At 44.5% G+C, this 60,948-nt stretch overlaps 1 protein-coding gene across 2 annotated transcripts; it reads left to right on the top strand.

Moving 5' to 3' along the window:
* Nucleotides 1-446: 446 nt before the first annotated feature.
* On the top strand, nucleotides 447-31,441 carry POLR2F (RNA polymerase II, I and III subunit F). 2 transcript variants are annotated; one of them, XM_073549526.1, is made up of 4 exons: nucleotides 447-490; nucleotides 15,749-15,949; nucleotides 17,899-17,970; nucleotides 31,239-31,441. In XM_073549526.1, exons 1-4 carry the CDS (start codon nucleotides 462-464, stop codon nucleotides 31,327-31,329), a joined length of 393 nt encoding a protein of 130 aa, XP_073405627.1. In that variant the 5' UTR covers nucleotides 447-461; the 3' UTR covers nucleotides 31,330-31,441. The 2 variants fall into 2 exon arrangements, with proteins under 2 accessions (XP_073405627.1, XP_073405628.1); XM_073549527.1 differs by lacking the exon at nucleotides 447-490 and adding an exon at nucleotides 497-659.
* The last annotated feature ends 29,507 nt before the right edge of the window (nucleotides 31,442-60,948 follow it).

Here is a 60,948-nt window from a genome sequence, read left to right as displayed (position 1 = left end):
CAGCGGAGCCGTGTGTGTGTAACGTGGGTGCAGCGGAGCCGTGTGTGTGTGTAACGTGGGTGCAGCGGAGCAGTTTTATTATTTCTGTAGCTGTTTTTTGTGTACTCACATCAGGGCGCCTCGGCATTGTATGTTATTATTTTTTCTTGTTAACATATAAAAAAACAGAAAAGAAAAAATTGCCAAATAAGAAACTAACTAATAAGAAACCAACTTCAGCCTCGTCAGCAATTCCATAAACAAAATGATAAAACAGCCAGAAGTGTGGAGTATAATGGAGACGGTATGAGCTGTGTGCAGCGGAGGGATTCTCTGTCTGAGGTCCTCACTCCGATCTATCACCTCAGCACGGAGCCGTCTACACAGCGGAGCTGGGACAGGGAGGAGCACAAACTAGCAACTCCGATCTAGACACTTCCGTTTGGGAGTCGTGGGCGGGAACATTGAGATACTTCCGGCCAATGCGTGAGGAGCTAATGACGTCTATCCGGTTTGTGCAGCGAGCGGTGGGCGGGGCCAGTGTGCGGAGTGTTTCCGGCTCAAGACGGCGTGCGCTGTTCGGACGTGGGAGTGTGGCACTCTGTGCAGCTCGGCGTGTGGCTGATAGAGCATCCGCGGCTGTAGAGGAGGATCAGCGCCATGTCCGACAACGAGGATAAGTGAGTGCGGGCGGCAGCGGGGCCTGTGCTGAGAGTGCGCCATTAATAGCACAGCGCTGTACAGCCCCCGCCACTGCCCAGAGGGAATGTGAGCCCCAGTCAGTGTGTGGGAGGAAACCCCCGGACGCGGGGAGGTGTAACGAAGCCTCCCATGGATGGATGTTTTCATTAGCTCTGTATCTAATATACGTGAGCGGGAATCTTACAGTGGAGGCCTATGGCGCCCCCTATGTGAGCCAGGCTCAGGATTACACTGCAGGTCATAGAGTATTCTGAGCGTCTGCAGAGCAGTGACGGCAGGGGGCGCTGCATCCCAGAGACAGATGGGGGAGCATATTACTACACACAGATGATCATTGCATATGCTGACAGCAGGGGGCGCTGCATCCCAGAGACAGATGGGGGAGCATATTACTACACGCAGATGATCATTGCATATGCTGACAGCAGGGGGCGCTGCATCCCAGAGACAGATGGGGGAGCATATTACTACACGCAGATGATCATTGCATATGCTGACAGCAGGGGGCGCTGCATCCCAGAGACAGATGGGGGAGCATATTGCTACACGCAGATGATCATTGCGTATGCTGACAGCAGGGGGCGCTGCATCCCAGAGACAGGTGGGGGAGCATATTACTACACGCAGATGATCATTGCATATGCTGACAGCAGGGGGCGCTGCATCCCAGAGACAGATGGGGGAGCATATTGCTACACACAGATGATCATTGCGTATGCTGACAGCAGGGGGCGCTGCATCCCAGAGACAGGTGGGGGAGCATATTACTACACACAGATGATCATTGCGTATGCTGACAGCAGGGGGCGCTGCATCCCAGAGACAGGTGGGGGAGCATATTACTACACGCAGATGATCATTGCGTATGCTGACAGCAGGGGGCGCTGCATCCCAGAGACAGGTGGGGGAGCATATTACTACACGCAGATGATCATTGCTTATGCTGACAGCAGGGGGCGCTGCATCCCAGAGACAGATGGGGGAGCATATTACTACACGCAGATGATCATTGCATATGCTGACAGCAGGGGGCGCTGCATCCCAGAGACAGATGGGGGAGCATATTACTACACGCAGATGATCATTGCATATGCTGACAGCAGGGGGCGCTGCATCCCAGAGACAGGTGGGGGAGCATATTACTACACACAGATGATCATTGCGTATGCTGACAGCAGGGGGCGCTGCATCCCAGAGACAGGTGGGGGAGCATATTACTACACACAGATGATCATTGCATATGCTGACAGCAGGGGGCGCTGCATCCCAGAGACAGGTGGGGGAGCATATTACTACACGCAGATGATCATTGCATATGCTGACAGCAGGGGGCGCTGCATCCCAGAGACAGGTGGGGGAGCATATTACTACACACAGATGATCATTGCGTATGCTGACAGCAGGGGGCGCTGCATCCCAGAGACAGGTGGGGGAGCATATTACTACACACAGATGCTTATGGCAAATGCTCACAGCAGGGGGCGCTTCATCCCAGAGACAGGTGGGGGAACATATTACTACACACAGATGATCATTGCATATGCTGACAGCAGGGGGCGCTGCATCCCAGAGACAGGTGGGGTAACATATTACTACACACAGATGATCATTGCATATGCTGACTGCAGGGGGCGTTGCATCCCAGAGACAGGTGGGGGAGCATATTACTACACACAGATGCTTATGGCAAATGCTCACAGCAGGGGGCGCTGCATCCCAGAGACAGGTGGGGGAACATATTACTACACACAGATGATCATTGCATATGCTGACAGCAGGGGGCGCTGCATCCCAGAGACAGGTGGGGGAGCATATTGCTACACACAGATGATCATTGCGTATGCTGACAGCAGGGGGCGCTGCATCCCAGAGACAGGTGGGGGAGCATATTACTACACACAGATGATCATTGCGTATGCTGACAGCAGGGGGCGCTGCATCCCAGAGACAGGTGGGGGAGCATATTGCTACACACAGATGATCATTGCGTATGCTGACAGCAGGGGGCGCTGCATCCCAGAGACAGGTGGGGGAGCATATTACTACACGCAGATGATCATTGCATATGCTGACAGCAGGGGGCGCTGCATCCCAGAGACAGATGGGGGAGCATATTGCTACACACAGATGATCATTGCGTATGCTGACAGCAGGGGGCGCTGCATCCCAGAGACAGGTGGGGGAGCATATTACTACACACAGATGATCATTGCGTATGCTGACAGCAGGGGGCGCTGCATCCCAGAGACAGGTGGGGGAGCATATTACTACACGCAGATGATCATTGCGTATGCTGACAGCAGGGGGCGCTGCATCCCAGAGACAGGTGGGGGAGCATATTACTACACGCAGATGATCATTGCGTATGCTGACAGCAGGGGGCGCTGCATCCCAGAGACAGGTGGGGGAGCATATTACTACACGCAGATGATCATTGCTTATGCTGACAGCAGGGGGCGCTGCATCCCAGAGACAGATGGGGGAGCATATTACTACACGCAGATGATCATTGCATATGCTGACAGCAGGGGGCGCTGCATCCCAGAGACAGATGGGGGAGCATATTACTACACGCAGATGATCATTGCATATGCTGACAGCAGGGGGCGCTGCATCCCAGAGACAGGTGGGGGAGCATATTACTACACACAGATGATCATTGCGTATGCTGACAGCAGGGGGCGCTGCATCCCAGAGACAGGTGGGGGAGCATATTACTACACACAGATGATCATTGCATATGCTGACAGCAGGGGGCGCTGCATCCCAGAGACAGGTGGGGGAGCATATTACTACACGCAGATGATCATTGCATATGCTGACAGCAGGGGGCGCTGCATCCCAGAGACAGGTGGGGGAGCATATTACTACACACAGATGATCATTGCGTATGCTGACAGCAGGGGGCGCTGCATCCCAGAGACAGGTGGGGGAGCATATTACTACACACAGATGCTTATGGCAAATGCTCACAGCAGGGGGCGCTTCATCCCAGAGACAGGTGGGGTAACATATTACTACACACAGATGATCATTGCATATGCTGACTGCAGGGGGCGTTGCATCCCAGAGACAGGTGGGGGAGCATATTACTACACACAGATGCTTATGGCAAATGCTCACAGCAGGGGGCGCTGCATCCCAGAGACAGGTGGGGGAACATATTACTACACACAGATGATCATTGCATATGCTGACAGCAGGGGGCGCTGCATCCCAGAGACAGGTGGGGGAGCATATTGCTACACACAGATGATCATTGCGTATGCTGACAGCAGGGGGCGCTGCATCCCAGAGACAGGTGGGGGAGCATATTACTACACACAGATGATCATTGCGTATGCTGACAGCAGGGGGCGCTGCATCCCAGAGACAGGTGGGGGAGCATATTACTACACGCAGATGATCATTGCGTATGCTGACAGCAGGGGGCGCTGCATCCCAGAGACAGGTGGGGGAGCATATTACTACACGCAGATGATCATTGCTTATGCTGACAGCAGGGGGCGCTGCATCCCAGAGACAGATGGGGGAGCATATTACTACACGCAGATGATCATTGCATATGCTGACAGCAGGGGGCGCTGCATCCCAGAGACAGATGGGGGAGCATATTACTACACGCAGATGATCATTGCATATGCTGACAGCAGGGGGCGCTGCATCCCAGAGACAGGTGGGGGAGCATATTACTACACACAGATGATCATTGCGTATGCTGACAGCAGGGGGCGCTGCATCCCAGAGACAGGTGGGGGAGCATATTACTACACACAGATGATCATTGCATATGCTGACAGCAGGGGGCGCTGCATCCCAGAGACAGGTGGGGGAGCATATTACTACACGCAGATGATCATTGCATATGCTGACAGCAGGGGGCGCTGCATCCCAGAGACAGGTGGGGGAGCATATTACTACACACAGATGATCATTGCGTATGCTGACAGCAGGGGGCGCTGCATCCCAGAGACAGGTGGGGGAGCATATTACTACACACAGATGCTTATGGCAAATGCTCACAGCAGGGGGCGCTGCATCCCAGAGACAGGTGGGGGAACATATTACTACACACAGATGATCATTGCATATGCTGACAGCAGGGGGCGCTGCATCCCAGAGACAGATGGGGGAGCATATTACTACACACAGATGATCATTGCATATGCTGACAGCAGGGGGTGCTGCATCCCAGAGACAGGTTGGGGAGCATATTGTTACACACAGATGATCATTGCATATACTGACAGCAGGGGGCGCTGCATCCCAGAGACAGATGGGGGAGCATATTACTACACACAGATGATCATTGCATATGCTGACAGCAGGGGGCGCTGCATCCCAGAGACAGGTGGGGGAGCATATTACTACACACAGATGCTTATGGCAAATGCTCACAGCAGGGGGCGCTGCATCCCAGAGACAGGTGGGGGAACATATTACTACACACAGATGATCATTGCATATGCTGACTGCAGGGGGCGCTGCATCCCAGAGACAGGTGGGGGAGCATATTACTACACACAGATGATAATTGCATATGCTGACTGCAGGGGGCGCTGCATCCCAGAGGTGGGGGAGCATATTGTTACACACAGATGCTTATGGCATATGCTGACAGCAGGGGGCGCTGCATCCCAGAGACAGGTGTTGGAGCATATTACTACACACAGATGATCATTGCATATGCTGACAGCAGGGGGCGCTGCATCCCAGAGTCAGGTAGGGGAGCATATTACTACATACAGATGCTTATGTCATATGCTGACAGCAGGGGGCGCTGCATCCCAGAGACAGGTGGGGGAACATAGTACTACACACAGATGATCACTGCATATGCTGACTGCAGGGGGCGCTGCATCCCAGAGACAAGTGGGGGAGCATATTACTACACACAGATGATCATTGCATATGCTGACTGCAGGGGGCGCTGCATCCCAGAGACAGGTGGGGGAGCATATTGTTACACACAGATGCTTATGGCATATGCTGACAGCAGGGGGCGCTGCATCCCAGAGACAGGTGGGGGAGCATATTACTACACACAGATGATCATTGCATATGCTGGCAGCAGGGGGCGCTGCATCCCAGAGTCAGGTGGGGGAGCATATTACTACATACAGATGCTTATGTCATATGCTGACAGCAGGGGGCGCTGCATCCCAGAGACAGGTGGGGGAACATATTACTACACACAGATGATCATTGCATATGCTGACTGCAGGGGGCACTGCATCCCAGAGACAGATGGGGGAGCATATTACTACACACAGATGCTTATGACATATGCTGACAGCAGGGGGCACTGCATCCCAGAGACAGGTGGGAGAGCATATTGCTACACACAGATGCTTATGGCATATGCTCACAGCAGGGGGCGCTGCATCCCAGAGACAGATGGGGGAGCATATTACTACACACAGATGATCATTGCATATCCTGACAGCAGGGGGCGCTGCATCCCAGAGACAGGTGAGGGAGCATATTGCTACACACAGATGCTTATGGCATATGCTGACAGCAGGGGGCGCTGCATCCCAGAGACAGGTGGGGAAGCATATTACTACACACAGATGCTTATGGCATATGCTGACAGCAGGGGGCGCTGCATCCCAGAGACAGATGGGGGAGCATATTACTACACACAGATGCTTATAGCATATGCTGACAGCAGGGGGCGCTGCATCCCAGAGACAGGTGGAGGAGCATATTACTACACACAGATGCTTATGGCATATGCTGACAGCAGGGGGCGCTGCATCCCAGAGACATATGGGGAAGCATATTACTACATACAGATGATCATTGCATAGTCTCTGCTTCCTTTGGGCTGTGATCATGGTGACATATTGATGATCTAACACCCAACAGTGCGTCCTCTGTTTTGCTGTTTAGGTCACATGTCTGTGCACAACATTATCACTACAAGTGTGTCGTGCTCCTCAAACAGATGGGGATGTAATGGTTAACAGGAGCATTCCAGACCCTATACATGTTCTGAAATCAGGGCTCAGCAGTCTTGAATGTAGCAGATGTGTGCATGCTCAGGCTTCACAGAGACGGACAGAAATAGCTGAGTGCTGTACACAGCCGTCACATGGACTGTGAGCACAGTGGAGGCTGAGCGTGCACCATTCATAGTGTACGAGACTGCTGGAAATGGTGGAGTGCTGTCCTTAGCAGTCACATAGACAATGAATGGACACAGCGCATGCACATGGTTTGTGTTCTTGCTCAGTTGTTTTTCTCTCGTGATTTGCATACCTCGGTCACTTGCTGTTCTGTAAGTCATTCACATACTTTACCTCTTCCTTATCTCAGTGTTGGATAGAGCAGGAAGATGAGTGGAGTTGTATACAGCAGATCGGAGTGTGGAGAGGGGGGAAAGCATCTGCATTCTTAAGCAAGGATCGTAGTCTGTAGAAAAGGAGGAAAGCGCAGGAAGTGTGGGCTAATACACAAGAGCTAATGACAAGCAGAACTCTGGACTCCTCACATCCAGGGATTCACTCACAAGGGGAATGAAGATTCCTGAATAAAATTTACTGCAACTTTTTAACTAAAAAAATTCTTAGATGTGAGCACAAAATATATTTTAAAACTATAATAGTATTTATTAATTTATTCAAAACACAATTTAAAATGTTCAGGAGCAAGCAATTACTGGAAGAGCTGACATTTAGATAGCAGATAGCTTTAAAAATGACAATTATTAATATCCGCAAATAGCATCCGACATGTAAATGACAGATAACTTAAAGTATGGCAAGTATAAATATAAGTAATAGAAAAGAAAATATTACAAAAAAGTAAAGTGATAGTGCAAAGAAATCAATCATTTACTGATATATGAAATAAGGTGCATTCACCAATTCATGCCATTTCACTCAGAACTTACCACTAGATGGTGCTATCGCTCAAGAGAGCAGAAAAATAAATTCATATATTTAATACTAGCTTGGCCCGTGCAAAATTTTGCACATTGGTTGTCGGGGGTGCAGGCAATTTCAGAAAAAGCAAGCTGGTCAAATGTAAATGTGTTTCATGAGCTGATGAACACAGGCAGGTATTTATATATGTAGATTGGTAATACAATAAATTGGTTTGATAAGTAGAGGCCAAAAAATGTCTTCCGGTTGAGGTGCCACCTGCATGTCATTGTGTCTTTCTGCAGGTTTATGGAAATGAATGTTTAAACTGTATTTAGTGATAAAATCATGCATGTGTGGTTTGTTTGACTCTTTTGTTGCTGAAGGGGGCAAGTTTACCTTTCAAATGGTGTATCATGTGTATGTGGGGGGCGAAGCAATCAGCGAAAAAGCAGTGCATGTTTACAAATGTGTTTGCATATATGACTCATCTGCAGTGAAGTGTGCAATCCTCCAATGTGCCTGAAATAGGCTGGGCAAGCACTTGAACAAGCTGGAAAAGACCCCAAGGCAAATGTTTGGATTTGTTAGTGATGTCTGTAAGCAGCTTTGTGGTAGTGTTTCAGGGTAGTGTGCTGCCACCTGCAGGTCATTTTTCTTTACTGCAGCTTTATGAAAATTAATGTTTAAACTGTATTTTGTGATCAATTCATGGATTTGTGGTTTGATTGGCTATTTTCTTGCTGAAGGAGGCAAGTTTACCTTTCAAATGGTGTCATTTGTGTGTGTGGGTGCAGTATGAACAGAGATACAAAGGAATCACTGAAAAACAGTGTTTAGAAATAGGATATGTCTGCTGCTAAGAAAAGGTGAACTCAACTGCGTCAACATCATAGAAATAATAGTCCTCAGTTCATATCCTCAACAAATAGTCTGGCTATATATATATATATATATATATATATATATATATATATATATATATATAATATATAGACATATATAGTATGTCCATAAAGTCATGGTGCACTTTTATAGTTTACATTTTGGCGCCCTTTCTCTGGCCCAGCAAACCTATTTGCCACAGCTCGCATTGATGTGCCATCCTGGATGAGCTGCACTACCTGAGCCACTTGTGGGGGTGTAGAGTCCGTCTCATGCTACCACGAGTGTGAAAGCACAATAAACATTCAAAAGTGACCAAAACATCAGCCAGAAAGCATTGGGTACTGAGATGTGGTCTGTGGTCCCCACCTGCAGAACCACTCCTTTATTGAGGGTGTCTTGATAATTGCCAATAATTTCCATCTGTTGTCTATTCCATTTTCATAACAGCATGTGAAATTGATTGTCAATCAGTGTTGCTTCCTAAGTGGACAGTTTGACTTCACATAAGTTTGATTTACTTGGAGTTATATTGTTATTTGTGTTCCCTTTATTTTTTGAGCAGTGTATATATAGCCTGACTATTTGTTGAGGAAATGAACTGAGGACTATTATTTATACTAGAAATAGGTCTGATGCTATCGCATCGGGAGTGCGGTGAAATTAACATCTGTGTATGCTTAGTGGTGTTGACAGGAGCAGCGGACATGTCTCACACCGTTTGGCTTTCCAACAAATCTGCCTGAGGTAATCCCCACACATGTGCAGTGGCTGTTCCTTGCGGCCATGAGCTGCAAGTGACATACACGTCACCGCTATTCCCGCACAGGCGCAGTAACAGCCACGTCGCTACTACACATGTGCGAGAATAGTGGTGACGTGTATGTCTCTGGAACAGTTCGTGGCCGCAAGGCTGTTCATGAACTGCGCCTGTGCAAGTTGGACTGCCGCGGTGCCTTATGGGATTCGGTGACAGTGGCCAACTGGTGATTATATATGTAGATGATCACGCAGTTGAGTTCACTTTTTCTTAGCAGCAAACATATATGAACTCCTTCCCAACCTTTGACGCCACGTAGGCGTCATGAAAGTCGGTGCCAATCCGACCCATGACGCGTATGAATTCATAGCCCCCTGTGGGTCCAGTGACAGGAGTCACTGAAACGTCACCCGACCAGCACATACAGGACCCTTTCTACTTCACCCCAAAATTAGAAAAATGTTGACTTTGTCCAAATATATATGGACCTAACTAAGTACCTTCGGGGGTCTAGTTTCCAAAATGGGGTCACTTGTGGGGGAGCTCCAGTGTTTAGGCACACAGGGGCCTCCAAGCGGGATATGATGTCCGCTAAATATTCCAGCATATTTTCCATTCAAAAAGTCAAATGGCGCTCCATCCCTTCCGAGCCCTGCCGTGCACCCAAACAGTGGTTTATGACCACATATGAGGTATTGTTGTACTCAGGAGAAATTGCCCAACAAATTTTAGGATCCATTTTATCCTGTTGCCCATGTGAAAATGAAAAAATTGATGCTAAAAGAAAATTTTTGTTGGAAAATTAAAATGTCCATTTTTTCGTTCCACGTTGCTTTAGTTCCTGTGAAACACCTGAAGGGTTAATAATCTTCTTGAATGTAGTTTTGAGTATCTTGAGGGGTGCAGTTTTTAGAATGGTGTCACTTTTGGGTATTTTCTGCCATATAGACCCCTCAAAGTGACTTCAAATGTGAGGTGGTCCCTAAAAAAAAATGGTTTTGTAAATTTTGTTGTAAAAATTAGTAAGTTGTAAGGGTTAAAAGTTGACCAGCGATTTCTAACAAAAAAAATTTGTTTCCAAAATTGTGCTGATGTAAAGTAGACATGTGGGAAATGTTATTTAGTAACTATTTTGTGTCACATAACTCTCTGGTTTAACAGAATAAAAATTCAAAAATTGAGAATTGCAACATTTTCAAAATTTTCGCCAAATTTCTGTTTTTTTTCACAAATAAGTTACACAAAAATTATCAACCTAAATTTACCATTAACATGAAGCCCAATATGTCATGAAAAAAAAATCTTAGATTTGCTAGGATCCGTTGAAGGGTTCCTGAGTTATTACCTCATAAAGAACACTGGTCAGAATTGCAAAAAATGGCCAGGTCATTAAGGTCAAAATAGGCTGGGTCATGAAGGGGTTAATATATGAATTTATTTTTCTGCTCTCTTGAGCGATAGCGCCATCTAGTGGCAAGTTCTGATTGAAATGGCATGAATTGTTGAATGCACCTTATTTCATATATCAGTAAATGATTGATTTCTTTGCACTATCACTTTACTTTTTGACATATTTTCTGTTTTATTACTGATATTTATACTTGCCATATTTAGGCTGTGTGCACACGCTGCGGATTCTGCTACAGATTGATCCGCGCAGATTTTGCAAAATCCGCAGGTCAAAAGACCTGCGGATTAGGCTGTGGTTTTCCCTGTGGTTTATCACCTCTACAATGGAGGAGATTGTAAACCGCAGTGGAATCCGCAGAAAGAATTGACATGTCAATTCTTTCTGCGGATTAGAAACCGCAGCAAATCCGCGCGGAAAAATCTGCACCGTCTGCACTGCGGTTTCCATTTCCCATAGGATATAATGGTACTGTACACTGCAGCAGAATCCGCAGCATGTGCACACCCTTAAAGTTATCTGCCATTTACATGTCGGATGTTATTTGCTGATATTAATAATTGCCATTTTTAGCGCTATCTAAATGTCAGCTGTGACCCTGTATTAGCCTCCATTTCTTCCAGTAATTGCTTGCTCCTGAACATTTTAAATTAATAAAAACTATTATAGTTTTAAAATATATTTTGTGCTCACATCTAATAATTTTTTTGCACCTCACTAAATGAATATGGTGCATCAGAAATAAGGTTTTGCAGTTAAAGTAGAAGGAAGTGTTGGCCTTTTTAATGGGCTTTCTGATCGTTTGAGGACTTTTGTCTTTAGCTTAGGCCGGGGTCACACTTGTGAGTGCAGTGTGAGAAACTCACGTGAGTCTCTTACATCAATACCCGGCGCGGCTGCATGTATTTCTGTGCATGTATTTCTATGCAGCCCCACACTCCGGTCCTGAGTGCCGGCGGCAGTGTCGGGTGTTGATGCGCGAGTTTCTCGCAAGTGTGAGCCTAAAGGCAACATGCGTCTGATAGGAGGACTCGCCTCATTTCCCCAGATTCTCCTCCCAACTTATGTCTGTTATCCTCTGCTCTGAATCGATGAAGCCAGTGTGTGGTACTGGAGTATCCTTTTTGGAGCGTTCTTGTCTCTTGGTTTTGAGTCTTTGTTCCATTGTCACATCTTTCACATAACCTGGCTTAGGCTTAGTTCACACTGGGCGTCTTTGCTGTGTGTTTTATGCTAATTTTCAGCTGCGTTTTACAGTACCAGCAAAGCCTATGAGATGTCAGAAATCTCATGCGCACACAGTTTTTTGTCGTCAGTATTTTGTGCTTTGCATGGTTGTTTGGACATAGAGTATGTCACTTTCAGTGATTTTCCAGCGTTTTTTCACCCATTGACTTGAATGGGTGGTGAAAAAACACAGGTATCAGATTTTGCTGCATTTTTTTGTGCCAAAACCTCATTCTTTAGAATGAGTCCCTTTTTTTTTTCAACACTAAGCTTTATCAGCATGTGGAAGAGATAAATCTAGCATGCAAAAACCGCTGCAAAAATGCAAGAAAAACCAAGTAAAGCTATGTGCACACGCTGCGGTTTTTGCTGCGGATCTGCAGCAGTTCTGCAGACAGTGTACAGTAGCATGTTATCCTATGGGATTTACATTCTGCTGTGCACATGCTGCGGATTTTTAACTGCGAAAAAGCTGTGGTTTTGAATCCGCAGAAAGAAATGACATGTCACTTCTTTTCTGCGGATTCTGCTGCGGTTTACCATCTCCTCCATTGTAGAGGTGATAAACCGCAGGTCATTTTACCTGCGGTTCCGCAGATAAAAAATCCGCAGACCAATCCTCAGTGTGTGCACATAGCCTAAAACATGCTATTTTTTCTGCAGCTTCTTTCCTGCGAAGAGATCAGTTTTGCAGCAGAAAAATAATACTGAAAAAACATAGTGTGATTTTACCCTTAGTCTGGGTAGATGGGCGTAGAAACATTCATGCTCTCGGCATTTCTAACCATGTGTCACTGATTTCCAGAACTGTCGGCCTCAAGTCTGACAATATGTAGACGGGAATATAGAGGGAGCTATTTATGAAAAACGATTATCTCCTTATTTTTGTATTTAATGTGTATTGTTACTGTGCCACTAGGGGGCAGTGTGACAGCAATCAGGGCTGTGGAGTCGGTGCTCATTTTGGTGGAGTTGGAGTCGGTATAAAATGGACCGACTCCTAAAATATATAATAAATTGGGTACAGTAGTTCAATGCAGAATGTACTGAATATTTTTTTATAGGAATTTGGGAAAGTTATGAAATGTCCTATAAATGACTGTTCTATTCCTGATCTAAGGCTACATTCACACACAGCGTTTTTCCTGCGTTTTTTGAGGATACGTTTTTCAGATGCAAAAGCAGATCAGCTTTTTAAAAAACGGCATCACCTGAAAGGTTTTTGAGCTCATAGATAATGTTTTCAATAGCAAAAGCAGATTAGAAATCTGCTCTATCTATATATCCATTTATCCATATCTGTCTATCCATATCTTATCTGTACCAAAAAGAATGAAAGCCGGATAGCACACAGACTAACACTCCTTTTTTTAGCACCAGTCAGGGACACCTCATAGCTGCCCAAAAGGACGCCCAGGACAGGCATTGCTCGTCTTCAGTAACATCAACTGATAGTTGGAATAAATAGACTGCATTCATCACCACATCTTCTTAAGGTGCAGGCTTTATTTTCAAGTGTAGGGGTGTGAAGTATGAGGTTCTGCAGCAGCTGAGGTGTGCAGTATGAAATTCTGCGGAACAGTATGAGGTTCTGCCCCCCCCCCCCCCCCCCAGGTTTGATCCTGGCTACGCCCATAGTGTGAATGTAGCCTGAGGATCTAGGCTTTATCTTAGCCGAGATAAGTCATATTGTGTATGTGTGTGTATATATATATATATATATATATATATATATATATATATATATATATATACACACATACAGTACAGGCCAAAAGTTTGGACACACCTTCTCAATCAAAGCGTTTTCTTTATTTTCATGACTATGAAAATTGTAGATTCCCTCTGAAGGCATCAAAACTATGAATTAGCACATGTGGAATTATATAATTAACAAAAAAGTGTGAAACGACTGAAAATATGTCTTATATTCTAGGTTCTTCAAAGTAGCCACCTTTTGCTTTGATTTCTGCTTTGCACACTCTTGGCATTCTCTTGATGAGCTTCAAGAGGTAGTCACCGGAAATGGTTTTCACTTCACAGGTGTGCCCTGTCAGGTTTAATAAGTGGGATTTCTTGCCTTATAAATGAGGTTGGGACCATCAGTTGTGTTGTGCAGAAGTCTGGTGGATACACAGGTAATAACTGAATAGACTGTTAGAATTTGTATTATGGCAAGAAAAAAGCAGCTGAGTAAAGAAAAACGAGTGGCCATCATTACTTTAAGAAATGAAGGTCAGTCAGTCCGAAAAATTGGGAAAACTTTGAAAGTGTCCCCAAGTGCAGTGGCAAAAACCATCAAGCGCTACAAAGAAACTGGCTCACATGAGGACCGCCCCAGGAAAGGAAGACCAAGAGTCACCTCTGCTGCGGAGGATAAGTTCATCCGAGTCACCAGCCTCAGAAATCGCAGGTTAACAGCAGCTCCGATTAGAGACCAGGTCAATGCCACACAGAGTTCTAGCTGCAGACACATCTCTACAACAACTGTTAAGAGGAGACTTTGTGCAGCAGGCCTTCATGGTAAAATAGCTGCTAGCAAACCACTGCTAAGGACAGGCCACAAGCAGAAGGGCTAAAGAACACAAGGAATGGACATTAGACCAGTGGAAATCTGTGCTTTGGTCTGATGAGTTCAAATTTGAGATCTTTGGTTCCAACCACCATGTCTTTGTGCGACGCAGAAAAGGTGAACGGATGGACTCTACATGCCTGGTTCCCACCGTGAAGCATGGAGGAGGAGGTGTGATGGTGTGGGGGGGCTTTGCTGGTGACACTGTTGGGGATTTATTCAAAATTAAATTCATACTGAACCTGCATGGCTACCACAGCATCTTGCAGCGGCATGCTTTTCCATCCGGTTTGTGTTTAGTTGGACCATCATTTATTTTTCAACAGGACAATGGCCTCAAACACACCTCCAGGCTGTGTAAGGGCTATCTGACCAAGAAGGAGAGTGATGGGGTGCTACGCCAGATGATCTGGCCTCCACAGTCACCAGACCTGAACCCAATCGAGATGGTTTGGGGTGAGCTGGACCGCAGATTGAAGGTAAAAGGGCCAACAAGTGCTAAGCATCTCTGGGAGCTCCTTCAAGACTGTTGGAAGACCATTTCTGGTGACTACCTCTTGAAGCTCATCAAGAGAATGCCAAGAGTGTGCAACGCAGTTGTTTTTTCAGTTTCACACTTTTTTGTTAATTATATAATTCCACATGTGTTAATTCATAGTTTTGTTGCCTTCAGAGTGAATCTACAATTTTCATAGTCATGAAAATAAAGAAAACTCTTTGAATGAGAAGGTGTGTCCAAACTTTGGTCTGTACCGTATATGTATGTAATCGATATTACATAGTGTATTACATATTTACAATTTATTAGTTTTTTGTGTTCTAAAGTTGTATTCCAATAAATAGATATTATGTTCTATCTAAATATCTTGATTATTGGATCATAGAAATGATTAAATGTCTGATGTTCACATTGTACTACAATACATTTTTCACTTAAATATAAGCAATATATGTGGGAGTCGGTGTAAGGGAAATTGAGGAGTCGGAGTCGCAGGTTTGGCTTACCGACTCCACAGCCCTGACAGCAATGATCACATGCTGACTGTTCTGTGCCGTCAGGGTGAGCAGGACCCTGATGCATTGTAATTGCCAGCATCATGGGAACACATGGGACTCAGGAGGGATCCTGCCATTGCTTTCATCTTGTGGCTAAAGTGCCAGCAGTTGTCAGAATGGATGTCTGATAATTTTACACTTGTATCCGCATGCGTCCTCCCACAATGAGATTACACATCCGTTAATTGAATCATCGGCTAAATCTAATGTGTGAGTGAATTATGTTGGACACGTTGTGTAATTTTCTGGTAAAGGTAACATGAAGTAACCCATTATTTTCTTTTCTATAGTTTTGATGGAGATGATTTTGATGATGTTGAAGAGGATGAGGGTCTCGATGACTTGGACAATGCCGAAGAGGAAGATCAGGAGAATGTAGCCATTTTACCTGCCGGTGAAGGGCAGCAAGCGAACCAGAAGCGCATAACGACGAATTACATGACCAAGTATGAACGGGCCCGAGTGCTGGGAACTAGAGCACTGCAGATAGCGTAAGTATGTTTTTAGAAAGCACCACTACGGCATTTTTTTTTTTCCCAGCACTGGAGTGATGCCGTTAATCTAAATTCACTGCTCCTAGTAGTATACTCGCCAGCCACCGTCATCTGTTCCTGGCGCCGCTCCAGTCCCAATCCACCATCTTGTGACCGGAAGTCAGAGATGACGGTCACAAGCTCTAAGTGTAAGTCTATGGGAACCTCGTTCTGGCTCTCATAGGCTTACATTGAGGTGTGACCTCTGGCTCGCTCAGCAAACGCTGGAGCTGTCAGGTAGGTTACAATCTCCAGAAGACGACTGGAGCGACTCTTAATAAAATATGAAGATGACAGCTAGGAAGTATATTACATGGGGCAGGGAACTTATACTAGTGACACCTCTCCAGCGGTACCATAAGGAAGAAAAAAATGCTGGAGTGTTGCTTTAATAAAGCCCAAAAAATGATGCCCTGCCTCTTATCTACCCTGTGAGCCACCTAGCTGTAGTACAGACAAAGCCTACAAAAAACAAAACTATATAATATATTGCTGTAACTAAGTGAAAAATCCAAAGTGCATTTGTATAACATAAGGTTCTCAGTAAAAATTGTTCTTAATTTAAAAAAAAAAAAAAAAAAAATAGCGTAAGCCATCCTATAATCAGCAAGTCACCCTGTTCAGGATGGTCCTACACTTTCTAATATTAAAGGGAATCTGTCACCCCATTTTAGGCCAATAAGCTACGGCCACCGCCATCAGGGCCTTATCTATAGCATTCTGTAATGCTGTAGATAAACCCCCGATGTAACCTGAAAGAAGAAAAAAGAGTTAGGGCCCCGTCACACATAGCGACTCACCAGTGATCCCGACAACGATATCAACTTGTCAGGATCGCTGGTGAGTCGCTACATGATCGCTGGTGAGCTGTCAAACAGGCAGCTTCACCAGCGATCAGCACCAGCAACGCTGAGCGTGCAGCATCGCTGTGTACTTGAGTTACCAGTGCGCTGATGCAAAGAGCTGCTAGCTAAGGTACACATCGGGTTTCTAAGGGGCGTGCGTCACTTAGAAACCCAATGTGTACCTTGGTTATCAGCTCCCTGCATCAGCGCGCTGGTAACTAAGGTACACAGAGGGTTTCTAAGCACCGCCCAGTGCTTAGAAACCCTGCGTTTACCTTAGTTACCAGCGCGCTGGTCTCCCGCCTGTCACACGCAGCAATGTGTGCTGGCCAGCGGGAGACCAGTGATCAAAAAAATATCCTGACTATTCCAGGACAATCAGCGATAACCGGCAGGGGGGCCGGTCACTGGTCAGTGTCACACACAGCGATCTCACTGGTGAGATCGCTGTTGTGTCACAAAACTTGTGTCTCAGCAGCGATCTCGCTAGTGAGATCGCTATGTGTGATGGGGGCTTTAGATTATACTCACCAGGGGGGCGGGGGCTCCTGCGCAGGCGTACCATATCTGCCCTGTTGAGGGCAGAGTAAAGTACTGCAGTGCGCAGGCGCCGGGAAAGGTCAGAGAGGTCAAAGCTTGTCAAAGCTACTGGCAGGTCTCCTAGACAAGTAGCTCAGCACTTACAGCAAGTGCTGTTCTTCATTGCTCCTGCACAGATCCGATAGTGCAGAGGCAAAGCTGCATCTTCGAGCAGCATGTAACGCTTTGTCAGATGTTCAGGTCAAAGGTGTAGACTGATAATCAGGAGCTCCCTGAACCAGACCCCTCTTCCCACTGGCACAGGCAAGAGGATGGTGAGTGCTGCTCCTCCTGAAAACCGAAAATGAGACAAACCCTGTAAATTAGCATTAATTGGACAATAGTCGTTAATACGGCAACATTTAAAAATGGTGAGGCACTACACGATACCTGCTTATTGTAGAGTGAGCCCTGCGCAGTGTCCACATACAAATACGTTCATCAATGGTTCCTGACGTGTTTTTTTTTTTTTTTTCTTTTTAGAATGTGTGCTCCTGTTATGGTGGAGCTGGAAGGAGAGACGGACCCTCTTCTAATCGCTATGAAGGAGCTCAAGTAAGTGTTAAGGTTTTATGTCCTATGTATTGATTGGGGAACAGTATGTTTTGGTATAAAAGAGCAATTCTAGCACAATTTATCATCTTTCGTGCTAATATGTCCAAAAGGGGACCATTCTTGCTAATACAAGGCGGCCTAAAATGCCACTTCCCAATAGCGTAATGACAATTTGAGTAGAGGGCAAAGATGTAAAATGCTGACCAACAGTCAGTCACGGGGTAATATGTAGTGTGCCATGTTGGCTAAGAGCCATTTTGGTTCCATTAACCCCTTTCTGACCTTGGACGCAATAGTACATCCAAGGTCAGATCCCCCGCTTTGATGAGGGCTCCGGCGGTGAGCTTGCATCAAAGCCGGGACATGTCAGCTGTTTTGAACAGCTGACATTTGCCCACAATAGGCGCAGGTGGAATCATGATCCACCCGCGCCTATTAACTAGTTAAATGACTCGTAATGACCAGGAGAATCATAATGGCAGGTCAGTTTTAGCATTTAGTGAACCTAGTAAAAAAGGTAAACAAAAAACAAGTGTGAAAGTGCACTTTTTTTTGCAATTTCACCTCACTTGGAATTTTCTTCCCGTTTTCGAGTACATGACATGCTAAAAACCAATGATATCGTTCAAAAGTACAACTTGTCCCGCAAAAAATAAGGAAAGGATTGAAAGTAAGTCTCAGTTTTTCCTGATGACACACAAATTTGTATGATATCAACTTGATTGTTCTGTAATATACAATCTGGAGAATGGGTAGAAAGGCCACCTACTCTGAGAGCAGCATAATGTAGGTATAGATATCCCGATTCCAGCAACGCATCACCTATTGAGCTGCTTGCTGTAGTTTTGATAAAAACACCATCAGTAGGAGATTCACTGCAGGACATTTAATCCTCCATATTCATGAACTATGTATAATCCTAAAACTGACAGCTTTCTGCCTATGCAGAGTGTATAGTGATGTGGGTGGCGTTATACAGGGCTCATCGTTCAGAGAACTGGTAGATTAAATGGCCCAAACATGTGGCAGTCGTTCCTACGCCCTTTTGACAAAATTGTTGGAAACTTGATGGGCTACTGTGGCAACTTGGAGATCAGTCATTTTCCTTTTTCTGTAGTATTGCAGTGTATATAGAATAAGTCCCAAAATGGGACTAAAATGAAATTTTCCAAAATATAAAGCTCATGTTACCATCCCATTTTCCAGTTGAAAAGAAAAATGTTCGATATTTATCTGTAAAAGCCTGATGTGTCAAAATAGAAAATTTAAAGTTTTCAACTACATTTTCACCTGCGTGTTCAGTTGGCTGAAGGGTTGCAATAAAATAAGAAAAAGCCAAGCAAATAAAAACGTTGTAATTGCCTCCGAGGAGCGCCGCTCCTTAGCTCACAAATCTTCCCGCCAGACTGCTGTCCTCAACATCCAGTGGGAGGGCGCATCACCTGATGGCTGCAGCCACCTCCTTGCCTTCCACGGCTGCAGTCACTCTGCGGCTGCGGATTTCCCAGCAGTATTGCGTGGCCCCACCTGCTGGATGTTGATGTCATTGTTAGGTCTCCGTTTGCTATAGAAACCCATCGGCTCTTCGTGCTCACGCAGCGGGTGTGCTGACGGGCTGGCAAACCAAGTGCTCTTCCTCTGCTTAACTCCTCGCATGCCAGTGTAACTATAGGGGCATCAAAGTGCTGGGATCGGAGCGAAATCCAGTCCCAGCACACACAGGAGATGCTTAGCTGTGAATGGCACATCTCTATGCCCATGTCATCCCTGAGTCACAAATGTACAACCAATGGTAGCAAATTCCTTACAGTTTGCATTTACAGTAGCGTCCATTTTCAGAAAGAGGTTACATGGAAATGAACTAGGTTTTACAGAACAGGAGAAGGATTTGGCTATTTTTCTGACAAATAAGCTGAGCAGTAGTACTAAATGTCAAGCTACAGCAAATGTTATTTTAGGGTGCATAAAAGGGAGAAAATCACAATCTAGTGTTATCCCTCTATAAATCACTTTCAAGCCCACATCTACAGTGGGTGCGGAAAGTATTGAGACGCCTTTAAATTTTTCACTCTTTCTTTCATTGCAGCCATTTGGTAAATTCAAAAAAAGTTAATTTTTTTCACATTAATGAACACACTGCACCCCATCTTGACTGAAAAAAACAGAAATGTAGACATTTTTGCAAATTTATTAAAAAAGGGGGCGTGGCTATGGAGTGAACAGGAGAGGACGCGTACCGAGAAAGCTCCTCATGATCCTGTAGTATCCTGAGATTTAGACCCTTTCTGCCTGGCATACTTGGAGCGGCACGGACCCCTGTGGACAGCTGGACCCCCTCTGGACCATCGTAGGAGGACGGGAGCGGTCTTCTATCAGCGGGAGACTGGAGCGGGCGGCTGCTTCCCCACGAGGCCGCGACCATCTTGGGCGCGTGGCTCTAATACAGAGCTGCGACGTCGCTGGCACTGCTGCACTGCTGCTCGGGCAGCGAAGATAACTACCTGGAAGGTCAGCATCCTGAGAAGTTTCTGGAAGATTGGCTTAAGACCTCCCTGGGAGATGATTTGTCATCAGTGTTCGCTGTTGAAAGGGCTCATAGGGTCCCTACAAAACCTCTGCCTCCAGGGGCCCCACCTCGGCCCTTCCTGGCACGCCTCCTCAATTGTAAGGGCAGAGATACCATTCTGCGTCTTGCAAGGCAAAAAGTCCCATTAAGTTCAATAATGCTGTGATCTCCATCTTCCCGGACTTTTCCATGGAACTGCAGAAGCAGCGAGCACAATTCATTGAGGTCAAGAAAGGGCTCAGGGAAAGAAACATTATGTACTCCATGATATATCCGGCCCGACTTCGGGTTGTTCACGGAGGTACCTCCGTGTTCTTCACGGATCCGGCGGGGGCGACTGAATGGCTGCGGTCCCATGGGGGATCCCCTGCAAAGGAATCCTGATGTGATGGCTGTTAATTTAGATCCTTTTTATTTAAAGGTCTAATTGGCACTTTCTTGGTGGGTATCTGGTTACCAACAATACCGGACACTGTGCTCAGTGATGGTATCCCCTTGCCTATTTTTTGATGGGGGCGTGAGACTGTGCTCCTATATTGTTAGGTTCTTGTTCTGTTTTCTCTTTTTCAAAAGTTTTTGTTTTTCTGGTTATTTAGGTAAATGCCGCAGCCGATGCCAATGCTACTATCTAGGTGATGTCTCTGCATACTGCTCGGGCACCGCTATGCAACATATATGGATGGGCGGAAATGGGTTCTGAATTCATATGCATGACCTGGAATGTAAGAGGTATAAAACCCCCCCGGAAGAAAATTAAGGTGTTCTCACAAATTAGGCAATATCGTCCTCACATTGTGGCTTTGGTGGAGTCGCACCTGACCAGGGATACAGTTCGGTGGGTGCAAAAGCCGTGGGTACAATGGTTTATACATGCTTTTCATACCAGCTATTCAAGAGGGGTTTCATTGTTAATCCATAAAGATGTTCGATGGGAGACCAGGGAGGCCCGGAAAGATCCTGAGGGACGGTTTGTGTTCGTACATGCGTTGATCAACTCTCAGAAATGTTATTCTGTGTATTTACAACCCCCCTCCAGCCAATATGTCAATTATCCAGAAGGCACTGAGCTTTGCCCTAAATTACCCAGATGCACATGTCATTTGTATGGGTGACTTTAATCTAGTCATGAATAATCATCTTGATAAACTGAGATTGGGTGATGGAGTACAGAGTGGAGTCCCCTCCCCGGGCACATCCCAACTGTCTCAATTTATTGCGGGTAGCGGGTGGCTGGATTTATGGAGATTGCGCCATCCAGAGACAAGGGAATATACTTGCCATTCCTCCACTAAACGCTCCCTGTCTCGTATAGATTATATCTTTGGATCCAGCAGCCTAGCGACGGGTGGATGATATTGAACATGGCAGTAGGGGGATTTCAGACCATAGTCCGGTTGTGCTTAACCCCATAACGACTGGGGTTATTTTCGTTTTTGCGGTTTTGTTTTTCGCTCCCTTTCTTCCCAGAGCCATAACTTTTTTTTATTTTTCCGTCAATATGGCCATGTGAGGGCTTATTTTTTGCGGGACGAGTTGTACTTTTGAACAACACCATTGATTTTACCATGTCGTGTACTACAAAATGGGGAAAAAAATTCCAAGTGCGGTGAAATCAGGGCTGTGGAGTCGGTAAGCCAAACCTGCGACTCCGACTCCTCAATTTCCCTTACACCGACTCCACGACTCTGACTCCGACTCCCACACATATTGCTTATATTTAAGTGAAAAATTTATTGTAGTGCAATGTGAACCTCAGACATTTAATCATTTTTATGATCCAATAATCAAGATATTTAGATAGAACAGAATATATATTGGTGTACTACCCGGTTTTCATTCTTTTTGGTACAGATACGATATGGATAGACAGATATGGATAAATGGATAGATAGAGCAGATTTCTAATCTGCTTTTGCTATTGAAAACATTATCTATGAGCTCAAAAACCTTTCAGGTGATGCAGTTTTTTAAAAAGATGATCAGCTTTTGCAGCTGAAAAACGTATCCTCAAAAAACACAGGAAAAACGTTGTGTGTGAATGTAGCCTTAGATCAGGAATATAACAGCCATTTATAGGACATTTCATAACTTTCCCAAACTCCTATGAAAAAATATTCAGCACATCCTGCATTGAATTACTGTACCCAATTTATTATACATTTTAGGAGTCGGAGTCGGTCCATTTTATACCGACTCCAACTCCGACTCCACCAAAATGAGCACCGACTCCACGACTCCGACTCCACAGCCCTGGGTGAAATTGCAAAAAAAGTGCAATCCCACACTTGTTTTTTGCTTGGCTTTTTTGCTAGGTTCACTAAATGCTAAAACTGACCCACCATTATGATTTGCCAGGTCATTACGAGTTCATACAAAACAGAAGCCGCGGAGACACCATCACGTGTTTCTCAACGCAAGCAATGACCAGCCAGGTCTTTGTCCGGGAAGGAACAACCACGGGAAGGGCAGTCTCCAATGAAGGAAACCACCTATGCCAAAACATGGTATCCATCCACATACAGCTGTTTCGGGGTATTGCCCCTCATCAGTGTGGAGTAGGAAACTGGCTGGTAGGAGCAATGCCTAGTAAAAAGACTATGAAGAGGAGGATGAATGAACTCATGGAGATCAACATCCGACAATGCGGAGACACCATCACGTGTTTCTCAACGCAGTGATTCTAGAGCACTGCCCCATCCCTTATGGGAAATATGTAAAACATGCAAAACAGAAGCCGCGGAGACACCATCACGTGTTTCTCAACGCAAGCAATGACCAGCCAGGTCTTTGTCCGGGATGGAACAACCACGGGAAGGGCAGTCTCCAATGAAGGAAACCACCTATGCCTAAACATGGTATCCATCCACATACAGCTGTTTCGGGGTATTGCCCCTTATCAGTGTGGAGTAGGATACTGGCTGGTAGGAGCAATGCCTAGTAAAAAGACTATGAAGAGGAGGATGAATGAACTCATGGAGATCAACATCCGACACTGCGGAGACACCATCACGTGTTTCTCAACGCAGGTGTCTCCGCAGTGTCGGATGTTGATCTCCATGAGTTCATTCATCCTCCTCTCCACACTGATGAGGAGCAATACCCCGAAACAGCTGTATGTGGATGGATACCATGTTTTGGCATAGGTGGTTTCCTTCATTGGAGACTGCCCTTCCCGTGGTTGTTCCTTCCCGGACAAAGACCTGGCTGGTCATTGCTTGCATTGAGAAACATGTGATGGTGTCTCCGCGGCTTCTGTTTTGCATGTTTTACATATTTCCCATAAGGGATGGGGGCAGTGCTCTAGAATCACTGCGTTGAGAAACACGTGATGGTGTCTCCGCAGTGTCGGATGTTGATCTCCATGAGTTCATTCATCATCCTCCTTCATTACGAGTTCATAGACACCAAACATGTCTAGGTTCTTTTTTATCTAAGTGGTGAAAAAAAAATCCAAAGTTTGCTAAAAAAAAAAAAAAAAAAAAAAGCACCATTTTCCGAGACCCGTAGCGTCTCCATTTTTCGTGATCTGGGGTCGGGTGAGGGCTTATTTTTTGCGTGCCGAGCTGACGTTTTTAATGATACCACATTTATGCAGACACGCTCTTTTGATCGCCTGTTATTGCATTTTAATGCATTGTCACAGAGATCAAAAAAACGTAATTCTGGGGTTTTGACTTTTTTTCTCGCTATGCCGTTTAGCGATCGGGTTAATACTTTTTTTTTTTTTGTTATTGATCGGGCGATTCTGAACGCAGCGATACCTAATATGTTAATATGTGTATGTGGGATTTTTTTTTTACTGTTTTTCATTTTGATTGGGGCGAAAGGGGGGTGATTTGAACTTTTAGGCTGTGTGCACACGCTGCGGATTTTGCTGCGGTTCCGGCCGCTGCGGACCCGCAGCAGTTTCTGCTGCGGTGTACAGTACCATGATTCCCTATGGGAATCAAAAACCGCAGTGCAGACGGTGCGGAATTTTCCGCGCGGATTATCTGCGGTTTTCAATCCGCAGAAAGAATTGACATGTCAATTCTTTCTGCGGATTCTCCTGCAGTTTGCCATCTCCTCTATTGAGGAGATCATAAACCGCAGGGCAAAACCGCAGAGCAATCCGCAGGTAAAACCGCAGGTCTTTTTTTTTTACTACTTTTGGCATGCTTCAATAGCCTTCATAGGAGGCTTGAAGCATGCACAACTCGATCGGCTCTGCTACATATGGGCGATGAGCAGATCGCCCATATGTAGCAGATTTACTCCTGTGCTTTCAGCGCCGACCAAAGGGCGGCGCTGAAAGCCATCAGCCTGGAACAACCATAGAGGTCTCTGAGACCTCTGGTTGTCCAGGCAACGTGACACCAACTCACGATCACGTGACGGGGGTCGGCGATGAGCTCACTTCCGGCCCGGCGGCCGGAAGTGCTATTGAGCTTTGACAGCGGGGTTTAACTAGTTAATAGGCGCGGGCGGACTGCGACTTTGCTCACGCCTATTGCGGGCACATGTCAGCTGTTCAAAACAGCTGACATGTCCCGGCTTTGATGCGGGCTCAGCGTCTGAGCCCTCATCAAAGCAGGGGAGATGTCTGATGACGGACTGTGTCCGTCATTGGACATTAAGGGGTTAAACTTGGGTACAGACCGCTGAATAACAGGATAATATGGAAATTAAACCCTTTCTGGCTGAAATTGATAAAACCCACCTGATAAGACGATCGGCTGCATTGCTTCATCTCGTCCCACCCTGAAATATTAATTTATTTTGGGACACTCTTAAAGCTTACCTGAGGGGTTGTTTATCCTCCACAATTTCATATATTAAACGAGTAACATCGGGGGAGGATGATGAGATGGAGCGACGTTTGAAAGATTTGGAAGCCACCTACATATCTGACCAAACTAATAACAATAGGGTGGAGTGGTTGACGGCTCAAAGGTTATATACTCAATATGTTGACACTAAAACTAAACGTAAATTATTTTTTGCCCGATAATCATTTTGAGATGGGGAATCAGGCAAGCAAATTTTTGGCTTATCTAGTGCGGCAGCATAATACAACCAACACAATTCTACAGATTCGCAGCTCTGATGGTTCTCTGGCCTCTACAACTGAGGAAATATTGAAGTGCTTTTATGACTATTATAGTTCGCTGTACAATTCTAAGTCTGATGTTGATGGGGTGTTTAGACTACCTATCTGATATAGAGTTTCCCACATTAAATCCTTCCCAACGGGCCTTTATAGATGCTGAGTTTACTCTGGAGGAGGTAGAGGATGCCATGAAGGATATGGCCTCTGGGAAGGCCCCTGGGCCGGATGGATTTACTGTCGAACTGTATAGGAAGTATCGGGAGATACTAGCGCCTCTTCTACTGAAAGTGTTTCGTTGGATTTGGGAGGGGGGATGCATGCTGGAATCCTTTTATGAGGCCAATATAATAGTTATGAAAAAGGAGGGAAAGGACCCTCTGGATTGTGGATCTTACCGACCTATATCATTAGTAAATGTAGATTATAAGATCTTTACGAAAATCTTGGCCAACAGGTTGAATTCAGTCATATTAGATCTCATACACTCTGACCAAACTGGCTTTATGCCTGGTAAGAGCACCTCCATCAACATTAGACGAGTCCAGTCAGTGGTCCAATATAGCTCTCTGGTGCAGGACAATGAATGGGCATTGCTGGATGCGGCCAAGGCCTTTGACTCTCTTGAATGGCCTTTTCTTCATGCATGTTTGCAGAGATATGGATTCGGTGCTAAATTTAAAAAAATGGGTCAGTATATTATACATGAAGCCTAGGGCCCGATTCATCGTGAATTGCTCCATATCTGAATCCTTTTCATTGCATAGGGGAACTCGCCAGGGGTGTCCCCTTTCTCCAGTCCTTTTTGCTCTGGCAATCGAAGCACTGGCAATTCGTATTAGATCAACCCCTAATATTGCTGGGATAGAAATAGCGGGTCGAATTGATACCATAGGCCTATATGCGGAAGATATGGTAATATTTATGGACAAAGCTGAGGAAACCCTGGCGAGAGTGATCACTACTATAAATAAATTCGGTAAATATTCTGGCCTATATATAAATTGGGAGAAATCTGCTTTGATGCCTCTTTCCCACGCTCCAATGCCACAACTTGAAACTCTCTTACCACTGCCCATTGTAACCAGGTTCAAGTATTTGGGTGTCCATATTTCCCAAGACAGTAAGTTCGATCTGCAACTTAATATACATCCATTGCTGGAGATGGTTAAGGCCAAATTCATGATCTGGGGTAAACTTCTGTTGTCTGTGGCTGGACGTATTAATTTAATTAAAATGATATTACTCCCCAAGCTTAACTACTTTCTCCAACATAGTGCTGTAGTGGTGCCCAGATCCTTTTTCGCTAATCTGAATTCCCAGATCACATCCTTTATATGGGGAAGACCAGGCCCAAACTTAAACTATCCACTTTCCAGAGACCTAAGAAGGGAGGGGGGGCAGCGTTACCCGATTTCTCTCTGTATTATTTGGCCGGACAGGCCAAAGCCATAAGCACATGGATGCCCGGAGGTCACCTTCCTAATTCTGAGGGTCATCTACTTCATACTGTACAGTTTGATTGCCCGTTAGGTTTTTTGGAAATGAGGAAAATAAATGTCCCACGGTTGTTGCCCCTGCTTCGTCTGGCACGGTTGGTGTGGAAACATTAAAAGGGTGGTTGGATTTGAAGATATCATAGCTGAGATGCCTCTGTGGAATAATGGTTGCCTTCCAGCGTTACTCGAACACCCATCTGCTGAGTTTTGTGCTCAATATAATGTTTACATGATAGGCGATCTCTATGATCGTGGAACTCTGGTATCTTTTGAACAACTGCAAGTTAATCGCAATGTCCCAAGATCCCAGTTTTTTCGGTATCTACAACTGAGGTCAGCTATTCAATCGCATATAAGATCTGTAGGTACAGACACTGTTATTTAGTCTCTACCCTTGATAGGGATCCTTACGTCCCAGGGCCCCCAAGGTCTCATCTCCTCTCTGTACACATATATGCTGTCGCTGGGGACAGGACCTGCTATAGACTCTGTTAAGAAAAAATGGGGAGAGGCTCATCCCGAATGCGCAAGGAGAGGAGTGGGAAGAAATATTAGAGTCCTCAATTAAGGTGTCTCCATCTGTTAATAATAGGATGATACAATTATATATTATAAATCAATCATATTTAACTCTGACTCGACTCTTTAAGATGGGCCGATGCCAATCATGGGAATGTTTGAGATGCCATTCAATAGATGCAGACTTTATTCATATGGTCTGGTGCTGTCCTGTTGCCCAATATTGGAAGGAGGTGACATCATTAACATCCTTGGTACAAATTCCTGTTCCCCTTGAACCGCTGATCTGTCTGTTTGGAGTCTGGGATGAGGAGACATGGGATCAATATGTTGGGATTTTTCTTCGGGAGACATTGTTTATGGCGCGAAAGGTACTGGTATTGCGGTGGATGGGAGGCTCATCCCCGTCTCTTGGGTCCAGGGTAAATTTAGTGAACTCGATCATCCCATATGAACGCACACTATATCAAAATAGAGGGTGCCCGGGTAAATTTGAAAAGATCTGGGAGAGGTGGAATTCCTCTCACCTTACTTTGCAGAGTGGAGATGTCACATAATAAAGGATTAATGGTGTGGAAGTAGGCTGCGGAATAGTTTAGTTTAGGTTTATGTTTTTTGTAGATGCGGTATTAAAGTCAGGCAGATCTCATTATTCAAGTAATAACACAAGACCATTGTGATTTTAAATGACATTATATTTTGTTTTATTCTGTATACAACTGGTACGCACATTGCTTTATTTTCATATCGTATGAACATATATATATTTTGTATTATGTTTAACATTATTTACCAGTATGTATATTGTATACCTGTTTATGACTTAAAACGAATTAAAAAAAAAAAAATTATTAAAAAAGAAAAACTAAAATATCACATGGTCATAAGTATTCAGACCCTTTGCTCCGTATTAAGTAGAAGCACCTTGTGAGCTAGTACAGCCATGAGTCTTCTTGGGAATGATGCAATAAAGTTTTTCACACCTGGATTTGGGGATTCTCTCCCTTTCTTCTTTGAAGATCCTCTCCAGTTCTGTCAGATTGGATGGTGAATGTTGGTGGACAGCCATTTTCAGGTCTCTCCAGAGATGCTCAATTGGGTTTAGGTCAGGGCTCTGGCTGGGCCAGTCAAGAATGGTCAGAGTTGTTCTGAAGCCACTCCATTGTTGTTTTAGCTGTGTACTTAGGGTCATTATCTTGTTGGAAGATGAACCTTTGGCCCAGTCTGAGGTCCAGAGCTCTCTGGGAGAGGTTTTAATCCAGGATATCTCTGTACTTGGCCACATTCATGTTTCCTTCAGTTGCAACCAGTCGTCCTGTCCCTGCAGCTGAAAAACACCCCCATAGCATGATGCTGCCACCACCATGTTTCACTGTTGGGATTGTATTGGGCAGGTGATGAGCAGTGCCTGGTTTTCTCCACACTTAACGCTTAGAATTATCACCAAAAAGTTCTATCTTCATCTAATCAGACCAGAGAATCTTATTTCTAATAGTCTGGGAGTCCTTCATGTGTTTTTTAGCAAACTATGCGGGCTTTCATATGTCTGGCACTGAGGAGATGTATACAAAAACTTGGCACACACTTGTGAATTCTAATGCAGAAACGTGATTTGTTTAATAAAATACAGTACATACATACAGACGTTTCGGTCTATGACCATCAGTGTACGTAAGGTTGTACTGTGAGCTCAAATTAAGCTGGGCATAGAACTAGAAATCCGATATATGAGGAGGCACAGAGGGCCGTCTCTCGTTATGTGAATATAGCAAGTGGACGCGGTATCCGCCGCGAATCAATAGCGCTATTGATTCGCGGCGGATACCGCGTCCACTTGCTATATTCACATAACGAGAGACGGCCCTCTGTGCCTCCTCATATATCGGATTTCTAGTTCTATGCCCAGCTTAATTTGAGCTCACAGTACAACCTTACGTACACTGATGAAGGTCATAGACCGAAACGTCTGTATGTATGTACTGTATTTTATTAAACAAATCACGTTTCTGCATTAGAATTCACAAGTGTGTGCCAAGTTTTTGTATACAACTAGTCACGGATTGGGATCCTACTTGTGCGCCACCAAAACATTATAGGGTTGTGCCAACGGTTTTGTCCTGGCACTGAGGAGAGGCTTCTGTCGGACCACTCTGCCACAAAGGCCCGACTGGTGGAGAGCTGCAGTGATAGTTGACTTTGTGGAACTTTTTCCCATGTCCCTACTGCTTCTCTGGAGCTCAGCTACAGTGATCTTGGGGTTCTTCTTTACCTCTCTCACCAAGGCTCTTCACCCACGATTGGTCAGTTTGGCTGGATGGCCAGGTCTAGGAAGACATCTGGTGGTCCCAAACTTCGTCCATTTAAGGATTATGGAGGCCACTGTGCTCTTAGGAACCTTGAGTACTGCAGAAATTCTTTTGTAACCTTGGCCAGATCTGTGCCTTGCCACAATTCTGTCTCTGAGCTCCTTGGCTAGTTCCTTTGACCTCATGATTCTCATTTGGTCTGACATGCACTGTGAGCTGTGAGGTCTTATATAGACAGGGGTGTGCCTTTACAAATCAAGTCCTATCAGTTTAATTAAACACAGCTGGACTCCAATGAAGGAGTAGAACCATCTCAAGGATGATCACAAGGAAATGGCCAGCATGTGACTTAAATATGAGCATCTGAGCAAAGGGTCTGAATATTTATGACCATGTGATATTTCAGTTTTTCTTTTTTAATAAATTTGCAAAAATGTTTACATTTGTTTTTTTTCAGTCAAGATGGGGTGCAGAGTGTACATTAATGAGGAAAAAAAAATGAACTTTTTTGAATTTACCAAATGGCTGCAATGAAACAAAGTGAAAAAATTAAAGGGGTCTGAATACTTTCTGTACCCACTGTAGAATATGGATCCAGTAATAAGTATTGGATAACTAGTTGGTTCACAGGTGGAAAGTCAGATTATATGGGAAAGAAGGGCTGTCATGTGATGACGGTGGGACTTGTTTAACTGAGAAAAAAGAGGCCAGGAGGTGATCTCATATCTATAAAGACGTGTGGTTAATACAAAGTACTGGTACATAATTTCTTACAAATGCAATGCTAAGGACCAGTGGGCTCTGATTACAACAGCTAAATATGAAAGGGTTCTTTACAGTTAGAGCGGTCAGACTATGGAATACACTACAATTAAGATGTAGTAATGTTAGATATTATGACAGTGTTTATTATAAAAGTGCCAGATGGCATTATTGGATATAAATAATCTAGTGATGGAGAATGTATAACTGGCGGTGAACATTTGAGCTTGATGGACAGGTGTCTGTTTACAACCTATGTACCTATATCTAAAGTACAGATACCCCAATCTTCCTCAGCATCTCAAGGTTTCGGTTTCTATTGATGGCTCTTCTCTGAATAGTATAGTAGATAAAGCAATTCCTTCACTTCTATCTAATCTCTAAGTGAGGTTGTCAATGCTGCTGACCATGTAATAACATGAGGTGAGCAGCCAAAATGTAGTTGCTCTGGAAAAGTTCCTAAAACCAAAAACAAAAAAAAGCTAAACTATCATTTTCATTTATCAACTTTTTTTTTTTTGTTACCACAGAGCCAGGAAGATTCCGATAATCATCAGACGCTACCTCCCTGATGGCAGCTATGAAGACTGGGGGGTGGATGAGCTCATCATTACCGACTGAGAATTTTTCAACCACCCATGGATTTGTTTTTTGTTTGCCCAACAGTACGTTGTATATAAAATTTTTTATAAAACATGTAAAATAGCTTTATTTAATAAAATAAGAGACATAACACTTGTTGTGTGACCTGCATCAAACCTGGCTCCATCTATCCAAAGTAACATGTTGCCCACCGGATGTGTTATACAGAGGATCAATGTATACATTATGGTGTCTGTGGTCCTAAATATTTGAAGGGGGCTGTTCACTTCTTAAAATGTTCTGTTATAAGCTGTTAGTCATGGAAAAGACAATTTACTTGCCTTGCTCTCCGCCGCTACCCTAATCTGTGTCTGAAGCACGGATGTTAAGTCAATGGCACTGCAACCAGGCAGAGACAGTGGCCTAGAGCTGGCACAGGACCTGATGAAGGGAATACGCAGGGGTTTTATTTTTTGCGACTGCAACCTACAGCAGGAAGTTTTCTGGAAGTTGACAACCCTTTTAACTAGAATTTATGAAAGCGGCCAAAAATAATTTTTGTCCAGACTTTCTTTACTGATGAATTTACTTCTTGCATTGGTAAAGGGAGCGAGTTCACCACCTTCTTATGCAGGTTCGCTGATTTTGCTGGGGAGTCCATTTATTATTTGCTGTATAATAAGCGATATATTTAGGACATGTTATAGTTTATACTTATTAGAAAGCGATAAAGCACACAGACATTTCCCATTGATGTGTGACTGTACAATTACTGCACTTAGTAAGAAAGTGATCAGTGAGTAAGTGGCATTTCATGCATACGTCACTCCTGCCTCACAGCCCTGATCGCTGAGCTGCTGACTTTTGTAATTTGATTCAGTAGCGTATATTGGGAATCCATTACTGTAATGTGAAAATATTTTGTGGGGAAAAAGGGATTTTTATTTTTCACGACTCAACGTTATAAACTGTGAAGCACCTGGGGTTTCATGATGCTCATTACACATCTAGATAGGTTCCCTGAGGGGTCTATTTCCAAAATGGTGTCACTTGTGGGGAGGTTTAGACTTTTTAGCCACATTAGGGGCTCTCCAAATGCCACAATGGTGTCTGCTAATTATTCCAGCAAATTTTACATTCAAAAAGTCAAATGGCGCTCCTTCCCTTCCAAGCCCTGCTGTGCACCCAACCATTTGTTTTCTTCCACATATTGGTTATCTGCGCACTCAGGAGAAATTGCACAACAAATTGTATGGAGAAATTTCTCCTGCTACGCTTAGGCTGGGTTCACATTACGTTTAGGCAGTCCATTAGACGTTAACGCTGCCATTCAGCCCCATTGTTGGGCACATAGTGACGCATGCCGTAAAGCGGCACGCGTTCGCGATGTACCGTCATTCACTGACGGAGCCTCGGAGGCGGGCTGCAGCGTCTGAGGCTCAGTCACCGCTAGCGCACATTATTCATCTGCGCTAGAGGGTATAGCATAACGCGATCGCGTTATGCTATACCTTTAACGCAGCCCGTCAACGCTATGCGTTTGAACGGGCTGCTTAACGTAATGGGAACCTAGCCTTATGAAAATGCAAAATTTGGAGCTAAAAAAGATTATCTGGGAAATGTTTTTTTTTTTTTTTTTTAAATTTTCACAGCTCTACATTATAAACTTCTGTGAAGCACCTTGAGGGTTCAAGGTGCTCAATACACATCTAGATAAGTTCCCTGAGGGGTCTAGTTTCCAAAATGGTGTCACTTGTGGGGGATTTCCACTGTTTAGGCATATCAGGGGCTCTCCAAAGGCAACATGGCGTTCGCTCATTATTCCAGGAAATTTTACATCCAAAAAGCCAATTACCGCTCCTTCCCTTCTGAGCCCTGCTGTGCACCCAAACAGCGGTTTTCTCCCACATCCCCAACTCTGCTACATTTGGATGGTGTGTTGAGTGGTGATGAGTAATGTAACCGCTCAGCACGCCAGTTGGAACACACTGTCATGTGCCATTTCTGGGGCAGCTGAGCGCTGGTGTTATTAGTCTGGGAGGGGGACAATATCCATGGCCCCTTCCCAGCCTATTAATATCAGCCCACAGCTTTCTACTTGATCTTTGCTGGTTATTAAAAATAGGACCCCACGTAAGTTTTGTTGGGGGGTACCCACTTTTTTTAATAGTGATTAAAGGCTAAGTAGACATCTCTGAGCTGATATTAATAGCCTGGGAAGCTCAATATTTATTGCCCCCTTTCTCGACTATTAAGACCAGCTGTCTGCTTTCCATTAGCTGGTTAATAAAAATAGAGGGGACCCCATGCCATTTTTTTATTGATTTATTGGCTAAATAAAAGTACAGAAAACAAATGCAAAGCACAGATTATATATCTCACTGCCATAATTCTATATTTATATCTGTATATTAGATTGTTTTATTAGTAAACTAGCTTGAAATGACAGAAAATTATTGTATTACTGATATTAAAAAGGCATTGCATATGGATGTTATACAGATGACATACGGATGGGATGAGACAAATTGCATTGTACTCGCATGACACTCGTCCTACTTTTCAGGAACAACAGCGAAGTGATTTTATTTACGTGGATGGTTTTGAGCCCTTAGTCTAAGGCTAGTTTCACATTAGCGTTTACGGCTGCAGCGTCGGGCTGCGCACGGCCGCAGCTAAGCCCCGCCCCCTGCTGCCCCTCCGCCGGTAGCTCCGCCTACGGACGCATGACGCTGCATGCGTCCTGCGTCCCCTATCTTTAGCACTGGGGACGTAGGCCGTGTGCAGTATTCGTTTGGCGGCGCATGCGTCCTTTTGACGCTGCACCGAGCGCACCAAATTGCAACCTGTTGTGTTTGGCGCTGGTCGGCGCAGCGTCAAAAGGACGCATGCGCCGCCAAAGGCATACTGCGCACGGCCTGCGTCCCCAGTGCTAAAGATAGGGGACGCAGGACGCATGCAGCGTCATGCGTCTGTAGGCGGAGCTACTGGTGGAGGCGCGGCAGGGGGCAGGGCTTAGCGGCGGCCTGCGCAGCCCGACGCGGCTGTAAGCGCTAATGTGAAACTAGCCTTACACTGATGTAACAGCTCAGTCAGTGTTCATAGCACAGCAGCAGGATGATTACACTGCTGTGGTCTTAAGACTGCAGCACCAACAGCGGCGATGAGCACAGGTCAGCAGCTTGGTCTTATACTACTAATACAAGGCTACTGAACTGTTCTCTGCTATTCTTTGAGTCCGTGGAAGGACAAGGGAGGTAATGCAGGTGCTACTTCAGGACTGACTTTGGGTAGATGGCAGCTAACCTCTAGGAGGAGATAGCTGGAATGGCCCGGAAGAATGTCCAACAGATGCCAGGCAGTGAAGATGACAGGAACCGCAGGTGCAGAAAGGACAGTCTGGCGGAGAGAAGAGCACCGGTGGGTGCAGCTGGTTCGGCTGCTGTTGAGGTGAGCACTGGCGGGTGCAGCTGTTGAAGGAAGCACTGATGGGTGCAGCAGACTTGGCTACCTTTTGAAGGAAGCACTGGCGGGTGCAGCAGACTCGGGTGCGAGTACTGAGACATGTAGAAGCAGCTGACAGCACAACAGACACAGTAGGATGCACCCTCCAAAGTCCAAGGACCCAAATGGACCAAAAGCTTAAGCGAAAACATGAAAACGGGCAGCATCCAATCCGGGTGAAAAAACTCCAAAACTTTTATTCTGCCATCAGTACAACGTTTCGACAACAGGATGGTCTTTTTCATGTTTTCGGGTGCAAGTACTGGGACCTGAGGAACTGTCAAGTGTGTTAGGAACAAACTCACAACATTGCACAGGCACCTCCATGTTGCAGGAGGTGATTTAAATAGAGACCTCCAGCTATTGGCTGGGGACACTTTAGAGGAATGCACGCGGCCCCATTAATAAAGAGGAAGTGTGTGCGCACACTCTATGCACAGTGCTTGGAGACCTACTAGGAGTGCGTGCGTCCCGGGCAGCAGCAGACCCGGAAGGCGCAGAATGGGAACCTTGGCGGTGAGTACGCTGATGTCTCTGCAGGGAGAGAGGGCCTGCAAGCAGAGATGCGGCGCTACATCCCCACTCGGTGCAGTCCTGCAACGGTGACTTCTTCCAGCAATGAGAACAGCTTGGTAGCCAGACAGTAGAAGGTCCGACCACTGCTCACCTCTCGTTGCATCCCAGACCTCTGTCATCGCTCGCAGCTGCATACTGTGAATGGTGACAGGGTGAAATTGTAGCTCACAGCATAGGTGTGGAGTTATCTTTCAGGCAACATCCTCCCTAGAGCCTGGAAGGTCATTTATATAAAGAGATAAAAGATGATTTCTTAACAACAAGATTAACAACAATACTTCTGGCCTGCCTTTCCTTGAGCTGGGCATTATAATGTCTCCCTCGGCTGTGCGTTCACTAGGTGGGCCCAGTCCTTTTCAGCCCATATCCACATGCATGTCACTTGACAAACGGTAAGGTTTTTAATATTAGAGTTGGGACGGTCCCAATTACGGTCACCGTCAAGTGGTAGGATGGCTTTTGCATTTTTTTTAAATAAAAGAACATGTTAACTACCGTATATACTCAAATATAAGTCGAGATTTTCAGCCCATTTTTTTGGGTTGAAAGTCACCATCTCAGCTTATATTCGAGTCATATACACGAGGGGGGGCGGGGGTGTCGGGTCATACTTGCCCGTCCTGGCACGGTCTCTGCAGCCCCCAGCTTCTCCGCGATCTCCCTTCAGCGGTCACATGGTACGCGCATATTCATGAGTTTAATGAGCGGTACCACATGACCGCTGAAGGAAGGGAGATCGCGGAGAAGCTGGGGGCTGCAGAGACCGTGCCAGGACGGGTAAGTATGTCCTGACACCCCCGTCCCCTTCCGACCCCCCTGGTGTATATGACTCGGGTAAGTATAGCGATACTCGCCTGTCTGGGGTCCATCGCTGCTTGTTGCTGTCTGGCACGTCAGCTGTCAGTGACATTCAGACAGCAGAGGGCATGGTGACGTGTTTAGTGCGCGCCGTGCCCCCTGCAGTCTGAACGTCACTGACATGATGTGCCAGACAGCAGCAAGCAGCGATCTACTGGGGGACAGGTGAATATCTCGGGTGCCAGCAGTGACACCGGCACCTGGCCACAGCGATGGAGAGGTATGTCATTTTTTAATTTTTAAATGCAGCGGCAGCACATGGGGGCATAATCTATGGAGCATCATATAGGGGCATAATCTATGGAGCATCTTATGGGGGCAGCATATGGGGGCATAATCTATGGAGCATCTTATGGGGACAGCATATGGGGGCCTATTCTATGGAACATTCTATGGGGCAGCATATGGGGTATAATCTATGGAACATCTTATGGGGCCATAACCTTTATGGAGCATTATATGGGGCATATTATTCTATGGAGCATCTTATGGGGCCATTATTAACCTTTGTGCAGCATTATATGGGGCGTATTTTGTATGGAGCATCTTATGGGGCTATCGTGAACTGTATGGAGCATTATGTGGGGCTCCTGATTCAATATGGATATTCAAAAACATTTAACCTACTGATGTCTCAATTTTACTTTTATTGGTATCTATTTTTATTTTTTAAATTTACCAGTAGCTGCTGCATTTTCCACCCTAGGCTTATACTCGAGTCAATAAGTTTTCCTCGTTTTTAGTGGCAAAATTAAGGGGGTCGGCTTATACTCAAGTATATACGGTAAGTACCGTGTATTTTCATGCACTATGCGGTTTATTTACTGCAGGGTTTTTAATCATTAGGTTTTTGCCTTTGTTTTTTTTTTTTTTTTGTTACGTGCGTTTCGGCTTTGTGCCTTCTTCCAGGGGCTGTGGCACCGCCGATCTGAGGTAAACTCACTAATACTCTTGGTTTCCCTGGCTCCCTCTTCAATACAATACTGACTTTGGTCTTATGCTTATTTCCAAGAACAATTTAATACTATGTGAATAGTCTATGGTTTACTGTGGAATCTTGGATTTATGATATTGCCTCAGACCTGTGGTTCCAATCTTTGGGTGCTTTATTGTCTGTTCACCCATTTTGTCTGCTCTGGATTCTAGTACATTTTTTAACACTGTTTTAATATTTTGTAATAAACATTATTTTGTTACTTCTTTGGTTCTCTAAAGTATGTGCATTTGTCTATATATGTTCTTATGCTTTATTGCACTGGATCTTCTTTATGGTTTATCTCTTTAGTGGTTATACCAGGTTATGACAATTTTGTCAGTGTTTTTCTTATTTCCTTATATGTTCTACTTTGTCCTGCTGTAGCCAAGGAAAGATCGACTTTGCCATGTGTTTTCGATCGTTGTCTTGTTGGAACATCTAAGTACGTCCCAAGCGCAGCTTCCGGGCTGATGATTGCAAATTTGCCTCCAGTATTTGCTGATGACATGCTGCATTCATCGTTCCTTCAACTTTGATCAAGTTTCCGGTGCCTTTGTAGCTCACACATCCCCAAAACATCAGCAATCCACCTCCGTTCTTTACAGTAGGAATGGTGTTCCTTTCATCATAGGCCTTGTTGACCTCTCTCCAAATGCAGCGTTTATGGTTGTGGCCGTAAAGTTCAATTTTGGTCTCATCACTCCAAATTACCTTGTTCCAGAAGTTCTGAGGCTTGTCTCTGTGCTGTTTTGCATATTGTAGGTGAGATACTTTGTGGCATTTGCTCAGTAATGGCTTTCTTCTGGTGACTCGACCATGCAGTACCTCCTTATTGTGCATTTTGAAACAGCCACACCGCCAGTTTTCAGAGTCCAGTATTTCAGCTGATGATATTTGTGGGTTTTTCTTTGCACCCCAAACAATTTTCCTGGCAGTTTTGGACAAAATTTTTGTTGGTCTGCCTGACCGTGGTTTTGTTTTTACAGGGCCCCTGATTTTCCATGTGTTAATCACAGTTTGAACACAGCTGACTGACATCAATTTCATGGATACATTTTTGTATCTCTTTCCTGTTTTATACAGTTCAACTAACTTTTCCCGTAGATCCGTTGAGAATTCTTTTGCTTTCAACATCACTCACAATCCAGAAATGTCAGTGGCTGGATGAAAGATGCAAGAGTCTGTCTGGATCTCAGAAACTCACTCAGCTTTTACGCATACACACTGATTACAAGCAAACAGGTCACAGGTGAGGATGTTACCTTTAGTAGCCATTCAAACCCATTTGTGTCAACGTCTGTGCATGTTATCAGGCCAAAATCACCAGGGTATGTGAACTTTCAATCAGGGTCATTTGGATGTTTTGGGTTGTCATTATTATTTAAAAAGAGAAAACAGTAGTTTGACAATAAATGGCTTCACCCAACCACTAACCATGAGTGGAGAAAAAGTTTTGGTGTTATCATTCATATTCTCTGAAAAAAAGGCCAAGAAAGCAAAAATTCTGCCGGGGTATGTAAACTTTTGAGCACAACTGTATATGCACTTTTTTTTGCATTGTGCAGGGATTCAACTTGTTGTTACCACCTGTGGTCTATACATTCAGAACTCACATATTGGCAATCGAGAAACCTTTTGGCTCCCTGAAGACCTAGTTAAAAAAAATGTTTAGCTGTAAAACCTGCCTAGTCCTCCTCCAAACAGAGAAGTCATTGTGTGCCTCTACCGCTGCACCTGTAACTATGGAAATGGCCAAGGTGGGGACACATTTCTCAGGAGTATCAGAAAGCTGGATGAATCCCACTCTTTGTTTCGCTCAGATCCGTAGTCTGTTGCTCCTGCGTTCCTGTCACACCTGGGAGACAGGTTAGCTCTGATTCCTGTGCTACATTCACATATTGTCAGCGTAGCTACAGATTGAAATGCCAGGCTGCAAGTTGTAGCAGGCAGATCTAAGGAAGAACGTTTTCCACTACAACTTCAGGCATATTTTATTTAGCACTTAAAATGCAAAAAGGGGAATTTACCATGATACTTTTTTTTTTTGTTGTTGCTGCTATGTGATTTTCAATTTTTTTTTTTTTATTTTGAAGATAGTTTTGCAACAAATTTATATTTGGGCACATCATGATAGTAATAGAGCACAGAAAAATGACGCTAATGCTAAATTCTTCACGTTCTACAGTAGATTTTTTACGCCGTTGTTGACGTAGAGGGCTTTTGCGCGGATAATTTTACAAATAATATATTCAATGGAAATCTCAGAAAAATGCAAAGAAAGACCAAAAAAATGCTCAAACAACACCAAAAAATAAACAGTGATAAATTCCCCTAGAAAGAGGTTCTTCTTTCAAAAAACATTCATGACCTATCCACAATCATCAGTTTTAAGGGAATCTTTAACCCTGTTACCCAAAAGGGTGGTTTGCACGTTAATGACAGGGCTAATTTGTACTTCATGTTATTGGTAAAATTTCTTTGATATAACTTGCGTTTATTTTTGAAAAAAATGGAAATTTGTTGAAAATTTCGCAATTTTCCAAATTTGAATTTTCATGCCCTTAAATCACAAAGATATGGCACACAAAATACTTAATAAGTAGCATTTCCCTCTTGTTTACTTTACATCAGCACAATTTTGGAACCAACATTTTTTTTTTGTTAGGAAGTTAAAAGTTGACCAGCGATTTCTCATTTTTACAACACCATTTTATTTTTAGGGATCACATCACATTTAAAGTCACTTTGAGGGCACTATGTGATAGAAAATACCCAAAAGTGGCACAATTCTAAAAACTGCACCCCTCAAGGTGCTCAAAACCACAATAAAGAAGTTTATTAACCCTTCAAGTGCTTCACAAATTTTTTTGAATGTTTAAAAAAAAAAATGAACATTTAACTTTTTCTCACAAAAAAATTACTTCAGGTCCATTTTTTTTTTTATTTTACCAAGGGTAACAGGAGAAATTGGACAGCAAAAGTTATTGTGCAATTTGTCCTGAGTACGCTGATACCTGATATGTGGGGAGGAACCACTATTTGGGTGAATGGCAGAGCTCAGAAGGGGAGGAGCGCCGTTTGACTTTTTCAGCGCAAAATTGGCTGGAATTGAGATCGGACGCCGTGTCACGTTTGGTGAGCCCCTGCTGTACCTAAACAGTGGAAGCCCCGTACAAGTGATGCAATTTTGGAAACTAGACCCTTCAAAGAACTTATCCAGATGTGTGGTGAGCACCTTGAACCCCCAGGTACTTCACAGAAATGTATAATGCTGAGCTGTGAAAATAAAAAATCATATTTTTTCCACAAGGCTAACTGGAGAAAATGCACCATACAATTTGTTGTGCAATTTCTCATGAGTATGCTGATATCCAATATGTGGAGGAAAACTATTTTTTGTGTGCACGGCAGGGTTTGGATGGGAAGAAGTGCCATTTGACTGAAACCAAAATTTGCTGGAATCATTAGTGGACGCCATGGCACATTTAGAGAACCCCTGAAGTGCCTAAACAGTGGAAACTCACCACAAGTGACCGTGTTTTGGAAACTAGACCCCTCAAGGAATGTATTTAGATGTGTGGTGAGCACCTTGAACCCCCAAGTGCTTCACAGAAGTTTATAACGTTGAACTGTAAAAATAAAAAATTCATGTTATTTTAGCCCTAATTTCTTAATTTTCACAAGGAAAATAGTACAAATTGCAACATATAATTTGTTGTGAAATTTCTCCTGAGTACACCAATACCCAATATATGGTCAAAAACTACTGAGGCACGGTGCAAAGCTCAGAAGGGAAGATTTGCCATATTGGAGTTCATATTTTGCTGGAATAGTTTGAGGATGCCATGTCATACTGGTAAGGCCCCTGAGGTGTCAGAACAGCAGAAACCCCCGGTAAGTGATGCCATTTTACAAACTATGCCTCTCAATGAATTCATCTACATCTAAGGGTGCAATGAGCATGTTGACACCACATGTGCCTCTTAGAAATTTATACCTTTGGGCGGTGAAGAAAGAATAGTTACATTTTTACTGCTAAAATGTTGTTTTAGCCCCAAATTTTTATACTTGCTAATATGAAAAAATGGACCTTTTCAGTTTGTTGTGCAATTTCTCCTGAGTACATCAATACCATACGTGTAATCGGGAACTAATTTTGAGCGACAGTGCAAAACTTAGAAGGGAAGGAGCACCATAATATAGTGCAGATTTTACTGTTATAGTTTGATCCACTAAGAGAACAGCAGAACCCCCCCAGAAATGAGCCTGTTTTACAAACTACACCTGTGTCTGTACAGTACTGCTTAGCCACATGGCGAGACTCGAGAGAGATGGAGCGCTATTTGGAGACATGCATCAGTAAATTAAGCGGGCTCTCATCGCTACAGAAATGCCAAATGTAGATGCTAAATGTGGTTTAGACAAACTGAGGCTCAGAAGGGATTTGGGAGCACAAAATTCACTGAATTTCTTTTGGGGGGCAAAGAACCATAGTGCTTTTCCAGAGCGTTTGTGCTACCAGTAAGGTGTAAGCCCCCTATATTTCTGTTAACAGATGACAGACCTGAGTGGGGACTTGGTTTTTTGTGGATTGAGTTGAAGCTATTATTGGGAACATTTTACATAATGTTTGGTATTCCATTTATCCGGTGCTCTACGCTGATCACTTATATCGGGTGTGACAAAGTCCCTGGCAAAAGTACTGGAGGGGAAGATATTTAGCACTGAGGTTGTTTGCTCCAGTAATATAAACCAAGGAAAAAGCTCCAGCAAACTAATTGCTAAGAGGCGTTAATCGGTAATGTTTAGTGCTAAGTTGATTGAACAGTTGTAGAGTAGGAGGAGTCTAGAGGATAAATACCCAGCCTTCTAGAGCATTCGGTGTTGGGTGGGCTCAGGTACAAGCTCTGGAGCTGTGTTTTCATGTTAAGGAAACCTGAACCTTGTGTGGTTTGTTCATGAAGCGGACAGATTCCCATACCAACAAGTACTGTGCCATATAGAATCATAGAATTGTAGAGTTGGAAGGGACCTCCTGGGCCATCTGGTCCAACCCCCTGCTCAAAGCAGGATTCCCTAAATCATCCCAGTCAGATGTCTGTCCAGCCTCTGTTTGAAGACTTCCATTGAAGGAGAATTCACCACTTCTCGTGGCAGCCTGTTCCACTCATTGATCACTCTAACTGTCAAAAAGTTTTTTCTAATATCTAATCTGTGTCTCCTCCCATTCAGTTTCATCCCATTGCTTCTAGTCTTTCCTTGTGCAAATGAGAATAAAGTTGATCCTTCTACAATGTGACAGCCCTTTAGATATTTGTAGACAGCTATTAAGTCTCCTCTCAGTCTTCTCTTTTGCAAACTAAACATTCCCAAATTCTGCAACCTTTCCTCATAAGACAGGGTTTGCAGACTGGTCACCATTCTGGTCGCTCTTTTCTGGACTTGCTCCAGTTTGTTGATGTCTTTTATAAAATGTGGTGCTCAAAACTGGACACAATATTCCAGATGAGGTCTGACCAAAGAGGAGTAGAGGGAAATAATGACTTCACGTGATCTAGACTGTATGCTTCTGTTAATACATCCTAGAATTGCATTTGCCTTTTTTGCTGCTGCATCACGCTGTTGACTCATATTCAGTCTGTGATCTATTAGTATACCCAAGTCTTTTTCACATGTGCTGTCACTTAGCCCTATTCCTCCCATTCTGTATATGCTTTTTTCATTTTTATTGCCCAGATGTAGTACTTTGCATTTTACTCTTCGCCACGACAGCACCCACTGGAGGTATCGGATCCGCCCATTTGGAACAGGAAACCCTACAGGAAAGATAAAAGGGGCGGTCCGCCTTTCCTCCTCAGTTTTGGTTTCCTGTTCCAAATGGAGCAGGATCCTGCAGGATCTTACCTGGGCCATGCATCCGCCTGTGCGGTCTCTTCGGGAACGGCAGGGGCTGCGGTCCGGATGCAGCGTCGGGGGAGACTCCGTTTGACGGCTCCCCCCTCGTCTGGTGGCACAGTGGTAATGGCCGGGTCCGGGGAGGGCCGCCCGGTCTTACCAGGGAGCGCGCCGGTCTGGCATCCGGGAGATTTTCCCCCCCCCATTCCCATCGGTGGGGGTATAGCGTGGATGGTGAGGCCATGTGCGCGCGAGCCGCGTGTTAATAGCGGTGGCGCGGGAGCAGGCCGGCGCCCGACGCTCCCATACCCCGGAAGTAATGGTTGAACTTCCGGGGTAAGATGGCGATGACGCGGCGCATGCGCCCTGTGACAGGGCGACTTCCGGGGCAACGATACAGGTAAAACAGCGCTGCAGCGCTGCAGCGCTGCAACATTGGAACATGTCGTCCCCCGCAGAGTCGCAAACCCCAGCAGGGGATTCAGCTGGGGGCAACTCCACCAGGGACCGCAGCGCCAGGACGGAGACCGCCCGCAGGAGCGAGGCAGCAGAAACCCGATCCAAACCGTCTCAGCCATCTGAACCGGTATTAAGCTTCACTGGGTGAGTGTGCAAAGCAGATGCTCTACCTATTAAGCTAACCTCCTCTCCTCCCCCCCCCCTCCCCCCTCTCTTTACCTTTGACCTCCCGTTTCAGTCAAAGAAAAAAGGAAAAACAAAACATAAAGAATGTGCATTATGTTCAGAGCCTCTCCCTGACTCCTACCCCAAAAAACTCTGCAAACAATGCATGAAAGAGACCAGGCAGGGTCTTTCTTCTCAGGATATCCGAGCCATAATTAGGGAGGAAATACAAGCCATCAACCGCGCCAGCACTCCCGCAGAGTCCAGGCATAGAAAACAGGTTATTGTCAGTTCAGAGTCAGAGGAAGAACAGGGGTTAAACTCAGGCTCCGCATCCACGTCCTCATCATCATCCTCGGAGGCGGAAGGACGCGCATGTTTTCCTCTGGACAGCGTAGATAACCTGGTAAAAGCGGTTAGGAATACTATGGGGTGTGAAGAGGAAAGGGGAGCCCAGACCGCGCAGGACATTATGTTTGCGGGATTGGCAGAAAAAAAGAGGAGATCATTTCCAGTAATACCGGCAATTAAAGATCTCATCAAAAGGGAATGGGAAAAACACGACCAGAGGGGTTTTCTCCCATCCGCTTCAAAACGGAAGTACCCGTTCACTGATGAAGATCTATTAAAATGGTCTAAAATACCAAAGGTGGACGCTGTCATATCCTCCACTTCCAAACAAACCTCGATCCCGGTCGAGGACGCAGGATTGTTAGCAGACCCATTGGACCGAAAGGCTGAATCCTCGCTCAAAAGGTCCTGGGAGTCCACCACCGGGGTATTCAAACCCGCAATAGCCAGCACATGTACTGCTAGGTCAATGCTGGTATGGCTAGATCAATTAGACCAGCAGATTGAGCAAAGAGTGTCAAGGGAGAAACTGCGTGCAGCCATCCCGTTGATAAGAGGGGCAGCTGCCTTTATGGCAGACGCTTCAGCGGACACCCTAAGACTTGCAGCAAGGTCGGCAGCCCTGGTGAATAACGCCAGACGCGCGCTTTGGATAAAAAGCTGGAAAGGGGATGCACAATCAAAATCCAAAATTAGTGCAACCCCATGCGAGGGTGAGTTCCTCTTCGGAAAAGCCTTAGACGAAATTCTCGCCAAGGCAAAAGAAAGGAAAAAGGCCTTCAGTGATTCTCCCATTCCGTTTTATAGGAAAACCTTTAAAAGACGGCCATTCGGGAGAAGAAGACAATCGGACAGAACGAGATGGGCCACGAAAGACGAAAAGCAGAAGGGTACCATCTTCAGAGGGCCAACATATAGGAGAGAAAAAAATTAAAAGTTTAGACCCACCGGTTGGGGGCAGATTAAAATTTTTTTTTACCAAATGGGAACAAATTACGTTAAACCCATGGATTTTGAATATAATCAGGGAAGGAATAAAGATTGAATTCCTTCGAATCCCCTATGAGTTCTTTGTTATAACTCGCCTTAATTCCTCACTTCAGCAAAAGGCTCTCGAAGACGAGATTCGAGTCCTGCTAGCTAAAAAAGTTTTAGTTGACGTCCCTGAGGAACAACAGGGTAGAGGCTTTTACTCTCCCCTGTTTTTGGTGTCTAAACCAGACGGTACATTTAGAACCATTATTAATTTAAAGAAGCTAAATTCATTTATAAAAAATTATAAGTTCAAAATGGAATCGATTAGATCCACTATAAAGCTTCTTTTCCCAAATTGCGTAATGGCAGGGATTGATTTAAAAGATGCTTATTATCATCTCCCTATACACAACAGATTCCAGAAATACCTAAGAGTCGCAGTGGAAGTCGAGGGCAGGATTCGTCATTTCCAATACGCGGCCATGCCCTTCGGGCTTTCCACGGCACCAAGAATATTTACCAAGGTGATGGCAGAAGTGATGGCCTACCTTCGCCAAAAGGACACACTAATTGTACCATATCTAGACGACTTCCTAGTAATTGGGAATTCAGTCAAACAATGTACTGAACGTGTGACTGACGCAGTCTCCTCTTTTCAGAGCCTTGGCTGGATCATCAATATCCAAAAGTCCAGACTCGATCCGCAATCTCTCCAGACATTTCTAGGATTTCAACTAGATTCCTTGACCCAGAGATGTCTACTACCCCAGGTAAAAATCATCCTCACAAAACAAAAAATACAAGCAGCTATAGATAAACCACGTGTATCCTTAAGAGGAGCAATGTCACTATTAGGATCACTAAATTCTTGCACCCCGGCAGTCCGGTGGGCCCAGTACCATGTCCGTACACTACAACACCAGATCCTCCAGGAGGATAAGCAACATAGTGGTCGTTTACAGAGTAAAATAACCCTGTCACAAGAAGTCTTGACTTCCCTAGAGTGGTGGTTAGACGATGACCATTTATGTTCAGGAGTCCCATGGGTTATAGTTCCATCCTGTATTGTAACCACCGATGCCAGTCCCCAGGGCTGGGGAGCCCACATGGAGAATGGGTTTTATCAGGGAAGGTGGAGTAAAGAGGAATGTGATTACTCATCTAATTTAAAAGAACTGACTGCAGTGTTCTATGCTCTATACAACTTCCTTCCACAGCTCCAACAGAAGCATGTAAGGATCCTGTCGGACAATACCACCACAGTAGCATATATAAACAGACAAGGAGGAACTCGATCAGAGACTCTGATGTCTTCAGCGGCAAAAATTTTAAACTTAGCAGAAAACTATTTTTTGTCCCTCTCGGCCCTTCATATAAGAGGCGAGAGCAATCAAAAGGCAGACTTCCTAAGCCGTCACACTCTACGACAAGGAGAGTGGTGCCTCAATCGGAAGGTCTTCAGGGACATAGTAGCCGCATGGGGACAACCCGAGGTGGATCTTTTTGCCACAAGGGAGAACAGGCAGATAAAAACCTTTGCCTCCCTATCTCCGTCAGATCACCCAAACATACTGGACGCCTTTCTAGTTCCATGGAATTTCAACCTAGCATATGCGTTCCCTCCATTGATCCTCCTACCTCAAGTAATTCGGAAGATCAGAGACGACAAAGCAAGAATAATCTTAATAGCACCGTTCTGGCCAAAAAGACCGTGGTTTTCGTGGCTGCAGATTATGTCGATAACAGATCCTTGGGTCCTTCCGACTGCCAATCTACTCTCCCAAGGCCCCTTTTTCCACCCTCAAGTGCTCAGCTTGCACTTGACGGCGTGGAATTTGAGAGGCAGTTATTGAGGACAAGAGGATTCTCGGAGTCCTTAATTGCTACACTACTACAAAGTAGAAAACAGTCCACGACCCAGATTTACATTAGAATATGGAAAAAATTTCTTCAATTCCATACAGTACCTCATACAACAGAAGTTCCGATAATCCCAATCTTGGAATTTCTGCAGAAGGGGAAAGACTTAGGCTTAGCAGTAAATACACTGAAAGTACAAATATCGGCATTAGGAGCACTATATGGCCATAATATAGCAGGCAACAAATGGATAACTCGTTTTATTACAGCATGTGAACGAATAACTCCAATCCACATACCCTCCGTCCCTACATGGGATCTAAATCTGGTCTTAGACGCCCTAACGGTAGACCCCTTTGAGCCGATCGACACAATACCCTTCAAATACTTAGCACTTAAAATGGCCCTCTTAGTATCACTAACCTCAGCTAGAAGAGTGGGTGATATTCAGGCCTTGTCAATAGATCCACCCTTTTTTCAAGAATACCAAGACAGATTGGTATTAAAACCAGACCCTGCCTACCTGCCAAAAGTGGCAACAAAATACCATAGATCTCAGGAGATACTCCTCCCAACCTTCTATAAAAATCCCTCTACTCCGGAAGAGCAGAGGTTCCATACTCTGGACGTCAAAAGAACTGTCCTAAAATGTATTGAGAGGTCCAACAGTTGGAGGCAGAGTAGGGCCCTATTTGTTTCATTTCAGGGCTGTAAGAAGGGGTATGGAGTCACGAAGAGCACCATTTCCCGGTGGATCAGAGAGGCCATTCGTTTAGCCTACTCCGCAAAAAACGAAGATCCTCCAGGGAACATCAGGGCGCATTCCACCAGGGCAATGGCAACCTCTTGGGCGGAAAAGGGAGATGTTCCGATTGAAACTATATGTAAGGCGGCAGTTTGGTCATCCCCTTCTACCTTCTATAACCACTACAGACTTGATCTTTCATCAACCTCTGACTTAAGCTTTGGCAGGACTATCCTTGGCACGGTGGTCCCACCCAGGTGATGGTCTCTGGAATCTCTCCAGTGGGTGCTGTCGTGGCGAAGAGTAAAAAGCCGGATTACTTACCGGTAATGCTCTTTTAATGAGTCCACGACAGCACCCGTTCACTTCCCCCCCCTAAATATATCAATAGTTAAAGTATTACCAAATAATGGATAAGAAAGATGTTAAAATAAGAGAACATTGCCTAATCCTTGGCGGTCCTTCTGGTACTCTGAAACGTAAAACTGAGGAGGAAAGGCGGACCGCCCCTTTTATCTTTCCTGTAGGGTTTCCTGTTCCAAATGGGCGGATCCGATACCTCCAGTGGGTGCTGTCGTGGACTCATTAAAAGAGCATTACCGGTAAGTAATCCGGCTTTTCTCCCTGTTAAAAACCATTCTGTTAGTTGCTGCCCACTCCTCCAGTTTATGTAAATCTTTTTGAATCCTCTCTCTCTTCTCTAGTATTAGCTATCCCTCCTAGCTTTGTGTCATCAGCAAATTTAATTAGTTTACCCTCAATTCCTTCTTCTAAATCGTTGATAAAGATGTTGAACAATACAGGGCCCAGGACAGAGCCCTGTGGTACCCCACTTGAAACATTCTTCCAACTGGATGTGCAGCCATTTACGACCACTCTTTGGGTCCGATCATAAGCCAGTTATGAATCCACCTAACAGTTGCCTTGTCCATTCCATACTTAGTCATTTTTTCAATAAGGATTGTATGAGAGACTTTGTCAAATGCTTTGCTGAAGTCAAGATATACTATATCTACAGCATTTCCTTGATCCACCCAATCAGTGATACCGTCATAGAAGGAAATTAAGTTAGTCTGACATGACTTATTAGTTACAAACCCATGCTGACTCTGTTTAATCACTTCATTCTTATCCAGGTATTGACATACATGTTGTTTAATAATTTGTTCAAAGATCTTTCCTGGTATAGAAGTCAGACTCACCGGCCTATAGTTGCCTGGGTCCACCTTCTTCCCCTTTTTGAAGATAGGAACAACATTTGCTCTTCTCCAGTCTTCTGGCACTTCTCCTGTTCTCCAAGAATTTTCAAAGATTATGGAGAGGGGTTCAAAAATTTCTTCTGCTATCTCCTTCAATACTCTGGGGTGTAATTCATCTGGACCTGGAGACTTGAATTCATTTAGGTTAGCTAAGTGTTTCCTCACTATCTTTCTGTTTATAGATATCCTGGATTCTTCTATTCCCTTAATAGGACAGTGAAGAACAGTTGATGTTACATTTCCTTTCTGAGAGAAAACAGATGCAAAATAGGAATTTAAAAGTTCGGCCTTCTCAACATCCTGTCTTACCATTTCATCATTTTCATCCTGTAAAAATCCTATAGCATCTTTGACTTTTCTTTTACTTTTGACATATCCCCAAAATCCTTTATTATTGCTTTTGACATCTCTTGCAAGCCTCAATTCATTTTCAGCTTTAGATAATCTGATTTGTGCCCTGCAGGTTCTGCAGACAGCATGATATTCTTCTTTAGATATGCCTCCCTCTTTCCATTTTATAAACATTTTTTTCTTCCTTTTTAGCATGTGCTTAAGTTCTGTGTTCATCCATCCTGGTTTCCTTAAATGCTTCCTATTCTTCCCTCTTTTCGGAATTGTTAACAACTGTGCTTTGAGAATTTCATTTTTCAAGATTTCCCATCCTTCCTGGACATTTTTGTCTTTAAGGATATCCAGCCATTGGATCCCTCCAATTCTCTTTCTGAATCCCTGAAAATCTGCCTTTCTGAAATCTAACCTTGACGTCTGAGTCTTCACAGGTCTTCCGCCTCTAGTTATCCAAAATTCTAATATAGCATGGTCGCTACCTCCTAGGGTCCCAGCCACTTTTACCTCCTCAACCATTTCCTCCCTGTTTATAAGGATTAGATCCAAGGTAGCAGTTCCCCTTGTTTTCTCCCCTACCTTTTGGAAGATAAAGTTGTCAGCAAGAGAGGATAAGAATTTCCTTGACCTGTTAGTTTTGCCTGAGAGAGATTCCCAACAAATGTCTGGATAGTTGAAATCTCCCATGACAACTATGTCATATTTTTTTGAGAACTTGGCCATTTGCATAAAGAGTTCATCCATATCTTCAGCTTGCACAGGCGGCCTGTAGTAAATGCCTACAATGGTGTCCTTTCCATTGTTCTGTCCTTGTATTCTTACCCAAACAGTTTCCACAGAACTCCCAGTCTCTGAAGCTTCAATCTCTGTGCAGATATACGCGTTTCTAACATACAATGCGACACCCCCTCCTCGTTTATAAAGTCTGTTTCTTGCAAATAAGTTGTATCCTTCTTGTCTTGTATTCCAATCATGTGTATTGTCCCACCAAGTTTCAGTGATTCCAATGACATCATATTTCTTTTCCTGTGTTAGTAGTTCCAATTCTCCTTGTTTGTTGCCCATGCTTTGTGCATTAGTATAGAAACATTTTAGTTTGTGATTTGTTTCTCTTTCTCCAATATTTTTATTAATTAGATTCTTTTGTCTTTGTTCTTCCTTTCCACTTCTAATAGCAGAGTTCTCAATAGCATTTGTCAGGTGTATGGCTTTTTCTGGTCTTTTGCTTCCCTTCCCATGTTGTTCTAGTTTAAAGCTCTCCTTACAAGTGTAGCGAGGCGACTTCCGAATTCATGCTTTCCAGTCTTCGTAAGGTGCACCCCATCTCTAGCAAGTAGTCCATCGTATAAGTAATTCACTCCGTGATCCAGAAATCCAAATCGTTGCTGACGGCACCATCGACATAGCCAGTTGTTCACCTGCATAATCTTATTCCACCTCCTTGTTCCATGGCCATCCACTGGGAGGATGGAAGAGAAGACCACCTGCGCTCCCAGTTCTTTCACTTTCTTGCCTAAGTCTTCAAAGTCTCTGCAGATGGTTTCCAGGTCATTTCTTGCGGTGTCATTTGTCCCCACATGTAGTAGCAGGAGTGGGTAGTCATCTGTAGGTCTGAAGAGTCCTGATATCCTGTCAGACACATCTTTAATTTTTGCACCTGGAAGACAGCACATTTCTCTTGAAGTTATATCCGGTCTGCAGATAGCGGCCTCTGTTCCTCTCAACAGGGAATCCCACATGACTACCACTCTCCGTTTCTTCTTCACAACATTTTTCTTTCTCCATCCAGGAGGACTCTGAAGGCGTACAAGGTTGCTGTTTGTTGGCAAAGTCTTATCCTGATGTATTTCTTCATCGTTTTCCTGCGTGAGAGCCTGGTACTGGTTTCTGAGCAGTATGGGTGCTGACTGCCTCCTGATCCTCCTGCTTCTCTGGGTCACATGTCTCCAATTCCTCTGTTTCTTCAGGTGCACTTGGAATTTCTTCTCTTTCTGTAACATGAAGAGATAATTCTGCTCTGTCCAAGAACTCTTCACCTTCCTTAATGCTCTTCAACGTAGCTAACCTCTCTTCGAGATTTTGCAACTTTTCCTCCAACAGGGACACAAGCTTGCATTTGTGGCATGTGAAGTTTGGCTTTTCCACTGGTAAGTCTGTGAACATGTAGCAAGAAATGCAGCTCACCAAATGGCTCCTGGCCTCTTCCATCTTGAGATTTCTTAAAAACTCTTCCCCTGGTTTTCCGATTTCCTCTTTTCAGCTGCAACGGCCAAAACCCAGTGATCGTTGAGCTTGCGGAGACTCTTCACTTATCCCAGAAGGCACTGGGAATATGCAAATGATCTCCTCAAGACTCTTCCCCTGGTTTTCCGATTTCCTCTTTTCAGCTGCAACGGCCAAAACCCAGTGATCGTTGAGCTTGTGGAGACTCTTCACTTATCCCAGAAGGCACTGGGAATATGCAAATGATCTCCTCAAGACTCTTCCCCTGGTTTTCCGATTTCCTCTTTTCAGCTGCAACGGCCAAAACCCAGTGATCGTTGAGCTTGCGGAGACTCTTCACTTATCCCAGAAGGCACTGGGAATATGCAAATGATCTCCTCAAGACTCTTCCCCTGGTTTTCCGATTTCCTCTTTTCAGCTGCAACGGCCAAAACCCAGTGATCGTTGAGCTTGCGGAGACTCTTCACTTATCCCAGAAGGCACTGGGAATATGAAAATGATCTCCTCAAGACTCTTCCCCTGGTATGTTATGTTTTTGTTTTCCTGTGAGGCTGGGAAGGCTGTGTTTGTTTTGCTAGCATTACACTGGGTTATGCAGGACTCCTAATAAACCAGTGGAAGATTTAAATAGACAGTTTCTGTGTCTACCTCTTTTATGTAAATGAGTAAACCAATCTACCACAGTTGGTGCTAGAAGTGCGAGCAAAACTGCATGTCCTGGGTGAAGGCGGTTGTGAGGATTTGAGGATAGAACAGTGGTCAGACAAAATGGAAGAGCTGATCAAGCATCTGGTCCAAAGCCAGCAGCAGCACTAGCATCAGCTGCAGCAGCAACAGCTGGAACAACAGGAAACAAGCTGCTGATGCAACAATACCAACAACAGCAACTGCAGATTGAGTTACTAACAGAGGCGATTTGTGGCACGGCGGCAACTTCAGCCTCAATGTCAGCTGATTTCTCTGTCCGGAAAGCTGTGACGAGAGCCTTGCAGAAATTTGCCCCAGGTGACGACAGAGACCTTTTTAACTGTTTTGAAAGGGTCGCCGATAAGGAGAAACTCCCGCCAGAGCAGTGGGCTGAAGTGCGATCACCTTAATGGGGGAGCCACAAAAGGCCTACTATTATTTGGCCTTAGAGGACGCCAAAGAATACGCAAAATTTAAAACAGAAATTTTGGACCTCTTGGGGGTGACAATGTTGGAGCACAGTGGTTCCACCCTTGGGAATATCACCATGACAAACCTGCTCGCTCCCAAATATTTGATCTGCTGCACCTCGTCCAAAAGTGGTTACAGTCGGAGTCCTCTACACCAACGCAGATGGTGGAGCGAGTTGTTCTTGCACTCCCTTCCGAGCCCGATGCAGACTTGGATTGCCCATGGAGATCCTTGAAACGCCAATGACTTGGTTGGACTGGTTGAAAGGTATCAGTGGGTTGACAAGTCCTTGGAACGGCAACCCACTCCATACTAGGGAGCGGAGGTTAAAAAGGGGGTTAGGCGTTCAAAGTTCAAGGGGGCGAAAGAGGTCATGCCGAGGGCCTCATCGAGGGATGTCATTTGCTGTAGATGACACAGCCCAGGTCATATAGCTGCCCATTGTCCCCATTCTACGCATATCCAGCTTGCAGTGTGGACTGTCCTCCTGGCAAGGGGCCCCAAGATTGTCCTGTAAAAGTGAATGGTCTGCAAATGACTGGACTACTAGATTCAGGGAGTTTTCTGATCCTTATGAGGGCTACTCTCCTCCAATTGATCCTTGAGAAGAAGGTGGGCGTCCTCTGCATTCACGGGGATGCTAAAGACTATTCGGTGGTCATTGAGATGGCTCAAGATACTGAGTCCAATAAGGTCGGCATGGTCCAGGATTTGTTGTACCTAATTATCATGAGCTGGGACTTTGTGTTGTTTTGGGACTTCTGAGATTTTGATTGCTCGGGTAAGAAATGGGTTGGCCCTAAAAAGGTCTCACCAACCTAGAGTCTGAAGGGTTTCCCTTCTTATTTATTGATAGAGGAAGATAGTATTCCCTGAGGCAGACATTCTAGAGAGAGTGGTGATTAGAGAAAATTTGGGGTTCACACACCATAGGGGGCTAACTCTAAAAGAAGCGTTCAGTAAGGTAACTGTTATAAATGGCATAACAAAGGAGTCGGGGACTTGACACCAGGTTTCCCTATTTCATGTTGAGTGGGGACTTATTGTACCGGGTTACTAAGGTGAAGGAGGAAATAGTGGATCAATTGTTAGTACCAGGAGCCTATAGACAAAGGGTGTTGGACAGGGCCCATTTACATGTTTTTGGGTGGCCATATGGGGTGGACAAAACTCAACAACGGGTCATGTAGAGGTTCTGATGGCTCAGATGTCACTGGGAAATCCTAAGTTATTGCAAGTTCTGTCCTACCTGTCAATTAACTGCTACCACCTAAAACCCTCCCAAGATCCTCTTGTGCCGTTACCCATCAAGGCAGGGCAACAGAGGGATCTTGTTGAAACTCCATGTTGGCTGGACAGGCCAGAAGGCGACACTGAGGATATCACAGTGGCAGCGACCCAGTCACCAGCCCAGAAACAACAGTGAGAGAACTGCTTCAGTGTAAACAGGATCTGTTTTCTGAGTTGCCAGGATGGACTCAGAGAGAAGCTATTGTCAGCCAGATACATGACCGCCTTGGACCTAACGAAAGGGTACTGGAAAATCCTCTTCTTTCAACGTGCAAGGGAGAAGATGGCCTCTTCTACACCTGCCGGTTGCTTCCAGTATACCAGAAAGCTGTTTGGGCTGCAAGGAGCCCCAGCTACCTGCCAGAGGGCCATAGACCAGATCTTAGCCCCTCACAAAAAGTACGCTGCAGCTTACCATAACAATATTGTGATATTCAGCCCATCCGGGGCTGGGGAAGTCATCTGCAGCAGGTCCAGGCCGTGCTGCATGCACTGAGAAAGGGGGTATTAACCCCAGTGTGCCTTGGGGAAAAAGGGAAAATACTTTGCTTGAGGTGAAGTAAAGCAACAAATAAGGTGGAGGCAATCCAAAATTGGCTGAAACTGGTCTTCAAGAAACAGGTTCGGGCATTTCTAGGAATGGTAGGATACTATCAGCGGTGTATCCCAAATTTTGCCATGATACCCGCACTCCTGACTGATCTTAAGTGCACAAAAATATTGACGGCCAGTCTCTTGAAGCTGAGATCGCATTCCAAGAGATGAAACTCGGGGATACAGGACTTCAACTTTCATGTGGAACAGAGGCCTGTGGAGCTGCATGGTAACACAGATGCCCTGTCTAGACTTCCCTGTTTGGTGACTGAAGGTGCCAAAACCCAATGCTTTGGGCAGAAGAGGGGATATGTGACAAAGTCACTGGCAAAGTAGTGGAGGGGAGATATGTAACACTGAGGTTGTTAGCTCCAGTAACATAAACCTAGGAAAAAAGCATCAGCATACTAGCTCCAGTAACATAAACCTAGGAAAAAAATCTAGCATGCTAAGTGCTGAGAGGGCTTGATTGGCCATGTTTGGTGCTAGATTGATTGAACAGTTGTAGAGTAGGAGAAGTATAGAGGATAAATACCCAGCCTTCTAGAACATTGTGTGTTGGTTGGGTGGGCTGCACGTACAAGCTCTGGAGCTGAGTTTTCATGTTAAGGACAGCTGAACCTTGTGTTGTTCCTGAAGCAGACAGATTCCCGTAGCAACAAAGGACTGTGCCATGCATTATGTTTTTGTTTTCCTATTAGGCCAGGAATGTTGTGTGTGTTTTGCTATTGTTGCTCTGGATTATACAGTACTCTTAATAAACTAGTGGAAGATTTAAAGAGAAATTTTCCTTGTGCCTTCCTCTATGTGCAACCGAGTGAGCTGATCTTCCATCTAATCTCCGAATTACGTGATTCATATGAAACCCCTGAGGGATCCATTCACTATAATGAGGCAGCAGAGATATTCTGTACCCCGTCAGGCCTCTGTTAAAAGGTGCACAAAACGGTGGATGGCCGCAATTTTATTCATGCCTAAAAAGATGGACATAGGCCAGATGGCATCCACAGTGCCTCCATCTGCCTTATTATAGGGAATCTTCACCCGGGGGTTTCAACTGAATCATGTATTTCAGAAATTTACACGGAAACTCCGGTGTAAGCGCTCAGCGCAGAGTGCAGGATAAATGTTCGCCGAGCCTTACTGCGATCTTTGGGAGGTTCAAAGAATAAATCTACAACAGGTGAAGAATTAGTTTTATTTATTTCTTATTCTGTTCCTCGTGTGAAATAAGTGAATAGATGACTTTATGCTTCGGGACAGTTTTTTATTATGTTTGGCTGCTGTCACACACTAAAAGACGCTTGTTTTTGCAGAAAAATGTTTTTGCATTGCTATATTTTAAGAGCTATAATTTTTCCATATTTTTGCTGACAGTCATGTGAGGGCTTGTTTTTTGCAGGAAGAGTTGATGTTTTTATTGGTACCATTTTTGGGCAAATGAAATTTTTTGATTGCTTTTTATTCTGATTTTTGGGAGGCAGAATAAACAAAAACTAGCAAATCAGGAGTTTATTGGTTTTCTTTTAAAATGCAATTCTGCGTGTGGAGAAACTGATAGGAAGCTTTATTCTTCAGGTCAGTGCGATTACAGCGATACCACATTCATATCTTTTTTTTTTTTTTTTAGTCTTTTGGTGTTTTTACACAAGAAAAACTATTTTATAGAAAAAAGAATTCTTTTGCATCACTTTATTCTGAGCGCTATAACTTTTTATTTTTCCACTGAGGAGCTGTATGGTGGTTTGCTTGTTGCGGGTCAAGATGACATTTTTAGCAATATCCTTTTTTCTTACATTCACCATTTTGATCGAGTTTTATTCCTTTTTTGTTTGATGAAAATACCTCGTCATTTTGCCTCATTTTAATTTTTTTATATGGTGTTTAGTGAAGGGGTTAACTAGTGTGACAGTTTTATAGGTCTGACCGTTCCAGATGTGGCGATACCAAATATGTGCAACTTTTTTTTTTATAAAAGTATTTATCTATGGGTACAATATATTTGTATCTTTTTAAACTATTTTGTGATTTAAAACAAATATTTTTACAATACATATATATTTTTTTTTTACTTAGACACCACCTGGACCTATGACTAGATTGTTCCACTTATCTCAAGTCTTGTTGCATGTTTGGTTTGCTGTTTTGGCACTTGCAAAAAATGGTCTAATACATTATAGTAGGTTGTATAGTGGTATTTTGCTTAACTTTGTGTCTGTCTAGTTATAGCCAGGAGGCTTTTCCAAGTGTAATTTATTAAAGGTTATGGTTTATTATACTTTATCTACCCTTGTTAGCACTTTTTACCAATATGAGTATAATAAAAGTTTGGATAAATTTACACAATTTTTACTTTCACAGGGGGCAAATGGATGAGATGCTCTGAGAACCATTCTGTTAGGGATCCATGATGACAGCTATTAGATGCCTTTGTCAGTTTCAGGCTCTTGTAGGCAATCCGCAACATGATGGGGGGTAAAATCCCCTTTGTGGCATATTTCACCAAATGCCGCCTGCCCTATATCCCAAAGCTACAGCTCCTCTTTCACTCTTAATACTAAATCCTAGCATCTACCACATAATGGGTTTTAACATAACAGAAAGCACAATTGTAATAACCACTTTTGCTTTAATTCTTTTATAAAAAAAAGTTGGAAAGGCGAGGTTAGAAAGCAAAATCTATTTAATACTTTTCCGTGTAATAGACAGCAACATCTTCAAGCAAGGGTTAAGTATATATAGTCATCTGACTGTTTATATGAGGCATGGATACAATTTGCTTATTATGGCCTAGTGTCATATGATGGGTACACTGATCCATTACAGGCGGTTCTCCATGGATATTAGCACAGATCCTTTGTGGGTTTTCTTGTCTTTCTGTAATGATAATTCCTCTAGAACAGCTCCACATAGCTATAGATAGATAAATAATAGATAAGTAATAGATAAATATGAGAGAGAAGTTATATAGATAATAGTTATTAGATTGATAGATGATAGATAATAGATATATAGGTAATAGATAAGGCCCCGTCACACATAGCGACTCACCAGTGATCCCGACAACGATATCAAGGTGTCAGGATCGCTGGTAAGTCGCTATGTGATCGCTGGTGAGCTGTCACACAGACACCTTCACCAGCGATCAGCACAGCGACGCCCAGCGTGCGGCGTCGCTGTGTTCGTTAGTTACCAGCGCGCTGATGCAGGGAGCTGGTAACTAATGTACACATCGGGTTTTAAGGGACGCACGTCCCTTGGATACCCGATGTGTACGTTAGTTACCACCTGATCGCTGGTCTCCCGCCTGTCACGCAGCGATGCGTGCTGGCCAGCGGGAGAACAGCGACCAAAGAAAAGTCCTGCATCATGAAAAAATCACTGACCTCAGGGAGACCAGTCAAAGAAAACACTGCGGCAGCCGGCAAAGGCGCTCAATCAGTGAAATCCTAGGTGTATTGCTCCCACCTAGCCAGAATCCTACTCCACACTGATGAGGGGCAACACCCTGAAACAGCTGTCTGTGGATGGATACCTGGCCTTGGTATTTCCCTTGTAATATCTGTAAACTCGTAAAGAGCTGGATATTGACTTAAAGGGCCACTTAATATGGTGGTAATGGTGGTTTCCGAAATGAGCCACCCCTTGGCTGGGTCCTTCCCTGGAGGAAGATCTGCTAGTCCCGTGTTTGAGACTCTTCAATGAGGCTCCACGGACTTTATTTGCAAAGAAAAGTCCTGGGCTTTCCTACAGCGATCAGCGATACCAGCAGGGGGGCCGGTCGCTGATCGCTGTCACACACAGTGATCTCGCTGGTGAGATCGCTGTTGTGTCACAAAACTTGTGACTCAGCAGCGATCTCGCTAGCGAGATCGCTATGTGTGACGGGGCCTATAGATATGAGATAGATAATAGATGATATATAGATAGATAAAATATATATAGATAATAGATATTAGATATATAGATAATAGATACAGTATGTAGATAGATAATAGCTATATAGATAAATAGATAATATAGATAGATAAATTATAGATAGATATGAGATAGATACAGTATGTAGATAGATAATAGACAACTAGATGATTGATTTTGTTGTTTTTTTTGCTTCAGTTTATATCTTACTGGCTGAAGAGCCCGGTGTTGCCCGGGCATAGTACCTATCTGACAGTCCCGCTGTCTTCCTTAACATCCCCGCTCTCCACCCGCCGTCCCATTCTATCCCTCCGCAGCCGCGCTCTACATCCATGTCCTGGTGTCCCTCCACAGCCCCGCTCTCTTCTTCCACAGCCCCGGTCTCTTCGTTCACAGCCCTGCTCTCTAACTCTACAGCCCCGCTGTCTTCCTTCCTCCACAGCTCCACTCTCCATGCACCACATGCGGTGATGCCGAGACCAGGAGAGAGGTGCGCATATTGTTCGTTCGGCTGAGTGGGCGGAGCTAGAGTGAAGCTGCAGCGCATGTGATTGGGTGACTTGCGGGGCGTGGCCTAATGTGGTGGGCGGAGCTGCAGCAGGTGCGATTGGGCGGCCTGCGGGGGGGTGGCCTAGCGCTGTAGTAGGCCACAGTAGAAGCCGGGGACTAAATTTAGGCCGGGAAGCAGCAGGGGAGAGGGGGGATAGCGCAGTTGGCGACGGGGAGCACCGACTGAGCCGGGACAGGGCTGGGAGGGTGCCTACACTATTCGGCCCCTGTCCTGAAGACTGTCTTCCTCACATCCCCACTCTCCATGCACTTTCCTGCTGTATCCGTCCTCAGCCCTGCTTTCCAACCTCGTCCCACTCTGCTGCTTCGTGATTGGTTGGTGATACACACACATTCAGATTTATATATAGAGATTTTTGCACATGCACTTTATTATTGACAGCATTTGGTGCCCTTTGAAAATAGGCTTTCTACTAAAGCTATTATGAGCTGTAATTACCTACCTTCTGCTATTATGGTTTTGGCAATTGATGTTTAATGGGGTTCTTATTAGCCATAATATCTTTTTATTAGTTTATTATTTAATGGTATTATGTCTATAATAAAGATTGGTTATTGATTTTCTATAATTTTGTTGTGGTTGTGCTTTTACTGAGTACCCTGTATCGCTCCTGACTGAGTGCTTGGGGATTTCAGACGAGTTTATATACAGTATGTAGATAATAGATAACTGATAGATGATAAGATAGATATATAGATAGGTATATAATAGGTAATGTATTATGTACTTGTATGTGAGGGTATTCTCTTATGTAGATGTATCGGGTGGCTATTTAGCAAGTAGTTTGCATAAAGTTGATTCCATCCTGTTAGGGTAGTTGTACCATTTGTCCCCCATTGTTAGGCTAGACTTGGTTAGGGGATACAGTGAGGACCTTGTAGGACTCCTTGAACTTGTCAGCATTCAGCATTTTGAATATGTGAGACTGATCGGCTTGTTTTGGAAGCACACAGGCGTCGGATCCATGTCCTATTGTTACTGTGTAACGCACAGGCACATAATCATCTGACAGAATCAGCCACAGTCATCTGACACAAATACCCAAATCATCTGACAGCAGCGGCAAACACAGTCATGATTGTGTGCATTTCAGTCATCTGACAGTGAGGCACATCCCAGCCCCTGTTTCACCACATCTGTATGCGGACATGAGGTTCTGCTGGGTTCTATGTATCACCCATCTTTGTTGCACTGAAAACCATAGGACTTTATTGTGGCATATACTTTGTGTGCTTTTCATCTTACATTCCTCCTGTCATTTAGAACAGTTTGGCCAGAGGTTTATCGATAATTGTGATGTGTATATGAGGAGCAATACTCATGATAGTAGTTGGTGTTCATATACACTGTATATACTGTGATTAGAAGAGTCTATTCAGGGGTGAGATTCACTTTTTTAAAATACGCTTTGAAAATACGCTGTCATGTAAAAAATACTATTAATCTACAGGTATGGGGTTAGTCTGCAGCTTAGGCTAGGATCACATTTGTGGTTTGCCGCCTCAAAAATTGCAACATGTTGCGTTCGCCACGCCACACAACCCGAAACGACGCATGCGTAAGCAAACGCGGTTGAACACATACAAACGCATGTACCTGCGTCCACAACGTTAAAGATAAGAAAACACGATGCATGCGGATATATGCATCAGGAACACTGCGGACACAACCGCAAATGTGAAACCGGCCTTAATAGAGTTCTGAAGCTGCCTGACACCGGCACTGAGAGCCCCGCTGCCAGGAGGAAAGGAACTTATTTCCTCCCACCAGCTTTCAGTCATAGAGGTGCGACTGGCATGACTTTAGTCACTACTTATTGCATAGTGAGTGGCAGATGTAACCATGCCCTGGCACAGACTTCTTTCCTCCTGGCCACGGGGCTAACAGTGCAGGTGCAGGGCAACATCAGAATGCTATTAACCTGCAGATTAACCCC

Source organism: Dendrobates tinctorius, unplaced genomic scaffold, assembly GCF_039654945.1.
Source record: "Dendrobates tinctorius isolate UK_male_01 unplaced genomic scaffold, ASM3965494v1 ptg000159l, whole genome shotgun sequence".
Lineage (NCBI taxonomy): Eukaryota > Metazoa > Chordata > Amphibia > Anura > Dendrobatidae > Dendrobates > Dendrobates tinctorius.
This window is presented reverse-complemented; position numbering and strand designations above follow the sequence as displayed.

Bases quoted from the DNA above. Each gene is read 5' to 3' on its own strand.
- POLR2F (XM_073549526.1), top strand. From the start codon at position 462: ATGCGTGAGGAGCTAATGACGTCTATCCG. The intron at 15,950-17,898 runs GTAAGTATGTTT...TTTTCTTTTTAG, and splicing joins ACTAGAGCACTGCAGATAGC to AATGTGTGCTCCTGTTATGG. The intron at 17,971-31,238 runs GTAAGTGTTAAG...TTGTTACCACAG, and splicing joins ATCGCTATGAAGGAGCTCAA to AGCCAGGAAGATTCCGATAA.